The 54,842-nt window shown below is 55.7% G+C and overlaps 3 protein-coding genes across 8 annotated transcripts; 2 read left to right on the top strand and 1 right to left on the bottom strand.

The window, feature by feature from the left end:
• Positions 1 to 12,278: 12,278 nt before the first annotated feature.
• Positions 12,279 to 26,776, top strand: GRK6 (G protein-coupled receptor kinase 6). 3 transcript variants are annotated; one of them, XM_059061646.2, is made up of 17 exons: positions 12,312 to 12,463; positions 16,157 to 16,252; positions 17,190 to 17,302; positions 17,421 to 17,498; positions 17,851 to 17,951; positions 18,287 to 18,379; positions 18,485 to 18,548; positions 18,687 to 18,827; positions 19,113 to 19,303; positions 20,104 to 20,141; positions 20,233 to 20,322; positions 21,323 to 21,531; positions 21,622 to 21,759; positions 24,623 to 24,760; positions 24,843 to 24,977; positions 25,092 to 25,093; positions 25,630 to 26,776. In XM_059061646.2, the coding sequence occupies exons 1-17, from the start codon at positions 12,412 to 12,414 to the stop codon at positions 25,736 to 25,738; spliced, it is 1,788 nt and encodes a 595-aa protein (XP_058917629.1). In that variant the 5' UTR covers positions 12,312 to 12,411; the 3' UTR covers positions 25,739 to 26,776. The 3 variants fall into 3 exon arrangements, with proteins under 3 accessions (XP_058917627.1, XP_058917629.1, XP_058917628.1); XM_059061644.2 differs by lacking the exon at positions 25,092 to 25,093 and having other exon boundaries at positions 12,279 to 12,463; XM_059061645.2 differs by lacking the exon at positions 25,092 to 25,093 and having other exon boundaries at positions 25,170 to 26,776.
• Positions 26,777 to 30,460: 3,684 nt separating this feature from the next.
• Positions 30,461 to 39,896, top strand: PRR7 (proline rich 7, synaptic). 2 transcript variants are annotated; one of them, XM_067031954.1, is made up of 3 exons: positions 30,461 to 30,501; positions 38,405 to 39,058; positions 39,282 to 39,896. In XM_067031954.1, exons 2-3 carry the CDS (start codon positions 38,647 to 38,649, stop codon positions 39,677 to 39,679), a joined length of 810 nt encoding a protein of 269 aa, XP_066888055.1. In that variant the 5' UTR covers positions 30,461 to 30,501; positions 38,405 to 38,646; the 3' UTR covers positions 39,680 to 39,896. The 2 variants fall into 2 exon arrangements, with proteins under 2 accessions (XP_066888055.1, XP_058917664.1); XM_059061681.2 differs by lacking the exon at positions 30,461 to 30,501 and adding an exon at positions 30,603 to 30,795.
• A 254-nt stretch (positions 39,897 to 40,150) lies between these two features.
• DBN1 (drebrin 1) lies at positions 40,151 to 54,571 on the bottom strand. Of its 3 annotated transcripts, XM_059061632.2 has the most exons (15): positions 54,267 to 54,571; positions 49,555 to 49,610; positions 48,860 to 48,972; positions 48,605 to 48,679; positions 48,379 to 48,525; positions 48,161 to 48,238; positions 47,768 to 47,919; positions 47,629 to 47,692; positions 44,315 to 44,374; positions 44,103 to 44,226; positions 43,203 to 43,340; positions 42,690 to 42,860; positions 41,627 to 42,306; positions 41,219 to 41,321; positions 40,151 to 41,026 (listed from the first exon to the last, which is right to left on the bottom strand). In XM_059061632.2, exons 1-15 carry the CDS (start codon positions 54,350 to 54,352, stop codon positions 40,956 to 40,958), a joined length of 2,118 nt encoding a protein of 705 aa, XP_058917615.1. In that variant the 5' UTR covers positions 54,353 to 54,571; the 3' UTR covers positions 40,151 to 40,955. The 3 variants fall into 3 exon arrangements, with proteins under 3 accessions (XP_058917615.1, XP_058917617.1, XP_066888056.1); XM_059061634.2 differs by lacking the exon at positions 43,203 to 43,340; XM_067031955.1 differs by lacking the exons at positions 43,203 to 43,340; positions 54,267 to 54,571 and adding an exon at positions 50,499 to 50,740.
• Positions 54,572 to 54,842: the final 271 nt, after the last annotated feature.

A 54,842-nucleotide genomic window follows, 5' to 3' on the forward strand; every position in this document is an offset into this window, starting at 1 on the left:
GACTGAGGTCCTTTTTCTTTGCAAGCCAGGGGCTGCCCTCAGCTGCTAGAAGCTACCTGCATTTCTTGCCATAGAGCCCCTTTGATCTTCTAAGCCAACAACAGAGAATCTCCCCCATGTTGACTCTCTTACCCTTCGAATTTCTTTTGCCAGGAAGAACCCTGTCACTTTTAAGGGCTCATATGATTAGGTCAGGCCCACTAAGGAGAATCTCCCTGTCTTAAGGTCAACTGATTTGGGACCTTACTTACATTTGCAGCATTCTTCTACAGAAGCATCTAGATTAGTGTTTGATTAAATGACTGGGAGAAGGTATGTTTACACCAGGGAACTTGGGGGCCATCTTAGAGTTCTACCTACAAAGAAAGTAAATTATTCCATGGAAAAAGTACTAAAAATACTAAACCAAGGGGTGCTAAAATATGCAACTGGAGCACAAAGGAGGGAGATAGGTTGAGCATGTATTATTTTTCCTACCCAACAACCATCCACCTTGGTTCAGTAAGGACACCCTGATTTTTCCTTTGGGAACCACTCCTCCTTCATCCACTCCATGAGTCTCTAGTGCTGCCCACTCTACCCCGGGTTCTAGGGCTGGGGGTGTGGCCTAGGTCTGGCCAATCAGAGAATGGTATCTCTAGACCACAGCGATTGGTTCAGGGATAAGCTATATGCAAGTTTGGCCAATCAGAGTCAGCCTTGGGACTTTCACCAGAACTTTTATGATAAAGGTACTTTCTTCCCACTGGAGTCCCTAAGAATGCAAGCCTGGAGATGTTGATGGCCATCTCTGTCACTGCCTGGGGAAGGCCTGCCTGAGAATGAAGCATACATATAGGAATAGCAGAGCAAACAAGGAAGGAAGGATGGAGGAATGCTGTAGGAGGCAACCTTCCTAGATGGTCCCCATTGATCCTCACCTCCTGGGATTCATGACCTTGAATAGTCTCTTCTAAAACTGATTCAGAGCTGTTCTGTGTGTCCAACAGAATATGGCAGAAATGATTGTGTCTGACTTCCAAGCCCATATCATAAAAAATTGCATTGCAATTTTTGCCTTGGTCTCATGGATCACTCACTCTGGGGGAGGCCAGCTGCCATGCTGTGAGGACACTTAAGCAGCCCTTCAGAGAGGCCCATTAGGGAAGAAAGTAAAGCCTCCTGCCAGCAGCCAGCACCAACTGGACAACCATGTGAATGAACCACTTTTGATATGGATACTGCAGCCCCGACCATCTGGCCTGCAACCTCATTAGAGACCTCAAGCCAGACCATCCTGCTAAGCTGCTCCTGAATTCTTGAACCTCTGAATTTGAGAAAATCCTAATTGATTTTTGTTGTTTTAAGCTATAAATTTTAGGATGATTTGTTACCCAGCATTTGATAACTAATACAGATAAATTGATTACTGATTATTTTATTTGCAAACCTGGATCCTAAAACTAGAGATATCCTCAAGAATTCTCAGTTACATTCACCAATTAAAACAAATTTGAATGGACTTGCATTGCTTTCAAAGAAGTCCTCACTGATACAAAGTAATTTGTGGGAAATGAAGTGAAGACAGAATGCAGCAATTCCTTAATTCTGATGGAAGAAAGGCAGGCCATGGAAGACTTTCTGGAACAGAAACACAGCAACAGGACGGCAGGAGTAGAGGCACCACTTCAACAATTGTTTTCAAAAGTTGATGTGATAGCTATTGGGACTTCCCTGGTGGTCCAGTGGTAAAGAATCCGCCTTGCAATGCAGGGGGCGCTGGTTCGACCCCTGGTTGGGGAACTAAAATCCCACATGCCGTGGGGCAACTAAGCCCGCACGCCTCAACTACTGAAGCTTGCGTGCCTCAACTACTGAAGCTTGCGTGCCTCAACTAGAGAGCCCGTGTGCCGCAAACTACAGAGACGACACGCCCTGGAGCCTGCATGTCACAACTAGAGAGAGAAAACCCGCACGCCACCACTAGAGAGAAGCCTGCACACTGCAACGAAGAGCTTGCTCGCTGCGAGGAGATATCCCGCATGCTGCCACTAAGACCTGACACAGCTAAAAAAGAAAATTTTTTAAATTTAAAAACTGATTAAACAAAAAAAGTTGATGGGACAGCTATTAAGACTATGATGATGAAAAAAAAAAAAAAAAAAAAAAAAAAAAAAAAAAAAAAAGACTATGATGAGGGCCATGGGGAGGGACTTCCCTGGTGGTCCAGTGGTTAAGACTACACACTCCCAATGCAGGGGGCCCGGGTTCGATCCCTAGTCAGGGAACTAGATCCCACATGCCACAACTAAAAGATCCTGCATGCCACAACTTAAGAAAAAAAAAAAGAGATCCCACATGCTGCAACGAAGATCCTGTGTGCCACAACTAAGACCCAGTGCAGCCAAATAAATATTTTTTTAAAAAGACTGTGATGAAAGTGAAACTGTGAACTGTATAGATGAGCTCATTAAAATGAAAGCACCTTCGTCAGTTCTTTTTTTTTTTATGGTATTTTAAATTTTATTTATTTATCTTTGGCTGCGTTGGGTCTTTGTTGCTGCGCATGGGCTTTCTCTAGTTGCGGTGAGTAGGGGCTACTCTTTGTTATGGTACATGGGCTTCTTGCTGTGGTGGCTTCTCTTGCTGCGGAGCAAGGGGCTCTAAGTGCATGGGCTTCAGTAGTTGTGGCTTGCAGGCTCAGCAGTTGTAGCTCGTGGGCTCCAGAGTGCAGGCTCAGTAGATGTGGTGGATGGGCCTTGCTGCTCCGCGGCATGTGGGATCTTCCCAGACCAGGGCTTGAACCCGTGTTCCCTGCACTGGCAGGCAGATTCTTAACCACTGCGCCACCAGGGAAGCCTGGAAGGGGCCTTTTAAACAGGTCTTCACAATGAATAGGGCTTTGCAGGTGGGAAAGGGATAGAACAGCTTCCAGGCAGAGTGAATACTACAACTTCACAGAAACCTGAATGTAGCATGTCAAATGAAGAATGTGATGAGCACAGGGTGCTTTGTAGGGAATGTGAGATGAGGCATCCAGTCTGTTGGGACTGCAGATGGACATTCATGGGTATTTGGATGTTCAACATCTATTCCCCCTTCCTCTTCCTCTAGTCTCCCAGTTTCTATTTGGGGTCACCCCTCCCCCATTGTGTGGGGGATGGGTAATTTCTAGTGATCACCTCCCACTCTGGAAGCCTAACGGACCAGATCACCCTCTCCCTACATTAACATAGTCAGAGGGGCCTAAACGTGGCCAATGGGCACTCTCTCCCAGGACTCTGAATCCTGAACAGGCCACCCAAGGATGGTGAAAAGAGCTGGGGTTGGAAGTCTGCCATTGCACCGTGCCCCTACCAGATTGTCCCTGCTACATGGCATAAGTCAGGATGCCTTCCAAAAGCCAAGTTTAAGTAGCAAGGAAATTCAAATGCATCATTTCGTATCATAAGAGATCTAGAGTGGAGGGGCTCCAGGAACAGTGCTTTCAGTGGTTTAACAATGTCATCAAGAACCCATGTTCCTTCTTCTTTTTGTTTACTATGGTCCTCAGCGTGTATACCTTCAGGCTGATTCCCTCATTGTCACAAGATGGCTGCCACAGCTCCAAGAATCACGTCTAAACTCCAGTGAAGAGGAACCTTCCCTTCCAGTAGATCTTTCTTAGAAATGAGGAAACCTTCCTCCCCCCAAAATCCCAAGCAGACCTCCCTTCATGGCTCGATGGCCACAACTGGGTTACCAGACACTCCTAAACCAATCTCTAGCAAGGGTAAGGGGATCTCCTGTCTCAGGCCAATCAACCCTGGAGCCAAGTCAGGTTGTGAGGTAAAGTGGCCACAGAAACAGAATTGGGACTCTGCAAAAGAGGAAGGGGAGTGGTCTTGGATATTAGGTAGACAACCAAAGTGTCTGCTGTAATTCCTGCTTCCTGATCCTCTAGTGGCCCTTAATTCCTTTTTATTTCCAAGCCTATTCCTTGTAGTTGATGCTATGAACCGCTGAGGGCATTCCCATAAAGTAAATTCCCTTTTGTTTACATAGCTAGAGCCATGTTCTGTTGCTTGCAGCCAAGGCCTTTCGCTCTCCCTTATCCCTCAAGTCTAACCAGCCTCCAAGTTCTGTTCATTACACTGCCCACATATTTCTCAAATCCCTCCACTTCCCTCCATTCCCACTGCCTCTTTCTTTGACTTCTGTAAAATTAAAGGTATGTACAGTGGCGGAACATAATTTGAGAACCTCTGGTGGACATCTGTCATTTCCCTTCTTTAGCATTCATTCTCCCTTTATCTAGTAAGAGCCCTCAATGTTCCTTTGGGGAGGGGCTCATTCCCCCTTCCATCAAGTGGATATAAGAAAGCTTACCCCATCCCTCAGCTGAGGGTGGAGTGGGCATGTGATCCAGAGCTGGTCAATTAGAACACTGCCTCTTTAGGAAAACTCAGGGTGCTAGATCCCTTATTCAAAGAGGAACATATCTCATATTTGTTCATTCTAGTTTATTTTCATTTAAAATCTTTTAGGTTAAGTTTAAGCTTTTTAAGAGTTAGTTTTGGAAATTGAAACACATTACTAATACTGTAGGAATTGGTGAGGCCTTGACTTAAAACTTTCTTTGTATTGTGATTTCCTTTTGGGTGTATTTTGCTAAATGAAACTTGTTAAATTTTTTGTTAACTAAATTTTTTCCTTAAAATAAAGAGACTTTTTCACAATGAAAAAAAAAAACTGCCTCTTTCTGTCCTCAGTGATTGGTTCAAAATGAACACCTGACCCAAATCAAATCAATGAGAGGCAACCCTGGGATTTTTGCTGGAATCAAGATAGAGGTTTTCTCTTTCTATAAAAGTTGCCATGTTGGTAGGAAGTGAGCTTGAAGCTGCTGGCAGCCATCTTTAGCATCTCAGAAACTGCCTGAGAATAAACACAACACTTTAAAAGCTGAGTCAGAATATGGGAAAGACAAATTTTGAGTGACACCATTTGAGATCTGGGATGCAATGACACTTGAAATCAGAACCATCACCTATACTTTTCAGTTACTTAAACCAATAAATTTTGGTTTTTTACTTAAGCCAGTTTTAGTTGCAACCAAAAGTCCTAACTGATGCAAGCAAGAATTCATGCATTGTTGCCAGGAAGTTCCTAAAACAAAACAAAACCGCTAGTGATCTGCTCTGTAAGTCAGTAGCTTGAAGAATAGGAAAACAATGACCTTAGAAGCAGGGACTGGAGGGAAAAAAACAGCAACGAACTTCAATCAGGAAACCTTCAAATCCAGTCTTGCCTACCAACCCCTGGCGTAACCATGGGTCAGGGGCTAAGTTTTTCTGAACCTTGACTGCCACGCCTCTTTAGGGAGGGGATGGCACTCACACCATCTGGCAGGCTTGTTGAGATGCTTGAATGGGAATGCATGTGAAAGGGCAGAGCCTGGCATATGGTTGGGGCTCAGTCTATAGGAGTTTACAAAGAAAGTTTCCCATGTGGACACCCCCCACCTCAGCAATTTCTACATGCGTGCCCAGCTCCCCCTGAACATCTGGGTCCCTTCCATCAACTGCTTGGATCAGAGCAGAAAGGCACCATCTCCTCACCCTGGTTTCTGTCTTTCCATACCTGGGGTGTCAGTCTATGGGATGAGAAGGGAGAAACCATCAAGTTCCTGCTCACAGGTGCCTGGATCCACAGACACACACAGACCCCACTCCTCTGTAGCAGAAACTTGGGGGCGTACATTTCAAGAGGTGGCAGAACTGCCTATTCAAAGACAAGTTTAGGGGGTCAGAAGGTACCCAGCCCATCATCCTTCATTCCTCCTCACTTGGTGGCACCATTTTCATCCCAGTCATTCAGGCCACCATCATGGAACATTTGTATAAATGGAAGCTACTCCTTCCTCCAGACCAGTGCTGCCTGTCAGAACTTCTGCAATGATGGAAATATTCTCTACCTGTGTTCCCCAATACAGTAGCCATTAGTCACATGTGGCTCTTAAGCACTTGAAAAGTGGCTAGTATGACTAAGGAACTGAATTTTCATTTTATTTAATTTTAATAGCCACACGTGGCCAGTGGCTACTGTACTGGACAGTGCAGCTCCACAGCGTGACAAGAGGGAGAGGTGTATGAAATACTGTTGGAGAGCTACACAGGCCCAGATCAAGTTGGGCCCTGGTAGGCCAAGGAGAAGAGTTTGGGTTTTACTTTTAAGTGTAATGGGAAGTTAGTTATATACTGCAGCTAATAAGAGATGACAAACTGCTCCCAAATTTAGCGGCTTAAACTACAAACATTTACAGGCATACCTCACTTTATTGCACTTCAAAGATAGTGCGACTGGGGTAGGGTCCACTTCCAAGTTCATTCACAAGGCTGTTGGCCTCAGGTCCTTCTTGACTGTTGGCCAGAGACCTCAGTTCTGGCCATGTAGACCTCTCCATAGTGCAGCTTCCTTGAGGGTGAGCCAGCAAGGGGGTGAGAAGGCACCTAAAACAGAAGCCACAGCCTTTTAGTAACCTGATCTATGAAGTGACATTTCAACACTTTGGCTGCATTCTTTTTTTTTTTGCAGTACGCAGGCCTCTCACTGTTGTGGCCTCTCCCGTTGAGGAGCACAGGCTCCGGACGCGCAGGCTCAGTGGCCATGGCTCACGGGCCTAGCCGCTCCGCGGCACGTGGGATCTTCCCAGACCGAGACACGAATCCGTGTCCCCTGCATCGGCAGTCGGACTCTCAACCACTGCGCCACCAGGGAAGCCCTGGCTGCATTCTTTTCACTAGAAGTGAGTCGTTAGGTCCAGTCCATGCTTGAGGAAAGGGGATCACATCAGGGGGTGAATATCAGGAGGGGGGATCATTGGGGTCATCTTAGAGGCTGCCCACCCCAGGAAGCCACTGGGCAGTTCTGAGCAGGAGAGTGACAGGACCCAGTTGATTGTTCCTAAAATAAGCAATAGAGTCACATGATACAAGATTAAAGTCCAAAAGCATATAAGGGGACTTCCCTGGTGGTCCAATGATAAAGAATCTGCCTGCCATTGCAGGGGACACGGGTTCGATCCCTGGTCAGGGAACTAAGATCCCACATGCCACGGGGCTACTGAGCCCTTGCACCTCAACTAGAGAGCACGTGTGCCACAACTACAGAGCCCACCTGCCCTGGAGCCCGCACGCCACAGCCAGAGAGAAGCCCACGCACCACAACAGAAAAAAGATCCCGCATGCTACAACAAAGACCTGACACAGCCAAAAACAAAAATAAAATAAATAAATAAATACAAATCATTTAAAAAACAAAACAAAACACCAAAACAAAGGGTATAAGATGAAAAGCCCCCCTCCAGCCCTGTCCCCAGCCACTTAACTCCCCCTTCCTATAGGCAACCAATGTTCCCATACCTCATGTGGCCTTCCAGAGGGGGGTCCATGCATACGGAAGCAGATTCATCTGTGGGAGTTAGTGTTGTTCACTAAATATTTCCAATTCTATTCTCCTTCCAGGTGTATACTCGTTATTCCAGAATCTATTTCTGTGTAGCAAATCACTCACAACTTAGTGGCATAAAACACCAACTTATTAGGCTGATGGATTTTGCGTGTTGGGAATTCAGGCAGGATACAGCAGGGATGGCTGTCTGCACCACAATGCCAGGGGCCTCAGCTGGGGCTGATGGGAATGCCCGGGAGCTGGAATCACCCAGGGGCTTCTTTGCTCAACTGTCTTGTGCTCTAGGTGGGACAACTGGAAGGCTGGGCTCAGTTGGAACTGTCAACCATAGCAAAGAACCTACTTACACGTGACCAATCTATTCAATGTGGGCTTATCACATCACAGCACAGCTGATAAGCCTGAAGGAACATCCTGAGAGAAGCTTCTAGAGAACAAGCATTGCAAGAAACCCAGGCTCCATGGCTTTTTGTGATCTGGCGTCAGATCTCATGTGTATCACTTCCACCATATTCTACTGATGAGGAGAGTCACTAAGCCCAGGCCAGAGGTAAGGACAGGGAAATGAGAGCCCACCTCTTGCTGTTTGGGTGGCAAGGTCACACCGCAGAAATGCCTGTGGGATGGGAGTGTATTGCTACATCCATCTTTGGAAAATACAATCTCCCACAGTAGTGTTGGACCTCCACACCCCTCTCAACTTAGTTGTGGCCATGTGGTTGCCTTAACCAATGAAATGTGAGCAGAAGTGACTTGTATCACTTTCAGATGCAAGCTTTAAGGGCCATCATATGATTCCCCACATTTCCTTTTACTGCCTGACATTGCAGAAGTGCAGATTGACAGGGAGTCCCTAGCGTCCTGGGTCCCTGAGTGACTACTCCTAGTGGAGCCTCCCCACTTCCCAACAACCTGCACTGGACACAAGGTGTACCTGAGAAGTAAACTTTTGTTGCTTTAGGTCACTGAAATTTGGGGATTGTTTGTTACTGGAGCATAACCTAGCCTATCCTGACCTTTTGTATACAACTACTAGCAAACCTTACCCACTGTTCTGCACTTTGCTTTTCTCAATTTTTTAAAAATTTTTAAAATATTAATTTAATTTATTTATTTGGCTGCACCAGGTCTTAGTTGCAGCATGTAGGATCTTTTAGTTGAGGCATGCAGGATCTAGTTCCCTGACCAGGGATTGAACCCAGGCCCCCTGCACTGGGAGCACGAGTCTTAGTCACTGGACCACAGAGAAGTCCCGCTTTTTTAATTTAACAATATATCTTGGAGATTGTTTATATCAGTACATGAAGAGCACCCCCACAGTTTTTTTTAAAAGCTGTATAGTATTCCTGTACAGGAAAGGACCAAATTTTACTTAACTAGTCCCTATTAAGGACAATTAGTACATTTGGTGTTTTTGGACATTGCTGCAGTGAACAACCTTGAACATTCATTTCTTATTTTGCTTGAGTACAATTATATTTGTAGGATAAACCCTAGAAGTGCATATGTCAGACGAATGGTGGCAGACTTCCCTTTTAAAAAGGATCGGGCTTCCCTGGTGGCGCAGTGGTTGAGAATCCGCCTGCCGATGCAGGAGACACGGGTTCGTGCCCTGGTCCGGGAAGATCCCACATGCCGCGGAGCAACTAAGCCCGTGAGCCATGGCCGCTGAGCCTGTGCGTCCGGAGCCTGTGCTCCGCAACGGGAGAGGCCACAACAGTGAGAGGCCCGCATACCGCAAAAAAAATAAAAAATAAAAAATAAAAAATAAAAAAAATAAAAATAAAAATAAAAAGGATCATGGTCATAGCTAGAGAACGGGTTGAAGAGTCAGAACCCAAGAGTTGTGTGTGATACCATCCCCTCCTCACCCCATATTAATCACCAAGTCTTATTCATTCGAGCTCTATGATAGCTCTCAACCTGGCCACTTGTCTGCACCCACTGGCCACTGCCCCAGCACAGTGCATCATTCCTCTCTCCAATGATTCCTCTTAAAAGGGCCTCCCACCTGTCTTACCCAGGATACTTGGCTCTAAACAATGAAGCTGATTCTGGGTAACTTAGGCAGACAAGGAACTGATTGGATGCTCTTGGGTGCTTGCTGAATTCCCCTACCCCAGGAAGGGCCTGGCTCGACCACCTCCCCTCTTCTTCCACTGCCACCATAATGAACCCTAAATGGTCCTCTGATGTCTTATGTTAATCACTTGCTTTGGATTTCAAAGACCTGCTTGCAAACATTGGAAATGTCCAGGTACCAGGGACCTTACAGAGGAAATTCTGCCTCCTCTCTGATTTCCCTAGTGGAAAGCAGGGCCTGCCTCTGCATTTTATAGGTTTCCTCCCAAAGGGGAGGGGTGTTCAGATGCTGGGCGTCAAAACAATCGATGTTTACAAGTCAGCCTAAGCCCCTCTCTCCCCACCCTTCTCCCCACCCTTAGCACAGTGTGGCTGAGTCAGCAAATATGATCAAACTACTCCCTGGTTTAGCACACCCTGGACAGTTCCCCACTACTCTCAAAATGAAGTCCAGACTCCTTACCTAGCTTCCAAGGACCTCCCTGGTTCAGGCCTCTTCAAGGACTCCCCATGCACACCCCAATGTGTACCTGGAACTCTAGTTCAATGCTCTGCCCTCATGTGCCAAATGCATGAGCCCTTGACCACCTTCCTCTACAGAACTCTGAACATGTGTTGGCCCTCTATCCAGAGGCTCTTTCCCTCCCACTCCAGTTACCTCTGAAACCTGCACATTCTCACTTAACTCTCAGGTCTCACTTAGACACAACATCCTTCACTGGGTGAGGTACCTGCCCTTTGTCCTACTGGCCACTGGGTTTCCTTCCTTCAAAGTACTTTTCTTTATTCCCCAAAGTATCCTAGATCCATGCACTTTTCTCCATCTCCATTGCCACCTTCTCAGTCCAAGCAACCATCCTCTCTCTCCTGGAATTTGGTAGGCTCCCAACTGCTCACTCTGCTTCCACTCTTGGCCCCCTGAAAGTCTACTAGTTAGAGTGATCTTTTAAAAGTATAAGTCAGGGCTACCCTGGTGGCGCAGTGGTTGAGAGTCCGCCTGCCGTTGCAGGGGAAACGGGTTCATGCCCCGGTCCTTGAAGATCCCACATGCTGCAGAGTGGCTAGGCCCGTGAGCCATGGCCTCTGAGCCTGCGCGTCCGGAGCCTGTGCTCCTCAACGGGAGAGGCCACAACAGTGAGAGGCCTGCGTACCGCAAAAAAAAAAAAAAGAAGAAAAGTAAGTATAAGTCAGGAATTTCCCTGGCGGTCCAGTGGTTAAGACTCTGTGCTCCCAATGCAGGGGGTGCGGGTTCAATCCCTGGTCGGGGATTGACACATGCCACATGGCCTAAAAATAAAATAAAAGTATAAATCATCCTTTCAAAGGCTCCACATTTCGCTTAAGAAAAACAAACTCCTCTCGGTGGCTTACAAAGCCCTTCAGGATCTACTTAGAATCCCTGCTCCTTCAACTCATCTCAGACTTTGGGCCCTGAAGCTACACAGGCCTTCTTCCTGTTCCTTGAACATACCAAACTTACTCTAGGCTCAAAGCTTTGCACTTGCTGTTGCCTCTGCTTGAAATTCTGTTCCCCTAGATCTTTGTGTGGTTGGATCTGCTCAAATGTCACACCCTGAGCCCATTTCCCCTATTTTATCTTAACGTCTTAATAGCACTTGTCACTGTTTACACATAGGATTACCATATTTATTCCCCTTCTAGCAGGTAGGCAGAGATACTATCTTGCTGGCACCACTGTATTCCCTAGCACCTGGCCCAGTGCCTGGCACAAAGTGCATGCTCTGTATTTTTGGATGAATGAATGGATAGGAATCAGAGAAGCCTAGTTGAATCGGACTCTGCCTTACCCGCAAGTTTGGGCAAGCCTCCGTTTCCGTGAAGTGAGGGTGGAGGGAGTAGGATGTTGAGCTAGAAGGTGTTGACTAGCTGTAAAATTTCGGCCTTGTTTTCTGCTTGGTCCTAGGCCTGCAGCCCTCCACTGGACCTCAGCTCCCCACCTATATAATGGGTGTGAGCTCGTTCCCTGTGTCTTGAGGTGGTAGCGCTGCCTTATAAGGCAGCAGAGGCCAAGGGCGGGCAAGGCCGTGTGGGTGGAGAGAAATCACAACATCCGGCTGTGGGGGCGGGGCGGGGCGGGGCTGGGGCGCCCGCGGTGGCCGGCCTGGAGGCCTGGGAGCAGCTCTGAAAGCCGGCACCCTCCTGTGGGCCTCTCCCTGCTAACGATGTGCGCCCTCCAGGATGGGCTGGCCCAAAGGAATACGGCTGGATACACGACCCGAACTTGCTTGAGGCTGGCCTGCAGGAGGCCCAGGATAACAAACGCATCCCCTACAAACCCTGGACAAGCCAAGGCGAGCCAAAAGGACCTGGCCCACACCCACATCTAATGGCCCAATCAGAGTGCAAAGCTGAGAATGACTGACGCTTCCTTCATCCAATAAAATACCAGGGATCCGGGGCGTGACCCAGAGGTCCCACCTCTTTTGTCCCAGCGGAGGCTCGGCCCTAATTGGCAGTTTGGTATCCTACGAAGGCCCAGAAATTCGAACGTAGGGGCTGAACCCCACCGCAGACCAACCAGGAAGAGGTGACGTTTTAAGTCCCGCCTCCCTGTTCCTTTGAACGAATTCCTGGCTCTGGGGGCGGGGGATGATGAAGTGTCTGTCTAATAGGAAGACGGCGCGGCGAGCGCTCGCCCGGTTATTGGCCGAGTAAAGTAAACAGAGGGCGGGCCGGGGCGGGGCGTGCCGGCGCCGGGGTGGCCCCCGGGAGGGGGCGCAGAGTGCTCGGCGGGCGGCGGCGGCCGGGGAGGCCCGGGAGGCCGCGGCGCGGTCACTGCGAGCCGAGCCGAGCCGCGCCGATCGCCATCCGGCCCCGGCTCCCTCGCGCAATCCCGGCCGGTGGCGCGGCCCGGCGGGCCCGGCGGTGCCGCAGCCCATGGAGCTCGAGAACATCGTAGCGAACACGGTGCTACTCAAGGCCCGGGAAGGTGAGGCTTTTGGGTGCGGAGAACGCGGGTGCGCGGCCTCAGAGCTCGACCGAGTGCCTCAGCCGCCCGATCCCCTAGGGCAGCTCGCTCCGTGCCCCGCACCTCGCGCAGACACGAGCCCTTCCGGCCTGTGGTCCTCTTCCTCCGCACCTGCCCCTCGGGAGCTGGAGCCTAGCAAGGGGTGGGGGTCAGGCCGCCGCCCGCGCGGCGAGGGGGTGGGGTCGTGGTGAGGGGGTGAGAGGAGGAGAGAGGAAGGAAGAGGGAAGGGTGGGACCCCAGCCCCGAGAGAGCCTCTCTGAGCCCTCTCCCAGGTGAGAGGTAAGAAGATGCCCCAGGAAGGGGAAGGGGCAGCCCACACCCCACGTGCCCGGGCCCAGACTCCGGCGCCCAGCCTGGGCCGGCACAAAGTTGGTGCAGGGTAAAAGGTTTGGAAAATATATTAACCGAGGCTCTGCCGTAGCACAGCCTATGCGAGGTGGGGAAACTGCTGGTCATATTTGCTACCAGCATGACTGCCACTTGCTCGGTGCCTCAGGACACTGGGGACAGGTGAATGGGTCACAGTTTTTGTCCTCGGGACTAGTGGGGCAGATGGGCACAGAAAAAACTGGAAGCTAAGTTTTGAAGGAAGGGAGGCATGCCAGGCTGGTAGGACTGTTAAGTGCAAGGCCTGGCAGAGGGAACCTGTCTTGTGAACCTAGTGTTGCTGAGCTCCTCAGACATTACCAGGCACCTGCTCTATGAGCATCCTGGGGATGCATAGGGACCAGACTTGGTCCTCATTGCCTTGCGGTCAGTCTACCCCTCACCTGCCACTGTTCACCTCAGTAACATAATCACCGAACACCTACTCTGTGCCCTGTCCTGTCCAGGGTGCCAGGGACCAGCAGAGAAGAAGACACTTCTTTTTGGAACTCTAGGGCAGGGAGGTCAGAACTCTTTGCTGGGCTTTCAGGCTGAAAAAGACATCTGCTTCGCCTTTCTGACCTATTTTACAGGTGGGAAACTGAGGCTTAGATCAGTGACTAGCCCCCAGGACACACAGTGAGACTGGTTGACTCACGCCTAGGACACAGGATGTCCCCAATGCAATCTGTAGGAAACCCAGTGGAACCCCCAGCTGGCACAGCATCTGGTGCCCCCTGCCTGCCCAGTGCATGTTGACCCTGGGGAAGTGCTGCCTGGGAATGGGCATGGCAGGCTGGGTCCTCAGTGCCCAGAGCCTTCCTTATCTCCTGTCCATTATCGAGTCCTGGGGCTAGGCCTTCCTCCCAGCCTCTGGGGGCATCTGCCGATTCTGTTCTGCCTCGTCATCCAGCCATCCAGGGAGGAGGGGTGGGGAGAGCCTGGCCAGGCCTCCCTCCCTAGGGCTGTAGCCAGTTCAGGCCTCAGGCCTGCTGAGAACACTGCCTTGCCTGACCAGAGAGTGTGGGCACCTTCTGATAGGCTTCCTCAGGCCATGGTGAGGCATAGGGGGTTATGGCCAGACTGAGACCAATGCCTTCACCGGAGAATCCTTACTCCAACCTGGCTCTGTCCCTCTCATCTGTGTGGCTCTAGACAAGTCTCTTCTCTCTGAACTTCAGTAACTCTTTTTGTGGGATGGTTGAGGGTGGGACCTGAAAACTAAAGGAAATCCCAGTTGTCACTGAGTTCTGAACCCTGGTCTGTAGATTGAGTGCATTGGAATCCCTTCATGAGCTGGCTGACAGCTTGGACCCTGGGCCTTTGCCAGCTTCCCAAGTGATCTGAGGCCCTGAGTGATTTGGGATTGCATGTATTCAGTTGACACCTGATGCCAGGCATGTTTGCAGTGGGAGAAGAGCTTGGGTTGTGGTCCTAGGGAGCTGGGTTAGAGTCCTGCCTCTGGGACCTCCAGCCTTCATAATCTTGGAGCAATTGACTCCTCATTTCAGGGCCTCAGTTTTCTCATAAAATTGGGCCAGGTCTGGAAGAATTGCTATGAGGATGAAGTGGGACAACACTGGAGGTGTGAACCCTCACTTAGTCCTCCTTCCTTTCCCAGGCCCCCAGAGGCACAGGGAGGGGACCAGGCTGGGGTGGGGAGGAGCCCCACTGACTCTGGTGGCAGTTCCAGGACAGGATATTTGCATGTGACTCTGCTGCTGCCTTGATGTGGCTGGGAGGAGGGAGAGGAGGAAGTAAGTGATGGGGGTAGCAGGCGGATGGAGGTGTGGGGGAGGAGTTCCCCTTCTGGGGACGCCTTGCCCTGGGTTGGGGGCCTTGCCCTGGGTCTGTTGCTCACTCACAGTGGAGCAATGACTGTTGGGTATGCTGGGTGTAGGCTGCAGGAGGGCTGCTAGCAGGTTTCCCAATGGGTACCCTACAACACTTCCTCTTCCAGGCAGCTTAGGTCAGGGAGCCTATTGGAGGACCCAGCCTTGCCCTCTCCCTAGACGGTGGCTCCTCCTGCACCATCTGCCTTCAGCCAGGCCAGATGGAAACAAGGCTGGGTAAACCATAGGGGAAACTGAGGCCAGGCAAGGGATAGTGGTAGCCTGAGGTTGCCATTGAGTTGTTGGAGCTGGGACCCACCTCTTGCCACAGCTCTACTGGGTACTGGACACAGACTCTCCTGGTCACCATCACAATACCTCTGGAGATGGCTCTGGACCTGAAATACACATGGTGAAATTGAGGTTCCTAGAGAGCAAGTGATGGGCCTGAAGTGTAAAGTGGAGATTCAAACCCGGGTCTGTAAGATTCCAAGACTCAGGCTCCTTCTACCATTTTCAACCTCATGGCCCACAGGCCACATCTAGCTAGATCTCTAACATGTTTTATTTATTGGGCTGCAGTGGGTTTTTTAAAATACAGGAACCAATATTTCATGTAACAGTCCAGAGTCTCAGCTGATTTTGAAAAGTCAGAAGAGCCGACTACACTGGGCCAGCATTCCTTCCTAGTAACAATCAAGCAGTCAGCCGTGGTTGTGCTGCAGCTGCCCCTGTTCAAAGCAGCACGCCGGGTCCAGTTCCCACACTCCTCACCACTCCCTGTTGTCTACCATCTGGCCCACATTTACTATACCTGTCTGGCTCTATAGGCATTTGAGCTGCTACCCTGGTCTCAGCAGCTACAGATGAGGGGTCAGCTAGGTAAAATGAGGCAGGTAGCAAGACCAGGAAAGCAGGGGTAGTCATCCTGAGTGCCAACCCTCCTGCCACCACTTTGTTTGCGTCTCTGATAGCTCTGATGCAGGACCCCGTAATAGGGGCCTGGAGCCTACCTGGTGACCCAGGCTGCCCTCTGCCTCTGGCATCTCTCAGGCATGTCCCACATGTCCTGGAACATCTCCCTTCTGGGCCTTGACTTACACAGTTCCCACCAGTATCGTGTCCTTCTCTTTCTTCACCTGGGAAACTCCTACCTGGTAGGAAGAAGCTGAGGCCTGCCAAAGCTACCTGGAAACCCCACTCTCCCCCAGTGGCCTGGCCTCATGCCCCTCTTGGCTCTTCCAGCCCAGAAGCCCCTAGCAGGAGGGCCTAGGGGCCCATGTGTGTCCTGGAACCCAGCGAGGGCATGTTGCAGCATGTGGAAGGAAGGCCCAAGGTGCCTCCCAGAGTGGACTGGGCCTAGGCTGGGCCCTGAAGGCCTCTGGACTGCACTGAGGGTGGAGGGGAGGCACGGCAGTGGCGGGACTCGAGACCCAGCACCTGTTTGCTTCCACAGGTGGTGGCGGGAATCGCAAAGGCAAAAGCAAGAAATGGCGTCAGATGCTGCAGTTCCCTCATATCAGCCAGTGCGAAGAGCTGCGGCTCAGCCTTGGTGAGGCCTGGGTAGAGACAGGGGGTAGGGTGGAGAGGTGAGAGGGTCCTGCTGGTGCCAGGGGGACCTCCCCCGAGACCTTGCCTCAGGGTGGAGGGGCAGGGTTGGGGGTTTCGGGGAACAGAGAAATTGAGGCCGCACCACCAACCCAGTTTCAGTTCCTGGGCTTGGGCTGGGTGGAGGACAGAGAGCACATAGGACCGCAGCCGGTGGTTGGGGTAGGCGTGGGGAGGAGGACAGGGTCAGATTGGGGGCGATCTGAGGGAAGCAACGGAAGGGAGGGCCAGGCCTCAGGCGAGCAGGGCGAGCAGGATGGAGCGGAGGGTGCTTCGGGGGCTGGAGTCAGCCCTTACTGACTGCCCGGGGAGCCCCAGGCCTGTGCTCAACCCCACCCAGCCTGGCCCTGAGGGTGCCCAGCAAAACCTTGACAAGGAGGTCCAGGCCCCCTCTGAAGGCCTGCACGTGGGCTAGGAGTACACCATGGCTGCTTCCACCGCCGGGAAGGAGGCCTAGCCTTGAGCCCGCCGGAAGCCACAGCTTCCTCCCACACTTTCGCCAGGCAGGCAGCAGGTGTGGGCTGGGCCCAAGCCGGGCCGGAACCTCACAGACCGCACCCAACCCCAACTGTGACGTATGCAAGTGGTGTGAACCAGGAGACAGTGGCTGGAAGTGAGGACCTTGGCTCTGGAGCCACACTCCTGGCTGTGTGACCTTGGGCTAATTACTTATCCTCTCTGGGCCTTGGAGTCCCAAGCTATGATGGCAGTAACAGTAGTGCTACCTCAGTGCTGCGGTGAGGGTTCTAAAGGAGACAGTGGCTGCCATACTGCAGGGCTGGAAGCTGTTGTTAGGGCCCCGGGCCTGGTGGTGTGGACAGGAGTGCCCTGCCGGCAGGCTCCAGGTCCAGAAATCCAACAGCTCCCACCCCTGCCTGCAGAGCGTGACTACCACAGCCTGTGCGAGCGGCAGCCCATCGGGCGCCTGCTGTTCCGAGAGTTCTGCGCCACGAGGCCCGAGCTGACCCACTGCATTGCCTTCCTGGACGGGGTGGTAAGTGCAGCCCAGCCCAACACCAAGGGTGGGCAGAGGTCCTGGGCCACATGTGTCCCATCTCCCCACACCTGTTGCTGTACCCAAACCCCAAGTTTCTCTGCCTCCCACCCCTCAGGCTGAGTATGAAGTGACCCCTGATGAGAAGCGGAAGGAGTGTGGGCGGCGGCTAATGCAGAATTTTCTGAGCCACGCGGTGAGTGAGCTCTGATGGAGGGATGATGGCAGCGGTTAGAGCTCAGTGATGGGGAGAGGACTGACCACAGCTCAGGCAGAGAGTGCCCTGGAGCTGCTCCAGGCTCACCAGGCAGCACTGTGGGCATGGAGCCCAGGAGGTGGCTGGGGCTCTGGACCCTGCAGCCTGCCAGCAGCTCTGCTTCACCCTGCCTCAAGGGGAGTAGAAACCAAATTCAGCAACTGGGCAGGCTGGCGCACCTCCGGCCCATAGCCACCCCAGCACAGGCCTGAGGTCTCTGCCATCTCTGCCCTGGGAGTGGGTGGCTGGCCAAGGGAGCCCCTGCACTGACCTGTCTGTGGCTTGTCCCTAGGGTCCCGACCTCATCCCTGAGGTCCCCCGGCAACTGGTGACTAACTGTGCTGAGCGGCTGGAGCAGGGGCCCTGCAAAGACCTCTTCCAGGAGCTCACCCGGTAAGCCTCTCCCTGCCCATAGGCTGAGAATCGTGTCCTGACGGGGGCTCTTCTCTGGACCCAGAAGGCTATGAACAGTTCAGCAGGTGGTGAGGGAGCTCAGCCTCTCACCCCAGCCTTGGGCCGGCTCTGTGACCTTGGGCAGGTTGCCTCCCCTCTCTGTAGCATCTTGGGCTTCAGCCGGGATGCATGTCTCCCACCTAGGTGTGTTAGCAAGAGGGTTGGCTGAGGATGCTGCCTTTCAGGCTGAGCATACACATAACAGGAGGCCTGGCCCATCAAGCCAAGAACTTGGGGTGTCAGGGGCTGACCAGTGGGCTGGGTCTTCTCGATAGGCTGACCCACGAGTACCTGAGTGTGGCCCCTTTTGCCGACTACCTCGACAGCATCTACTTCAACCGTTTCCTGCAGTGGAAGTGGCTGGAAAGGTGAGCTCCTTGAAGGCTGGGCCGGGCTGGGCCGGGTTGTGGGGGCTCTCATGGGCGTCAGGCCCCTGATCAGCTAGTGTTTGATCCCCAACCCCTTGTCCACAGGCAGCCAGTGACCAAAAACACCTTCAGGCAGTACCGAGTCCTGGGCAAAGGTGGCTTTGGTGAGGTGAGTGGCCAGGCCAGAGCACAGCAGAGTGCAGAGGTAGGGTAGGGTGGACCCTGACAAGCCCCTTCCCCTTTGAGCCCCTGTACCCCCAGGAAGGGCACAGCTGGTCCCCATTTGCCCCATCTACCCTGGATACAGGTATGCGCCTGCCAGGTGCGGGCAACAGGCAAGATGTACGCCTGCAAGAAGCTGGAGAAGAAGCGGATCAAGAAGCGGAAAGGGGAGGCCATGGCCCTCAATGAGAAGCAGATCCTGGAGAAAGTGAACAGTAGGTTTGTAGTAAGTACAGACAGGAGACCCTTCCCTTTCCCCTGGCCATGCCTGCTCTCCCCACTCGCTGGACTAAGATCTCTTCCCTCCCAGGGGCCCCCTCTAGGCACGACTGCCTCCCCTGCCCTCAGAGATGCCTGGGAAGGGTGGGTTTGGGGAATTGACACCTGGCCTAGGGAGCAGGCTGGGCCCCAGGAAGTGGTACTAAGAAGGATTTTTCGGGTGGCTGGCACCAGCCCTGCCACCAGGTGGCCCACGACCCCTGCTTCAGGGCTCGGGCCCTCTTGGTCACAGGTGAGCTTGGCCTATGCCTACGAGACCAAGGACGCGCTGTGCCTGGTGCTGACGCTGATGAACGGAGGCGACCTCAAGTTTCACATCTACCACATGGGCCAGGCTGGCTTCCCCGAGGCTCGGGCTGTCTTCTACGCAGCGGAGATCTGCTGCGGCCTGGAGGACCTGCACCGGGAACGCATCGTGTACAGGTGCAGGGGTGTGGCCCTCCTGGCCAGGGGCCGCAACTGGGCTTGGGTGGAGGCTGCAGAGAGATGTTGGTGTGCTGGGCCTGTCACTGCAGGCACAAGTCTGTCTGGGCTCTGGCTAGGGGCTCCATGCTCACCCACACTAGGCAGACTTGAGAGGCCCAGAACCCAGGCTCTGGGGTCTGGTTGACCATGTGTGAATCCCGGCATTGTCACCCCCCTCTCACTCTGTGACCTTGGCCACTCAGCTCCCTGCTCACAACACCATTTTCTTTCCTGGGAAGCAAAGACTATAATTGCTGCCTCTCAGGTTGTTGTAGGGAATGAATGAGATAATGCTGTAAAGTACGTAGAACTCAGTAGTGGAGAGCTCCTCTTTCTGCTATTACTGGTGATGATTTCATTTGAGCCTCACAACAGCCCCATGAGGAGATGGATGAGTAGCCTCGTTTGACAGATGGAAAAGGTAGAGTCAGCCACCGGAGTGGAGGGAGAGCGGAAGCCCCTTGACACTAGGGGTGAACAAAGCTGCTGGTGATGCCTGGAAAGCTTCCCTCTGAGTGGGAACTGCCTTCCACTTGCCTAGCGAGTCCCAGGAGTCCTGGCTGCATAGATCCTTCATCTGCTCCCTCAGGTTGGGGCTGCTGCCAGGGAAGGCAGGGCTGTCTGTCCTCTGGCAGCAAAAGGCTCCCACACCTTGCTGCACATCCCATCCCAGGGGGTGAGCGAGCTAGGTGGGGGTGGCCCTGTCTGGCTGCTGGGCAAACTGAGAAGCATCTGATCCTGCCCTTCTCTCCCCACAGGGACCTAAAGCCAGAGAACATCCTACTAGATGACCACGGTGGGTGAGGGACCACAAAGGGTGGGAGAGGCATGGGGGAGGTCTGGCCCACCTGCCTAACGGGCCTCCCTGCTTCTCCACCCACATTCAGGTCACATCCGTATCTCCGACCTGGGGCTGGCTGTGCACGTACCTGAGAGCCAGACAATCAAAGGCCGTGTGGGCACTGTGGGCTACATGGGTGAGTCTCCCTTCCCCCTGGCCCGCCAGCCTCCTGGGTCCTCTCTCTGTCTTGGGCCCAGTCCCACCACCCCTGTTGGGAAGTTTCCTATACCTCAGGGAATAGAAAGAGCTGATGTTCTTCTTTTATAGATGAGGAGACCAAGACTCAGCCAGGGCCCCACACACTGTGAATCCACAGCATTCACTCACTACATATTCGTTGAGCTCCTCCTACTGGCTGGGCCTACAGGTGGCTACCAGTGAAAGACAAGGGCTTCATACCTGTTTCCATGGCCCCGGCCCTCCACTCCCGAGATCTGCCCATGCTAGAAGTGGGAGTGCCCATCTGTGGCGGAGGCCAAGATGTGGCCCCAAATTCCCCTTGGGACCACGTGACACAGTAGACAGAGCTCCAGCTATGGGCTCCACCTCTTCCTTGCTACGTGTCCTTGGGCCAGACATTCTGCTTCTCCCAACCTCACTTTCCCTGACTGTGAAGTGATCATCACCTACTCCCAGGGTTGCCTTGAAGATGAAAAGAGGCAGTAGAGGCAAAAATCGCTACCTGCCTGTCCTGGCAGGCAGTAGGTATCCAGCAAATGAGTTGCTGTCTTCTTTCCTCTCTTTGATATTAAATCTAGAGGTTGCAAACTGGCAGTCACACTAGGCCTAATTTGGCCTCCATCTGTGTTTAAATCAAATTGTTTTTCAAACAATTTGAATTGATTGCCAACATTTGATAACCCAGACAGCTTCATGTTAAAAATACGGATTTCTGACTTCTCTTGAAAAATCAGAAGACGTGGCCCCCTGCAGGGCCGTACCAGCTCCCTTTGATGGGATGTGTGCTCTCCTACTCACCTCAGTCCCCACCGGGCTGCTGATGGTGCCTGCCTGGGTGGTGCCAGTGGGTGTTTGAGCTGGTTACCCCACCTTGACCTTCATGGTGGGCGTTCCTGGGGCCCCGGGGCTCAATTCCGCCTCCTGCCCCGTCTTAACTCCTATGCTGTCCCTCCCAGCCCCAGAGGTGGTGAAGAATGAACGGTACACATTCAGCCCGGACTGGTGGGCACTAGGCTGCCTCCTGTACGAGATGATCGCAGGCCAGTCACCCTTCCAGCAGAGAAAAAAGAAGATCAAGCGGGAGGAGGTGGAGCGGCTGGTAAAGGAAGTGCCCGAGGAGTACTCCGAGCACTTTTCCCCACAGGCCCGCTCACTCTGTTCCCAGGTACAGCAGCCAGCAGGAGGCCCACCCGGCCAGGGCTGGGGCTGGGGGCACCTCTCCCGGGGCTACCCTGACCACCCTGCCTTGCCGTAGCTCCTCTGCAAGGACCCTGCGGAGCGCCTGGGGTGTGGGGGGGGCGGTGCCCGCGAGGTGAAGGAGCACCCCCTCTTCAAGAAGCTGAACTTCAAGCGGCTGGGAGCCGGCATGCTAGAACCACCCTTCAAGCCTGATGTGAGTGCTGCCCACTCCTGCTGAGGGCAGGGCCAAACCCTGGCTGGGGGACAGGGGTGGGCAGGAAGGGTTGGGGGCTCTTGGAGGATTGGCTGGGACACCCTCATTGTAAGTGTTAGAAAACTCAAGTGGGTTAACCAACAGAACAGAATTCACCGGGCTCAGAAAAATGAAAAGCTGTGGGAGAGGCCTTGCTTTTGGCCTACCCGATCCAGGGCTCCAACAATGTTGCAGGAATTCCATCTTCCTCTCTGACCACTACTGGTCAGTGTGCAGGCTTCTCTTTCAGGCAGCTGTCCCCAGGGTGTGGCAGGCGTACATCTTAACAGCTCAGCCACCCTAGAAGACAGAGTGCCTCTTGCCCAATAATTTCAAAAGAAGTCCGAAAAGGAAAAAGAAGGCCTGCATGCCCGATTGCCCAGAGGCCCCTCAGCAGCCACACCTGGATGATATAGTTTTTTGTTTTTTTTTTTTTTGCGGTATGCGGGCCTCTCACTGTTGTGGCCTCTCCCGTTGCGGAGCACAGGCTCCGGACGCACAGGCTCAGCGGCCATGGCTCACGGGCTTAGTTGCTCCGCGGCATGTGGGATCTTCCCGGACCAGGGCACGAACCCGTGTCTCCTGCATCGGCAGGCGGATTCTCAACCACTGCGCCACCAGGGAAGCCCTGGATGATATAGTTTTTAACAGCTTTATTGAGTTCACATACCATACAGCTCACTCCTTTAAAGGATATAATTAAATGGCTTTTAGCATAGGTTGTGCAACCATCACCGCAATCAATTTTAGAACATTTTCATCACCCTTCCCCCCAAAGTACCCCATACTCATTAGCAGTCATTCCCCATTCTCCCCTCCCCTGGCCCTTGGCATCCACTAATCGACTTTGTGTGTGTGTGTGTGTGTGTCTGCGTTGTGTCTTCGTTGCTGTGCGCGGGCTTTCTCTACTTGCGGCGAGCGGGGGCTACTCTTTGATGCAGTGCACAGGCTTCTCATTTCGGTGGCTTCTCTTGTTGCGGAGCACAGGCTCTAGGCATGCAGGCTTCAGTAGTTGTGGCTTGCGGGCTCTAGAGTGCAGGCTGAGTAGTTGTGGTGCATGGGCTTAGTTGTTCCACGGCGTGTGGGATCTTTCTGGAACAGGGCTCGAGCCCATGTCCCCTGCATTGGCAGGCAGATTCTTAACCTCTGCGCCACCAGGGGAGTCCCTACTAAGCTACTTTATGTCTCTCTATATTTGCCTATTCTGGACATTTCATATTAATGGGATTATATAATATGTGGTCCTTTGTGAGTGGCTTTTTGCACTTTGCATGTTTTCAAGGTTCACCAATGTTGTAGCATTTATTGGTCCTGTATTCCTTTTTTATGACTGAATAATATTCCATTGTATGAATATGTCACATTTTGTTTGTTCATCAGTTGATTGACATTAGGGTTGTTTCCACTTTGGGGCTATGATGAATAATGCTGTTTTGAGCATTCACATACAAGTTTTTGTGGGGACATATGTTTTCATTTCTCTGGGACATACACCTAGAAGTTGAATGCTGGCTCATATGGTAACACTATGTTTAACCTTTTGGGGAACTGCCATACTTTTCCAAAAAGCAGCTGTATGATTTTACATGATGATATTTTGACATCCTTAACAGTAGGACTTAGAAAAAAATGATGTTAAAAAAAAAAAGAAAGAAAAAAATGTAACGATGAAAAAAGAAGTGGCCTTCTGGAGTGAGGTGGGCTCCTGGCAGAGGGCTGGGGGTGCAGGGAGGTGGGAGGAATGTTCTAAAACTTTGGTCGACTGTGAAGCAGAAGGGGATGGAATGTGCCATTGGACGTCCCAGGACAGAGGACCTATCAGCTCCAGGCCCCGCATGGGGTACCCAGCTGAGATTCAGTCTGCGCTGCCCTCACCAGTTGCACCTAGACAGCTGTATACAGGTGGAGGGGGGTGCCTGTTACTGATTCTGTATGGCACTGTGGGGGCTGGTTGGCCACCGTGGGTCAGCTCTGCAGCCTTGTCGGGCAGTGAGCAGTGAGGGATAATGAGCCCCAGTTTAGAAGGGAACTTGGGCCTCAGAGAGAAGGGACTGCCATGCTCAGGAAGTTAATGGGGCACTTGTGTTTTGTTTTGTTTTGGAAGTATAGTAGATTTACAATGTTGTGTATTAGTTTCTGGTGTACAGCAAAGTGATTCAGATATATATATGTACGAATGTATGTATGTGTATATGTGTGTGTATACATATCCTTTTTCAGATTCTTTTCCATTGTAGTTTATTACAAGGGATTGAATATGGTTCCCCGCGCTATACAGTAGGACCGTGATGTTTATCTATTTTATATATTGTAAAATATATCTGCTAATCCCAAACTCCTTATTTATCCTCCCCCCTTCCTCTTTGATAACCATGAGTTTGTTTTCTATGTCTGTGTGTCTGTTTCTGTTTTGTAAATAAGTTCATTTGTATCATTTTTTTAGATTCCATATATAAGTGATGTCATGTTGAATATATTTGTCTTTGTACGACTTACTTCACTTGGTATGATAATCTCTGGGTCCATCCATGTTGCTGCAAATGGCATTATTTCATTCCCTTTTATGGCTGAGTAATATTCCACTGTACATTATTTATATACATATGTCACATCTTCTTTACCCATTCATCTGTGGATGGACACTTAGGTTGCTTCCATGTCATGGCCATTGTAAATAGTGCTGCTGTGAACACTGGGGGCACCTGCAAACCAGGAAGCTGCAAGGGTCAGGGCAAACCCAGCCCCAGCTCAGAGTTGAGCTGCCCTCCTGTCGAGGAGGGGTGTGTGTAGTGTTCCTGTCTAACCACTGCCTCTGTCCCCCCAGCCCCAGGCCATTTACTGCAAGGATGTTCTGGATATTGAACAGTTCTCCACAGTTAAGGGTGTGGAGCTGGAGGCCACTGACCAGGACTTCTACCAGAAATTTGCCACGGGCAGTGTGTCCATCCCCTGGCAGAACGAGGTGGGGAGCTGCCCAGCTGATGGGGTGGGCTTCAGAGGGGCGCCCTTGGGGGCAGTACTCACAGCTGCCTGTTCTGCGGCAGATGGTGGAGACCGAGTGCTTCCAGGAGCTGAATGTCTTTGGGCTGGATGGCTCGGTTCCCCCAGACCTGGACTGGAAGGGCCAGCCGCCTGCACCCCCAAAGAAGGGACTGCTGCAGAGACTCTTCAGTCGCCAGGTAACCCCCAGCAGTGTCCTACCTGGGTCCCCCGCCTGGCTCCAGGGGACGGTGGGTGGGAGGCAGAGCCGGTGCCTGCATGCACGGGGAGTAGGCATCCTCCAGCCGTGTCAGCGGTGCCCAGGGTCTCTGGCCTCATTCCCGCCTGTCTCCCACCCCCGGCTGGGCTCATGGCCTCTTTTCTCTTTCCAGAGGTGAGCAGTGTGGGCTCCCCATGGGTTGGCCTTGCTGCCCGGCCTTGGGGAGCCACAGACAGCCCTTCCATGGCAGAGGCGAGATGTGGGCGAAAGAAGTCTGGTGCCCGCTCCCTACCTCCCCCTCCCCACTGCTTCCATGCCCAGCACCTACAAGCTGCTAGCCTTGCTTAGCCATCTGTTTCCCCATGGCCTGCCTCCACCGGCCCCAGGGGAGAGGGCCCTGGCAGAGCCTGGGATCCACCTGGTCCTCCTTACTTCAGCCTGTTGCCAGCAGCCTCTGCACTGATGTCCACACATGTCTGGCCTGAGCTGCTGCTCTGGGCCCCTCGTGGGGAGCCCCCTCCTTGGAGCAAGGAGCTCCTGGTCTGCCCTGGCAGGGCCGCCCCAGGAGACAGCCCTGGTGGCTAACTGCGCCCGCTCTGCCTCTCTCCCTCCGTGTCTTCCCTGCCCTCCAGGACTGCTGTGGGAACTGCAGCGACAGTGAGGAAGAGCTTCCCGCCCACCTTGAGCTCCCCACCCGCCTCTAGCCCCCAGCCTGAGGCCCCGCCGGGCGATTGGCGGTAGCAGCTACTCCGAGCGCTGTTTACAGTTTTGCACAGTGGTCTTCCCCATTGTCCACTCAAGTTGTGGCCTGGGGAACACAGCCGGAGCTGTCCCCAGTGCCCTGTGCCCCTCAGCCCCTGGTCTGGCTGAGTTTGGCAAGGCCTGGACTGTCCCTGGGACAAAGGTGCGTCCCTTCAGCTCTTGTCCGTGGAGCTCGGGGCTTTCTGTATTTATGTCTTTGTACGAATGTATATAGTAACCAGAGCGTTCTTAAGACCCACCCTGGAGCTGGCAGAGGGGCTGCTGCCACACTCCAGGCACCTCAGGCCCAGCTCAGACAGGCGAGATTGGGCCAGGCCAGGCCCCTGGGCCCCCAGCACTGTGCTTGCCACCGCCGACCTCCGAGTGAGACTCGTGCCTGCCCCTGCCGCCCTGGGCTTAGGCCACCACCTCTGGGGCCCAATACTGTCCCTTCTCAGCACCTGTCAGAGCTGGATCTGGGACATCTGTGTCCCCTAGGCCTGTGCCAAAGTGTGACCAGAGATTGGGCTGGCCCTGGGACCCCTCAGTCCACTGCCCAGGCTGTCCCAGATGGGTCTGCCTCTGCCTTCCAGCTCCCAGGTCACCTCGTCCCTTGTGCTGGGCCCTGTCCTGAAGACACCTCGTGCAGAAACACCCCAGCCCAGGCCAGGGGAAGGGTAGGGGTGGGGGTGTCCCTGGCCAACCCTTAAACATTCCAGACTCCCCTCATAACAGACACATGTGCCCAGCAATAATCCACCCCTCCCTGCGTGTGCCTGTGGGCTGTGTGTGTGTGTGTGTGTGTGTGTGTGTGTGTGTGTGTGTGTGTGTGAAGGGGGCAGGCTAGGCCATGGGCCTGTGCCCCAGGCCCCAGCCCTGGCCTTTCCCAGAGTGTGATGGCCATCCTGGTCCCAGTGTTAGGGTAGCGTGGGATTACAGGGTCCCAGTTTTTCCATATTTAAAGCCAATTTTTATTACCCATTTTGTCCAATATAAGCTGCCACATGTCTGTGTGAATACAGTCCGAGCACAAACCTGGCCAGCTGCCCCTGCCTGCCTCTTTCTTGCCCCTGGTGGTCCAGGGGTCTTCCTGCTTCCCTGGCCCTGCTGGAAGTGGAAAGATATTGGAAGTGGGGATAGTGGGGGCTGCCCTTCCAGCAAGGCCTAAGGGCCCCCAGGGCTGATCTTAGGGTAGCCTCTCCAGGCAGCCAGGCTTTGGTGGCCTTTGGGCCCAGCAGCTTCCTCAGCAGGTTGAGGCCTGAGAGAAGAAGCCTTGGGTCCCCACTAGGTATGGGTCTGGCTCTGGAACCACTAGGGTGTGGACCTGTGCTGGAGAGGTGGGCTCAGCTGGCAGTATCCCCTCTGAGGCCAAGGTGGCCTGGCTGCTGCTTGTGGGTTTGGAGCAGCCTGGGGAGTAAGGTGGGAGCTGCTGTTAGGAACACCTGCCCAGTCTGTCTTACCTGGACACCTGCTGTGTGATTTGCCTAGAGCCAGTACACACGTGTTAGAGCCATTCCTCTGCTTTGCCTTTGAAGCAGGAAATGTGGCTGGGCAGAGACAGACACTGGTGATGCTGGAAGTTAGTCTGTGGCAGAGGTGGGTGGAGACCAGCCATGTGGCCATCAGGGAGGATTCTCTGAAGGTAGCAGTTGAGCCAGGTCTTGAAGGAGACATTCACCTGGGGGACAGAGGAAGTTGGGGAGCATTCCACCTGTGCAGAGACTTGGGAGTGTCAGCCTGCTGACCACAAGTCTGTCCCAGACTTCACAAATCTGTTCCTGGTCTGTAGCATCCCAGTGGCCCCAGCCCCACAGGGATGCTCTGTAACCACCATAAGTGTTTGTTCCTTGCCTCTGAGCTAGGTACCCAGTGCCACAGAGGCCACATGAGCTTTGCAGTTGGATAGCTCTGGGTTCAAGTGCCAGCCTGGCCACTTGCCAAGCTGCCTTTGCATAGGCCCTTCCCTTGTCTGGAAAGCTGGGTGTGATACCCATCGCCTCACCAGGCATCTATGAGAATCCAATTAAGTAGCCAGTCACCCCCTTGAGCCCCTGGGTCAGTGGCAGGACTCTTGCCTGTTGGGGGTATGTAGGTGCTGGGGGTCAGGCTGATGGCTATCTTAAGGACAAGTCAAGGTTCCAAGTACCAACTTCTAAGGGGCCTCTGGTGGTGGCCTAGCTCTTGGTATGTGGAGTGTGCACCGCTGCTTCTACTGACTTGAGGGAAACAGGGTAGGGAGAGGGCCTTGCCTAGGTCTTCCAGCTGGTGAGCGGCCATCGCAGGGTGGAGAGGAAGCCAGCTGAAGATGAAGAAGCTGGAGGTGAGAGGTTGGGGCTTGAGGTGCTCCGGGCTCTGTTGTGGGCGGTGGGGGGAGATAGGTATTAGTGTGCAGAGGCCACAGCCCAGCTCTGGGCAGGTGTACGAGGGTAAATGAGTGCCAGGTAGCCAGGTGGGTCCAGACCTCCCACCAGACTCCCCTTAGGCTAGGTAGGAACTTCTTGGCTAGGGTTCAACCCACCTTAAAGTTCTTACCACAGTGGATGCTTGGCAGAGAAAACTCCCAGAATTCACTTCTTAACAAACCTTGCCCAAGTTCACCTCCTCCCCATCCAGCCCTATGGTAAGAGCTGGGGGACCCAGATGGAGATGAGGCCCCTGCCAGCTTCGTGCTCTGTCTGGTAGGCAAGCAGACGTGGGGACAGTGGGACCCAGTGTGATCAGCACTGTAGCAGAGATGATGCTGGGACTGGGGGCTGACACCAAACAGGGGAGGCCCCTTGCCACAAAGGTGTCAAGTTGGCACCCTCCAGAATACAGAATCAGATGTTCCCAGGGGAGGAGACGGATGGTCTAGAGCCTCTAGTGGTTTAGGATGGCTGAATGTGGGGTAGCGGCTGGAGCGGAGGTCAGTGAGACTGCCATCCTAGGCTTTGAAAGCTGTGTTAAGATGTTGGGTCTCATCTGGAAGGTGGGGCAGTCCTGAAGGGATGTAGGTGGTTGTGTCAGGGTGTTTGCCTAGCATGTACAAAAGCACCCCATGTTTCCTTTGGGTAGACTCCCCTCAGTCCTTTTGGTTTATATGAGACTGGGCTTGCACCCCCTGCATACACATACACCTAGAGCATGTGACCCAGGTTGGGCTGTTAGGAATCTCTGGTTGCAAGTGACAGAGCTGTCCTATAGCTAACTTAGAAAGTGTTAAAGGGATATGGAGGGGCTTCCCTGGTGGCGCAGTGGTTAAGAATCCACCTACCAATGCAGGAGACATGGATTTGAGCCCTGGTCTGGGAAGATCTCACATGCTGCGGAGCAACTGGGCCTGTGCTCTAGAGCCCGCAAGCTACAACTACTGAGCCCGCGTGCCACAATTACTGAAGCCCGTGAGCCTAGAGCCCATGCTCCACAGCAAGAGAAGCCACCACAATGAGAAGCTCATGCACCGCAATGAAGAGTAGCCCACGCTCGCCGCAACTAGAGAAAAGTCCACGCGCAGCAACGAAGACCTAATGCAGCCAAAAGTTAATTTAAAAAAAAAAAAAAGGATATGGAGGAGCTGAGATGGGAAGAACCAGAACTGAGGCAGCTCATGAAGGCACAACCTCCAGAAGCAAAATGCTACAGCCATGTTTATGTCTCTGCACCACTGAGCTCCAGATCCAAGGAATCCAAATGACCAGGCTGGGAACCTGCCCATTGTACATTGGGGGCAACTAATGGGGTGAAATGAGTCCCCCCAATGAAATCAGGGTGCTCAAAGAAAAGGTAACAGATACTGGGTGGCTGAACACATATCCCTTCCCCCATACCTGGATTGGATCACCTATGGGCACTTGGCCAAAATGAATCCGAAAAGAACCTAGGGGGCTGCTAGAACTGTTGGGGAAGAATTGGGGTTCTCAGTTCCTCTGGGGCTGGATGGCTTGTGCCTAGAGCTGTGGGGTCATCCTCACCACCATTTGGAGGCAAATTTGCCTGAAAATAATGCAAACAGAAGAGAACTGAGTGGAGAGAACAGATAAATGCCTCATTCCATTGCTGGAACACAATTGTAATCACAGCTAAAATCTACCCCTGGACTTCCCAGTTACATGAGCCAAATGCCTTTGAGCTCAAGTCTGTTTGTTTTGAGGTTCTGTCACTTGGAACCCAAAATGTCCCAGCTGACATGATGGTGAAGGATGTTTTTGGAAGACCACCCTAAGCATGGTGGAGAATTTGGACTGGAAACAACCCAATTAAGAGGCTGATGGACAGTCAGGTTCAGACTCAGCCTAGGTAGCGGGGCCCTCACTAGAGCTCACCTCTGTTCCTTGGGGATGAGCAGGGTCCATGAAAGCCAGGGCTATGGATCCAGCACTAGGTTTCCCTGTGCTACTTACTAGACATGTGGTAGTGTGTGCTGGGAACACAGTGGGAAGGGCCGTGAGTTGGGAGTGGGCTATGTATTTGTGAGTTGGAGCCACATTGGGGTGCCTGCCTGCTCCAGCCCCTGCCCACTGCGTGTGTGCGGTGCCTGTCAGGATGTGGCCAGGGCCTGGACATGTGTGCGTTCTCCGGGTTGAGGTAGGTAGGTCGGTAGGTTCGTTCTCCATCTCAGCTCCTTGGCTGAGCATCCTGTGTGCTCGGCCGACGACGGTGTGCACCGGGTCTGCTAGCGTCTGCCGGGTCCGGACAGCCTGTTGCCAGGAGCTGTGCGGCGTGGCGTGGGCATTCCCTGTGCAGGGTGAACCCGGCGCCCTTCCTGCCGAGTGTCGGTGCGGCAGGTGGGTGCCGGGTCCTCAGCCTTTCGCTCCCGGGACAGCATCCTCGGCGGCGAGTGACGGGGGGTGGGGGCCCTCTGCCGGCGGCCGCGCGCGCGCACGCCGGGCTCGGTACGCGCCGTGTACGCGCCCGTGCGCGCGCCCCGCGGCTCCAGCCCAGCTCTCGGAGCCGCCTTCGCTGCCACAGTCCGCTCCCTGGGGCCGCCGCCGCCTCCCCCGGGTCGCGGGCTCTGTCCGCCGGGCCCGTGCTGCTCGCCCCGAGCCAGGAGGACGAGCTCGAGGAGGATGCCTGGGCCCGTGAGTACCGCGGCGGCGGGCCGGTCGGATCCGGAGCGCGGGCGGAAGATGGTCCCGGCGCTGAGCCCCTCCCCGCGAGCGGCTCCGCGCCCTGGCCCCGGGTCGCCGCCCCGGACCCCCGCCCCGGCCAGCCCCTCCCCCAGCCCACACCGGAGGAAGGGAGGGAGGCAGGGAGAGAGAGGGAAGGCGCCAGTGAGCCAAGAAGCGGGAGCAGGGCGCAAGCCGCCGCCGGTTCGCTTGGAAACGGTTGCCACAGCAACCGGGTTGCGCTCCCCGGCAACGCTGCTGCAGGGCGGCGACCCCCAATCCCCGCCCCCACGAGGGGCCGAAGCCCCGGGGGACTCTCCCTCTCGCGGTGGGGGGAACTTCGACCCTCTGGCCCGTCTGGGTGTGCCTGCCTCTACAGCCGTCGAGGGTGGGGGTGGGGGGCGAGCGGCCCCGTGGGCAGGAGCTGGCTCCCACGTGGCTGCAGTCGTCGCAGCAGGGCTCCTGGGGTGGCAGCATACGTGGGGGCGGGCCAGCCCCTGGGCCAGCCACGGGAGGAGGAGGCATGGGTCCGGGGTCTGTGCCCGTCTCCTCAAACCCAAATCCCCCACCACCACCCCCCGCCAGCGAAATGGCCTGAGCCGAGTTGGGTGCCCCAAGGGCGATGGTCCCTACCAGGGGAGAGGAAAGACGCTTGCATCCCTCCTCCTCACAGCCAGAGCATGTACCAAACCGTGGCTTGGGCCCGCGGTGGGTCTCTGCTCCTCTTCTCAAGCCACCATTCCCCGGGAAGGGGTGGAAGGAGCGTGGGCAGTAGCAGAGGAAAGGACACTGCTGACCCAGGGAAGCTGAAGCCCAGGCCAAATAGGAGCACCCGGCCCCCTGTCTGGATCACAAGTGTCCTTTTCTTGTCTGAGCACAAAGCCCAGACTGTGCTGGGTGGCCTGCAGGTTGGCCGGCACGCAGGCCAGCGCCACATGGAGATGTCCTGTCTTCCAGGGGAGCTCCTCTGAGAGGAGAATGGCCGCTGAGTCAGAGGAAATGACCTCTGGCTCCCCTCCCAACCTCCCCTGAATGGATAGCGTGCTGGGGGAGAGAAATGGCCCTCCTGCCAGCTCTCCCGGGCCTGACTCAGCAGATGCCAGCCCCAACCGCAGGCCTTGGACCCAACATCCCAGTGACCACAACCCCCCTTGGGTTTCCTTTCCCATCCAGGGAGGTCTCCTGGGTACCAGAGGTGACCATTACCTGGTCATGTGAGGCCTTGACATAGATGCCCTTAGATGGGTGGTATCCTAAGTCAGGCCTGAGTCTCCCACAGGCAGCAGTGCCTTTGGAATTACTCACAGGCTCCTCTCATTCTGTTCCTGCTCTGTGTGAGACCTGTGTTGAGCACTCTGCATCCATGATCTCCTAGTCCTTACAACATTGTGCAAGGTAAGTTTATTATCCCCATTTTAGAGATGATGACTCCAAGGCTCAGGGAGGTAAAATGACTTGCCCAAGGTTGCACGACTAATAAGTGGTGGGGCTGGGTTTCCAGTGCAGGTTTCTCTACTGGCATGGCCCTTCTCTGCTTTGGTATTGCTACATACTGTCTCTTGTGAGCCAGGCAGAAAAGAACTGTAGAGCCTTCTAGAGGAGCATTCTTAACCTTCTTCTGCATTCCTCCAGTGAGGAAATTCCCTATGTCTTTTAGGCCTTGGTACACCTTTCCTTCTTCCAGCAAAATCAGCCAGATTCTTGCCCCCAGATGCTCTGTAGGACTGTGCTATGGCTGGGTTGCCTCCTTTCCTCCCCCCTTCCATTTTCTCTTTCAGAGGGAAGCTGAGCAGTGAGGGCTACCTCAGTCTCCTGGGAAACCCCCAAGGCCCTATTCCTTGGTTTGTGGGCTCTGTGGCCTGGTCAGCTTGCAGCCCTGGCTGTAGCAGAGGAATTTAGCAATGATGGGCCCATGCACTGCTGGCCCCTATGGGTGCTCAGTCTAGCTCAGGGGTTAGAAACCCAAATGCCTCCAAGGCCCAGGTGGACTAGGGCACTAATCAGCTGCAGTCTATGTCACCATCTGAGAGTGTGGACTTGGTATGACAAGGTTGTCCAGTTTTCAAGTTGACCCAGAAATTTATGTAAAATCTCCTGGTTTTTAAATCTTGGCAATTAATCATATTTTTAAAAAATGATTATGGGCCAACAAAACATGTCCGTGAACTGTGTCCAGCCTGAGGGTCACAAGGCTGAGATCTCTAGTCCATGGGAAAGTGATGGCAGTTTTTGCTAGACCATCTCCAGGCTTGTGTAGATGTAGTGCCATGGGCCAGTTTCCACATTGGAGCCTCTTGAGGCTGCAAGTTGCTGGCATTTGGTTTGTAAGTGCAGCTGTATATGCTGGTGTATTTTCACATCCCCTATCAGTTCTGCTCCTACCTTGGCACTGCCAGGCAGGTCTCATCATCTCTATCATACAGGTGAAGAAACTTCAGCTCAGGCATGGGAATAGCCGGGATGGGATTACACAGCCCGGGCAGGGCATAAGCAGGATTTGAACCCAGGGCTCCCTGCTCAGTGCTCTGCGTGTTCACCAGGCTGCCCCTCAAAAGAGGGTGCAGTCACCTCTGCTGCCCCCCAACCCCCGAGTTGTGGCCAACTCCCTTGCAGGGGCAGATCTGAGTGCAGTAGACACCAACCCACCAGGGCCCCAATCTCTGTTGTCCTGTTTGCAGTTTCGCAAGCCCTGGGTTCCTGGCATTATGCCGAGGTTGGATCACAGAGATGCTGCCTGCAGGTGAGGGTGTCAAGCCAGTACCTTGGCCTCGCTGGAAATGAGGTTCTGGCCAGCTCCGCGCCTGGCCGACTGTGGCAGCTGGGACGGTTGCCATCATCTCTCTCTGGCTTCAGTTCATTTGTCTTGGTGTGGGAGGAATGTAAAAATGTCACCAGTGCCTCCCTAAAATGGCCTTCCTGCCAGGACAGTGGGCTTTACAGTCCCCTGGATTTCATAAGCCCACAGGTTCTGTGGGCCTGAACTGGCCCCAGCTCCCTGCCTGCAGAGTGGCAGCAGCTCCCTCCTCGCTGAGGTAATGAATCTAGAGAGGTTAGCAGGGGGCTTGGCATGTGCAGGGCATTCAGGAGAGGTGAGCAGTCACCTTTCCTACCCCACCCTCATTCCACACACCATACTCTCCTCTGTATCTCCTCTGTCCCCCGGCCTGAATGCCTGTTCCTTCACTTGACACAGCAACTCTGGTGTCACATCCAGGGCTTCCCCTTGTGACCCAGAGCCCCTGTTGCCTGGGATTCCTTCTTTCCGCTCCAGAGCCCCTGGTAAACATCTCCACGTAGACTTTTCCTTTTATTCACATAGACATATGCATCCTCAGCTTGCTTATAAACCTCCCTGTGAGGGCTGAGAGCTGCTTTCTCAGTGACATTTTGGTGAATAGCCAACATTTCCCAGGAATGAACTAGATGCAAACCTAGCTCTTGAGGTATTCCTTGTCAGACAGCTAAAAGACCAAACAGGTAACTGGACACCTCCAGTTACTCCTTCAACAAGTGGTTTTTGAGCTACCGTATGCCAGATGATCAAGGCAGATGCAGCCCTCGTGTTGGACACAGGCCACTACAGAACACTGTGATTGATATAGTTGGACTTCTCATCCAGCCCTGCAGGGTGAGGTAGCTGGAGGCTGACATGTCCAGGGAGGCAACAGGTGAGGCTGAGGAGCGCGCGCTGGGGTGAGAGCAGCGAGGCTGTGTAGCAGCTGGGTTCAGGAGCGGGCCAGTGGGAAATGGACAGTGTGGAGAGTGGCAGGCCAGGCAGAAGCACAGTGTGGAAGCAGAGAGAGTGGTGGCAAGCACAGTAATGGGGGCCCAGGTGAGAGATGACAGTGACCTGACCCAGCCAGCTGCGGTGGGGGGACAAAAGGAAGTGGACAGATGAAGACACACTATACTGAGGGTTAAAAACAACAGGATTTGGCAGATGGTGTAAATGGTGGGCCCTTGGCTGAGATAAAAGACCCAGCAGCAGATCTTTGGGGTCTAAGGTTAAGGTGCCGGGGTTCTCCATACAGAGGAGTAATGTGGGAGGTGCCCACAGCAGTGCACCAGGCCCTAGAGTAAGAGATCTGTGTGACCTTGGGGGTCATTTAATCTCTCTGAGCCAAGTGTTCTCATCTGTCAAATGGGCAGAATGCTCACCTAGTTTATAGGGTGACTGAGAGAACTCCCTGTGGCATCCAGCCCGGGGGCACACACCTCTGCACCCCCAGCTCCGAGACTGTGGACAGCAGTGCTCATGTTTGTTGGGCATCTCCAAGCCCTTTGTATGGATTAGCTCACTCTTCTCCACGGCCACTGATGAGGAAACTGAGACAACATGTCACCCCCCAGCTCTCACTCCCATTCCCTGCTGTGCTCCCAGTGAGTGTGTGGCCTAAGAAAACCCTACAGAGTGATATACTCACAAACTCCACAAATAAACCAAGACGGAATCCTGAAAAATGTCCAAATAACCCGCAAAAAGGTAAGAAAAGAGAATAAGGAAACAAACAGAAAACAAATCATAAAATGGCAGACTTAAGGATGAGTCTGGCCAAAGGCTCTGCTCCCAACAAACAGTTGGAGTTGGTACTTACTAGGGACCAGGCATGCGTCTGAAGGGGATGGGGAAGGTGAGTGGCTGTGAGCAGGAGGCAGGGTCTGAGTTTGAAGGGCGCCCCAGACCCAGACAGGAGCATGCACGGGTGTGAAGGGATAAAGGAACAGCCCTTTGGAAAGGCTTTGAGAAGCTTGGCTTGGTCAGGAAGAGCACTTGGAAAAGCCTGAATTAATTCCTTGACATTTATATATTGGGCAACTACTGTGGATTAGATGAGATATTACTGAGCAATTCCTGTGGACCAGACACAGGGCAGGAGGGAGGCTCAGGCAGGATTCCTGCACTGTGGGCCTGTTGGAGCACCAGGGTGAAGCAGCAGCCCAGGAGGCATTGTCCCACCCCCACCCCCTCCCCACCAAACTGGGCATTGGAGCCAGTGTGGGGTCAGAGGGCCACCTTAGCTGTGAGACCTTAGGCAGACTTCCTCTCTCAGACCCACAGTGGCCAAGTCTGTAAAATTCAGCAATAGTTCCTGCCTCTCAGCTGGAGTTTAGCTAAATTAGAAATAAAAATACCCATCAAGGCCTGTCTACTGTGTGTCAGGCCTTGTTCTAGGCCCCTTCCACACAGAATCTTATGTGATCTTCAACACCGCCTTCTCACTGGGGGTCATGCCCATTTGATAGATGAGACAGGCTGAGAGGCGACAGAGGCACCCAATGGGTCTTGGGTGTGGCCTGTCCCAGTCCTCCTAATGCCCAGGAGCTGAGCTGGACCCCTCAGGGCAAAGTCCCTGTCCTTTGTTCCTTGTTAACCCTAGAGCTGCCATTCCATCTCTCCTTCACCCTGTAGCCTTTCCCACTCTTGAGCTGAGAGCTGGTTGCCAGAAGCACCAAGTTTTGGTGGGAAGGAGTAGGAAGGTGCGTTTTGGCTACAGGCTGGCCAGCCTGGCGTGTCCCCACGACTGCCAAATCTCCTGTACTGAGTGCTCACGTGCATTTATTTACATCTCACTCATCACTTAGGGGAAAGTGTTTCAACACAGACTTTGGATTCACACTCAGGCTAAATCCTAGCTCTTCCCCTTATTAGCTGTGTGACCCAGGGCAAGTCACTTCCTTCTCTAAGCCTGTCTCATCCATCAAATTGGCATGACCCCCAGTGAGAAGGTGGTGTTGAAGATTGCATTAGATTACTCTGCATAGAAGGGTCCTAGAATGAGGCTTCACACAGTAGACAATCCTTGGCAGGTATTTTTATTTCTAATTCAGCTAAACTCCAGCCCCAGAACTGCTTTCCTGACCCAGAGCTGTTCCTACTTTGCAGACCAGGGAGCCCCCTAGTTAGGGCCAGCTTCCTCAGAGCACTCCTGAAAATTCCTGTGGGCTCAGGAAAAGGAGAATAACAGATTTAATTAACTCCCAGTGACTGGCAGCATCGTGTTTTTATCTGGGCTGCGTCACCATGGCAGCCTCATGGTGGGGCTGTCGAGGGGGCGGGTGGAGCTATTGTTCCTGCCATTGTCTGTTCTGGAACACAGGCCCAGGAGAAAGGGACTGGCACGGGCACCAGTGGCACATGGCACAAAGCAGTCACGGAGTCAGAAAGGAGCCATCTGGGGGAGAAGTGTGGGGTGGCCCGTGTGGCCTGGCTTCCCCCCAGCTTGTTCTCAGACCAGTCTAAGTCACCTTAATGTGGGATCCCCAGCTTGGGGCTCAGGCCCACTGTGGCCCCCAGAGCTGAATGCATGTGTGCCTTGGTTGGGCATGCTGAGGATGGGGGGTCCATGGGGCTCCTGGAAGAGACCCACAAAGTAGCTCAAGCAGCAGCACTCTCCCACCCCAGGCTAGGGTTTTGTGGCTAGGCTTGGGTTCAAATTATGGAACCGTCAACTGCCATCCACACAGCTAATTGTGTAAAATCTGTAAAACAGGAATAATTTGTTACCCCACAGGGTTGTATGTGAAAGCCCCTGGGTATAAAGCAGTCAGGAAGGGGTCATTCCTGTTCTGAGGGGGTGGTGAGCAGTCGCCTGTCCCTCCTCAGTCAGGGTTCCCTCCTACATACCTCTTAGAATGCAAGGTTCCCCTGTCAACCCTGGCTGTGGAGAGGAGATGGAACTAGAGGTGCCCATCTGGAGTGATGTGGAACCACGTGGTACTGATTACTTGAGCTAGTTTTCCTACCCCTCTGCAGAGGGGGAAAGGAATTGGGGGAAGAGACATGGCGGCCTGGAGCTAGAAGGGCAGGGCCAAGTGGGGCTGCGCATGGGTAAGAGGCTGAGGAAGCGGAGACGGAGCTGGGATTCAGCAAGCGGAGGCGCCTAGAGTAAAGGAAAAGAGGGAACGGCCCACGCTCGGCGGCGCGTTGTGCTCAGACAAAGACAGGCTGGTAGCACGCAGTACCGCGGGAACCACCCGCCCGATCCCCCCCTAAAAGAGCTGAGACAACCAGGAAGCCGCGGTGCGGTTCGGAATGTTCCACGCTTTGGACATCCAGGGTTGGGAGCGGATACAAGGCCTAGGGCGCCAGGGGCTGCCGGGTGTGTATGCATAGGGCTGAAGCTGGGCACAGGCGGGCTGCTTGTGGGGCCTAGGAGGTGGACCACGTTTTCTCCGCCGCAAAACAACCGCGCCATGACTCCCCTTCAGCGCCCTGGGAGTCTGCCTATGGGCCTCTCAAGCCCTTTCGGAGCTAGGGTACCCTGCACCCCGGGGATGCGGATGGCTAATCTCCCGTTCGCACTGAGGCCGAACCTGGCCTTAGCGCGCCCCCTGCTGGCCTGACTGGTGTCACCTCGGCTGGGAGGCGGCGGCGGCGGCGGCGGCCGGGTCTCAGATACGGGAAAGCCCTACGGGGGAAACCTCGGAGCGTGACGTCATCGCGGTGACGTCACCGGGCCCCCGCGGAGTGCGGAGGTTCCGCAGAGGAGGCTTCCCCGGGATTGCGCAGGGCACCGGCGCGGGCAGGGAAGTCGTCCGGGGCTACAGCGCGCCTTCACCGCGCCCTGTGTCTGTCTCACAGGTCCCGCGCGTCCCCGGGTGAGGCCCGCCAGCGTGCCTGCCGGCGCCATGGGAAGGAGAGGGCGCCGCTACTGCTGCCCCCTGCTTGCGCGCGCACGACTTGAACCCAGCTGCGGGCAGCCCCCGGCCGCGGGTCCCCGAGTGACGCTGGAGGCATCTGGGAGCTTGGCGCGGGCCCGGGGCCACGTCGAGGAGCCCATTGTCCAGTGAAACAGCCGAGGACCCGCCGCCCGCGCCGCCGCCATGGTTATGTCCCAGGGCACCTACACGTTCCTCACGTGCTTTGCCGGTTTCTGGCTCATCTGGGGTCTCATCGTCCTACTCTGCTGCTTCTGCAGCTTCCTGCGCCGCCGCCTCAAACGGCGCCAGGAGGAGCGGCTGCGTGAGCAGAATCTGCGCGCCCTAGAGCTGGAGCCCCTTGAGCTCGAGGGCAGCCTGGCCGGGAGCCCCCCCGGTCTGGCGCCCCCGCCACCACCTCACCGCAGCCGTCTCGAGGCGCCGGCGCACGCCCACCAGCACGTGCACGTGCACCCGCTACTGCACCACGGGCCCGCGCAGCCGCACGCGCAGCCACACGCACACCACCACGCGCTTCCGCACCCACCGCCGCCGCACCTATCAGTACCGCCACGGCCGTGGAGCTACCCGCGCCAAGGTAAGTAGCGACCTCCGCCAGAGGGCAGCCTGGGCCACTAGGGTGGGCGAGGCCTCGGCAGGGGGCGGGCTCGCTGCTGACCCGCGGGGCTTCCACAGGACAGCCTCCTTGAGAACGTAGGAGGAGGGAGCGGGCTGGGTCTGGGGTTGGCGGCTGGCCAAGGCCTCTGCGGGAGGCTGAGGACGGAGAGCCTCATGGCCTCGGACCGCTTCCCACTCCGCAGCGGAATCGGACACGTCCAAGCCACCGTGCTACGAAGAGGCGGTGCTGATGGCCGAGCCGCCGCCGCCCTACAGCGAGGTGCTCACGGACACGCGCGGCCTCTATCGCAAGATTGTCACGCCCTTTCTGAGCCGCCGCGACAGCGCGGAGAAACAGGAGCAGCCGCCGCCCAGCTACAAGCCGCTCTTCCTGGACCGGGGCTACACGTCGGCGCTGCACCTGCCCAGTGCCCCGCGGCCCGCGCCGCCCTGCCCTGCGCTCTGCCTGCAGGCGGACCGCACCCGTCGGGTCTTCCCCAGCTGGACCGACTCGGAGCTCAGCAGCCGAGAGCCACTGGAGCACGGAGCTTGGCGCCTGCCGGTCTCCATCCCCTTGTTCGGGAGGACTACAGCCGTATAGAGGGCGCCCGGCGTCCCGGGCCCCACCCGCGGACTCCTGGCCTGATTGCGGGGCTTTTTAAACGCTTCCCTTCGACTGCGGAGGTGGGTGGGTGGGGGTGGGGCGGGAGGGAGGGATTTCTTACCCCGTTTGTTACATTTTGAGGATAATAAAGGTGTGTGATCTGGTTTGGTACAAGCGGAGGGGGCACCCACTGCTTGCACCCAAGGTTCCGGCGGCCAGGTGTGCCCGGCCTTATCGGGACCGAACCTTGTTGCGCCTTTCAGCTACAAACCGGCCTGGGGGTGTAGAACTAAACCTGAGGTCTGCCTGCTTCAAACCACTGGCCGGTTCCCCAGGGAGCCTCATACCCCACCTTCCTTGCCCTTGATGAGGGCGCCCCCTGCAGCCTTGGAAGTAAGAAGAGTTGGGGATGGGGTCGTGGCAGGCGGTCCACCCCAGGTCAGCCCCTGGAGGCCCGGAGCAGCAGGCCCGAAGGGATCTGGATTTCTTTATTAACAGACATGAGCACGACCTGTTACAGAAGTTTGTGCTTTCCAAAAAACAGTTACTGAACGTGAAAAAGGAACCCAAGCAAAGAGGGAGGAGGTGGAAAGGGGCCAGCCATAGCCCTGACCTGAATCACGCCTAGGGCCTCCAGCCTGGGACCTGCCCAGCAGGAGGGGGCAGGAAAGGGCCAGGAAGCTGAGAGGCCCCAGCTGGGCCTGCTACTTCCTTCGGGCCAGGTGGGGAGGGGTCAAGAGAAGGGGGGAGGGGGCGGGTCCCAGGGAGCCAGAGCCCACGAGCCATTTATTGCCATGTTTTAAAATTCGTGCAAAATATCTGAAGCCCTGGACAGAGAATACAAAGTGATATTTTTCCAAGAAACAGAAAACTAGGAAAAGAGGTGGGGGGGAACATTTTCCCACCAGAACTTCCCCCCACGCCAGGCCCCAAGCAGGGTGAGGCCTCCACCCCGGCCAGCTGAGTGAGCAGGGAGGACTAAGAGCTACAATCTGGACCGGGTGAGAAGGGGGTGGAATTTGCAACAGCATCTCAACTACCAACGGGAGGAAAACCAGTCAACTGTACAAGTCTCCTATCAACTTTAAAAAAGAGAAAAGCTGTAAAAGTAGGGCCCTGTGGGTAGGGAAGCGGCCAAGTCCCCGGCCAGGGCCGGAATCCAGAGTGGGTGCCAGGCGGAGCTGCTGCAAGTGCAGGCACTGCGGGCCGTCTGGGCAGAGGCCGGCGCAGGTGGGCGGCCTTGGCGAGGGCAGCCTGAGGGCAAGCATCACTGCTAGTCACCACCCTCGAAGCCCTCCTCCTCTTCTGGTACCGGGTCTGCATCCCAGCAGGTGATGTCGATTTCTATGGTATGGGGAAGGGAAGGGAGTTAAGGAGATGGCCCAGCAGATCCATGCCTGTGTCCCTCCCAACCCTAGGGAGCTGTGCCAGCTGGGGGTGGGGGGCGGGTGCTGCCTGTCCACACTTGAACACAGCACCGCCACCCAAATTCTTCTCCATCACCCATCCCAATACCATCACCCATCCCAATACTACCTGGAGGCTTGTTGTAGAACATAGGAGGCGGAGCCTTTGCACACAGCTCTTCCGATTGGGCAAACTCCTCCTCCTGTGATTGGCTGAAATACCCCTCACTGGCCTGTAGGAGAAAAGTTCCATGTCACTGGGTCCCACCTAGCAGGACTAGGGCTGACCTACCAGGCCTGAGCACGTTTCCCCTGCAACCAGCGATTCTATCACTGGTTGCCAGGCAAACACAGATGCCTGCCTTGGAAATAAAAGCAGAGCTAGCCCAGGGAGGGGGAATGAAATGCAGCTTTCCCCCCAACAATGTGGGTCACAGAGAAAGGGGGCAGGGTACTGCTGCAAGCCTCAGGAAGGCAGGGTCAGCCCCCTGCTCCAGCCCTGACCACTTCCCCTCCCATCAGGCAGCCCCAGCCCCACCTGGGTCCCCTCCTTCTGGGTGGTCTCGCCATTGGTCAGCAGCTGGGGCTCTGGCTCCAGCTCCGGCTCCGGCTCCTGATCCAGCTCCTCTAGAGCTGAGGGCAGAGTTGGAGCCTGGGGGGCAGCCAGGGGCTCCCCTTCTACTTCCTCCCCTGGGTCACAGAAGGTGGCTGGTGGCTCAGGCAGCTCATCAAAACTGAGAAGGTTGGCACTGCCTTCACCTGCCGGCGGCAGTGGCTCCTGAGCCACCTCGTCCAGCAGGGGCACTTCTGCCAGAGTGACTTCGGCACCTGAGGGTGGTGTGGGGGCCCTAGGCTCAGCCTGGGGTACGGAGGCCCCTTCCCCATTGCCAGGCCATAGATCAATGAGGCTGGCAGTGGCAGGGGTGATGGTGTTGGCAACACTGGTGTCAGCAGCGGCAGTGTCGGTTTCAATGGCATCAGCTGCTGGAGTGTCAGCTGCAGAGGCTCCAGCCATGGCAGGCTCTAAAGAGGCAGCCAGGACTGCCTGCTCTGTAGACACCATGAACATCAAGTCCTCCGTGGGGCTGCCTTGGCCCTGGGGAGGCTCTGGTGCCTGAGGGGACTCCTCCAGGGGGCTGGCCCAGGCCTGAGGGTCTGCTGCTCTGGTTTCCTTGCTGGTCTCTTCACTATCCAGGCCGGGGCTGGGTTCCTGGGTCTCTGTCAAAGCACAGATGGAGAAGACGTGATCAAGCTCCCAGGAAAGGATGCAGGCCCTGGGCAGGCACCCTACAGTACCCTGCCCACCCACTGAGGAGTCCAGAAAAGAAGGTCTCCACTAAGACTTCCATGCAGAGTGCCTTCTAGCACCCACTGGGCCCCACTGCCCCTTTACCTAGTGTCTTTCAACCTCTCAGCAGCCCTGGGAGAAAGGCGCGATCCCCACTCCAGGGAGACACTGAGGTTCAGAGAGGGCAGGTCGGACCAGGGCTCCTCCCTGCCCCAGCCACTTCCAGGGCAGTATAGTCTGGCCCAGATCCCTGGGGGGTTGTTACCATGGCCATTTGGAGTTCCCAGCCCAGGGGCTAGGACCGTTCACACACCTTGGGCTGCTGGGGGTGGCGGTGGCAGTGGTGGAGGCTGCGAGGATGTGACCTCATCCAGTGCCCGCTCGATCTGCTCAGTGACAGGGGTAGAGGCCATGCTGGAGTCAGATGGGCTCCGGGCAGGGATGGGGGTAGGCACCATCCTCCGGTGGCTGTCCAGGTGGCTGCCTGTGGAACAAAAACCCCTAGGCTGGTCAGTAAGGGCCAGGGAGCCAGGTGGAACCAGGATCGTCCACCTTGGGGCCTGACCAGCCCCTCCTCTCCGGAGTCTGGGTCAGGGCTTGGAGCTCCCCAGGCCCCCCAGGGGCCAGACCACAGCTCCAGACCCTGTAAGCCAGGCCCCTAAGGGCCAGTGTCCCTTCAGGGCCAGGGGAAAGAGGCAGGCGGTACCTGCTCTGGGGACAAACACCAGAGATCAGCAGTCAGACTGCGGGAGTGAGGGCAGGGGAGCTGCTGGGAAGCGGGGGGCCCTCCTTACCCCCCCCACGGAGGCCTGGGGCTGCTACCTACATGGGAGGGAGGAAGAGAGGTTTGGGGTGCGGTGACAGGTGATATAGGGAAAGGGAGTCCGTGGAGGGGAGGAGGAGGAAGAGGAGGAGGAGGAAGGCCCACTGTCCGATGCCTTTATGAAAGGGCAGTACGGACGACCTGCCAAGAGAGACAGACAGAGAGAGAGACAGAGGACAAGAGAGGGTCAGTCTCCCCCACCCCCACCCCGAGGCCTCATCCACCCCCAGGCTGGCCCTGGATGTCCAAGCTGCCTTCATCCAGGGCGCACATTTAGCCAAGCTGGGCCGGAGCCTCAAGCCAACAGATGACTCCACCACACCAGCCACACACAGCAAAGAGCCTGACATGCCACAATGCAACCAGCCTCAGGGCAGCCCATGCCTCGCAACAGCCTGCCCCACCCCTGGAACCCTAGCACAGAGCCAAGCACACAGAAGGGGCAAACAGGCCAGCAGACAGGGAGCGGAAGGGGGCTTCAAGGAGAGGTGGAAGCTGCACAGGGTGAATCCAAACAGGGAACCCTGGGTACAGGCTCCAGGCTGCTCAAACTCAGGACCAGGGAAAGCGCCCACTCCCCATGCACCCACAGCCCTTCAGATAAGACCTAGTTCAACCCCAGCAGGGCTACTCCTTGCAGCCAGGGGGATGCCTTAGCCCTTGTGAGAAATGCCCAGATGGCTCTAGCACAGCCCATTGCTCAGCCCAGGCCCAACACTGACCCTGCCTGAGCCCTTCTCAGCCCTGCCACCTGGAGGTGGTGGGTGGAAGCACACTTGATGATGGGCCTTGCCTTCTCCAAGGGGTCCTTGGGCAAGGTTTCCCTTCCAAGAAAGGTCCCAAAGAGGCTCAAGGCCAAAACCTGAGGAGTGGGGATTGGGTGGGGGTGGGAGCTGGGACTACCTGGTCGGTGGTTGAAGGGTGAGGGCACATCACAGCTGCCTGCGGATGCCGATGCAACTCTTTCCTGCTGCTTAAAAAACTCCCGTGGGTTATCAGGTCGCTGGGCAATAATGGCTGCTGCCTCCTGGGGGCACATGGAAAGGGTCAGGCCAGGCAGGGCCTGACTGAGGCAGCTCTACCAAACTCAGATGTCTGGTCCCCCCGGCTCTCACCTCTACCTCTGATTCTGACTTCTTCATCTGGGTCTCTTCCTCCTCATCCCGCTGGTCACCCTGGAAACCAAAAGGGAAGGTGTTCTGAGCACCCCACTCCCACAGGAGCTCTTGGCTTTCTTACAGCCCCCATGTTTCCTCCACTATCTGGAACCACTTTCACGACCCAGTCACACAGCACCTTCTATCTGCAAGGTCCTCAGCCACCTCATCTCCTGTCCAGACAGGCCCCTGGGCACCCAGGGCCATCCAGGAGCACTCCCTGCTCTGCAGCTAACTTCCCTTGAACCTCCTACCCCAGCACCTAGCCAACCACACCTCCATCACTGCTGCGTGGATCTTGGTATCACGACCGAGGCTTCTTCATTAGTCCCCTGCCTCCTTGTTCTCTTTCCCCCCATTTCTTCTCTACAGACCTGAAAGGATCTTCTCAAAATGTTAATTAGTCGCCATCACTTAAAAATCAGGTTTTCTTACTGAGATCAGGGTCTCCAGTTTCTCTTGAAATGCCAGAAGCCCTGGCAACACAGGCCAGGGTGTCCCAAAGCAGCCATCTACTAGAGCTGCACTATAGCAGCCCATAGGGCGTGTGTTGTCCAGTTCACCACAGTCCCCACCACTCCCTACTGCCCCCTTCACATGCCCACTTCACTCGCTGTTTTTTGAGATTGCAACCACAGGAGTAAAGGTAGGTGGGGCCCCTTTGCTTGGCCCACGTTCCCTTCTCCCTGCCTGATCTAGTCCATCACCTCTCACAACGCTCCCCTCCCACCCTGACTCGCCCACACCCTGTGAGATGTAGGCATAAAGTCCTCAGCATGATGTAGTTGCAGTTCCCGCAACATGCATACAACTTCCCACCTCCGTGCCTTGGCATGGGAGATGAACCTCTCTCCCCAAGTGCCCGACCCCCACCCCAGGTCCAGCTCTTCCTGCTTCCGGCCTCAGCTTGGGCACTGCCTCCTTGGGAAGGGGTCCCTGGCCCATTCAGGTCATTTCCTTCCCTGGGTCCCCATGAGGTGTTCCAGGCATACACCACAGATTACACTGTGTCATAATTTCCTGTTTCTGGATCATCTCCCCGCCCTCTGTGGGTGATACAAGATAAGAACTCACTTATGTGTGTGAGTGGCCAGCCCAAGGTTCAGCTCGTACCTGTTTCCTCAGTTGAACTCATCACACCAAAAGCCTCAAGAGGGTTGTCACCCCAACTGCCACTTTGTGTCTTCCAGAATGAAGTCTAAACCCCTCCTCTGACCTTGCTCTCTCCTCCCAAATTTCCCAGCGGGCTCCAGTCACTGGGGAAGGCTCCTTGTCTTCCCCCCGAAATGTATATCCCACCAGGCTTTGCTGTTACGCTGCCCCTGCCTAGTATAACCTTGCTAGATTCCTCTGCCTTGTTCAAAAAAAGGACCAGAGGCAGCTTACCACAAAAACCTTAACTACGTAACGCTGAGAAAACCACTGAAACAAATCAGAGCTTGGGGTTGGAGAGAGAGACATCAGTACACTAACCGTAAAGGTCAATAGCATTGCTATGCCTGAGCATCTTCAGATAAACGGAAGCTCCCCGGCATCCCAGGCAAAAAGGGAACTCACATAAGGAATGCAATTCTTATCAGAAGAGAGAAAGCAGAATAGCTCCTTAAGCCAATATAAAGCACTTCATGGTTCTAAACTCCAAAGTTTCTCATGTGGAAACTCCCTCAGAGGACCTGAAGTTGCAGGGTAACCACAGTGACCTGCTAAAACACCTACTGTCACTGTCACATGAGCCACACTTAAAGGGCCAGATGAGACTATAAAATAATGATGTGACACTGTAAGCCTTTGCCTGAAACACTGGTGGTAACTGGTGAAGATGAGCAATCAGTTCAGTGGGTTCACTACACTGTTCTTTCTACTTTTGTGAACGTATGTGAAATTTTCCATAAAAATAAGCTTTTTCAAAAAGAACTTGCTCTGAATGGATGAACAAAATCTGGTATACATATACAATGGAATATTAACAGCTTTCAAAAGAAAAGACATTCTGACACATGGATAAACCTTGAAGATGTTATGCTAAATGAAATAAGCCAGTCACAAAAGGTAAAATAACGGCATGATTCCACTCATACAAGGTACTCTGTGTAGTCACATTCTTAAACACAGAAAGCAGAAAGCAGTTGCCAGGGGCTGGGGGAGGGGGCAATGGGGAGTTAGCGTTTAATGGGTACAGAGATTCCATATGGGAAGATGAAGAAAATTCCCGAGATAAACAGTGGTGATGGCTATACAATATAAATACACTTAACACCATAGAACTGTACACTGAAAAATGGTAAAGATGGTACATTTTGTTACCTACACTTTGCCACAATTAAAAATAAACGAATTCATGAATTAATTGTAAAAGAGCCTTGTTCATCTTGTTCTCCACCATGTTTCTCACACCGGCACGTGGCAGGTGGCAAGGGTTTGCTGAATGAATGAGGCTGCAGCTTACTAACCACATGTCCTCTCCACCCCCAGGAGCCAATGTGAGTGGAATGACCTATGACAGCCATTAATGCCAGTGCCGACAGGTCTGTCCTGCCAGCTCCCTCCCAGCCTCCTGTGGGTGTGACCTTGGAGTCTGTTTGAGTCCCCACGGCCCAATGGCTACCCATCACGGTCCCAGTCCAGATGACTATTGCCCACCTCCTGTCCTAAACTCTACCATGCTCAGCTTTGAATGATCTTAACTATTTCTCAAGTATAAAATTCAATTCAAAGCATGAAGATTTGACTCCACTGTGATTTTGAAAGGGTCAATCATGATGACCCTATGGGCCATCCCAGTGTTTGGAGGTTCAGCCAGCACCCCTGGAACAAGCACCTGTTCTCAAAGAGACACTACACACACTTGTATACAGATGCTCAGAACACCAGCCCAGATCCATTCAATGGCTCTGCAGCATTCTTGCTGTGGGGACCAGGCCTCGAGCCCCTTAAGTGCAGGAAGCATGTCTAATCCACCTTGAGCCCCTCAGGCCCTGCTGGGAGGGGGCAGGAGGAGCCTGGCCAGTGAGGGTCTGGGTCAAGGTAGATTTTCCTCTTTCAGTCTAGAGTATTAGCTTCTCCAAGGAGGTCTCTTTCCACAGCCAGGGAACAGAGCCCCCCGTGATCAGGTACCAGGCCTGACACTACAGGATACCCCATGCCCATGCAGCGGGACCCAGAATGCCCAGCGCTGTCCCCAAGACACTTACTCCCCCCGCAAGGGGCCCGGGAACACAAGGACCATCCTCGCTTCCCTCACCAGGAGACAGGAACCCCGACTAAGAACTTACAAAGATAGACTGCTCCTTTAACCGCCTCTTGGCCTCCTCTGCTTCTAAAGTCTGCTGTTTCCTCCTGAAACGAAAGGTGCAGGTAACCCTTCAGGACGGCCCGCGCAGCCCGCGGCCCAGGGGCTGGGGCAGGGCACACCTGTGCTCCTCGATCTGCTGCTCCCGCTCCCGGTAGCGCCGCTCCCGCTCCTCCTGCTCCTGCCGCTCCTGCTCCATCCGTTCTTGCTCAAACCTCAGTCTCTCATCCAGAGCCTTCTTCCGCTCCTCCTCCTTCCGCAGCTCCTCCTCCTTCTGCAGCACCCCGTGAGCCAAGGCAGGGCAGGCCCTGAGCCCGGGGCCCGTCCCAGCCCCCCAGCCCATCCCCAACCCGGGATGCTGAGGATTCAGGGGCTTTTGCTCTTTCAGCAGGGGAAGCACATAGGATGGGCCATGCTGTTGAAGGGAGGCACTTAGGGAGAGAAGGCAGAGCTACCCCACGGGGTCAGGACAGGGAGGGGCAGCTCAGCCTGCAGGTCGGGGTCAGGGTCCACACCTTGGCCTGCTCCCAGAACTGCTCGCGGTTAATCCGCTTCATCTCCACAGCTGCATCAGTCTTCTGATAGGTGGTGCCCTGCAGAGTCAAGCGGCCTGGCGTGAGCGCAGACCACAGGCCGAGTGCTCAGGAGCCCCCACACGCAAAAGGGTGAGGACTGAGAGGAACCGGACGGCAGAGCCCTGGGCAGGGCCGGCCTGCCCTGGGCGCACACTGACCACCGGCTCAGCGTTCTCATCCTCACGTAGCCGCAGTCGGTGCAGCACGGGGCTGGAAAGCCGTGCCAGCCCGTTGGAGAGCCGCTGCCCGATGGCGCCCGCATCTATGTCTTCCACGCTGCTGGCGTTCACAATCACGTCGACGCCCTGCAGCAGCAAGAAGGCGTGTTCAGGCAGCAGGGTTCCCTCCCATCACCGCCCCCATGAGCCCTGACCCCACTCGCACCTGGAAGAACTCGGCCACCTTAGCCACGTGGCTGGCACAAGCACATTTGCGGGCATCAGGCACATCTTCGCCAACCTGCAAAGGACCCAGCAAAAGGGGGCGTCGGGAAAGGACAAGAGTTGGCGGCAGGCTGAGGCCCAGGGCTCTCTTCCCGGGACTAGTGGGGTTCTCTCCAGCAGTGTCAGTGAGTGGAGTGGGACGGAGGATAACCGTTGCTGGGCCTTCGGCTCCCTTCCCCAGCCCATAGCTGCATACCCAGTTGATGAGCACGTATTTCGGCAGAGCAGCCTGGGAGTCCTTGACGCTGCAGAAGCCATACATCACCTTCTGGTTCTCAAAGTGGCCAGAGAGCTCCTGCAAGCCCCCATCTGGGGGAATCAGGAGGGTGTCAGGCCCCATCTCCTGAATCCCTCCCCCACAAAGGGCCTGGAACCCAAAGCAAAGATTCCTCTTGAGGGCTCTGCAGGCACCGCCAGAGATCTAGAAGTCCCAGAGTCCTGTGTTGGTGTGAAAGAGGCAGCAGGCAGGTGTGAGCTTTGCCTCTGAATCCCCCAGGACCTTGGGGAAGAACTGAGGAAGTGTTCTTCACACATCAAGTCTCACGCGGGGCTGGCACCCACTGAGGTAAAATAAAACCTTTTAGGGCTCTCAAGAAAGTGGGGTGATCTAAGCCATCCCTGCCAGGCCTGTTCCCACCTAGCTGTGTGACTTTGGGCAAGTCACTCTCCCTCTCTGAGGCTCAGTCTTCGCATAATCAAATAGGAAACAAGTCTCCCTCCCTCCCCACCCTGGGGATCTTAGGGATAACCACAGGAAGGACACTTGGCCAGACAAGTGTGGGTCTGCTGGATGCAGGCAGCGAGGTGGCCTGGAGCCAGGCGAGTGGGGAAGAAAACAACCGGAGGAGGAGGGAGCGGAGAGGAAGGCAAAGGAATGGCTGGAATTCTTACCTCCTGACGCTGCAAGCTTGAGGTCATCTGAGCCATCCTCATATGTGTACAGAGCCCTGGGGAGAGGGAGGGGTGGCTGGGAGAACTGGCAGGGCCCAGGCAGCCAATTTTGGGTGGAGACGGCTCTCCGGGGTAGGAGGGACACAGAGGGGGCAGGACAGGAGGGGGGTTCCAGCCCAGCACTTAAGCCTCGTCGCCATGACAACAGGGCTAAGCACCATTTCAGGCTGGAACCCAGTGGGGGACAGTCTGGGATCTGAGGGAGGGAGGCCTGGGTCAGGTGGGGAGCAGGCAGTGGGGAAGAAATCACTGCCCAGTCGCTTGCTTCCAGTGAGCCAGTGTGTTGCGTCCTCAGAGCCCTGGCCCTAGCAGCCTGCAACCCAGCCAGCGGTGTGAGATGGAGATTCCAAGGCGACGGTTCCTTGGTTACCGTTCCCTGGCTACCGCTCCTCATCCCCATTGGCCGTTGCCAGGAACCTACCTGGCGCGTGCCTCGGTACCCACTGCCCCTCCCCCCACATCGAGGGGGATGGGGAGAGAGAACCTGGTGCTGTTCAGCTCTGGGCATCCCCTGGTAACTATGGCAACCCAGCAATTGGCACGCGACTGGCCCACCCCAGCTGCATTCTCCTGAACACAAAGGACCCCAAGGGGACACGCCCTCAGTCTCAATCTCAGTCTCTCTGAAATGGGGATGAGGTCATCGTGGTCACTCCTGCCTGGACTCTGGCCCCTGGGTGAATGTGCTCTCCTGGCCTTCCAGCCCTAGGCCTCCTCCGCCCTAGCTGAGGCTCTGGCCTCTTGGGACTGCTGGCCTTTCCTTCCCTCTCAGCTTTGGCAGAAAGCTGACCTAGCAGCCTTCCTCCTTCCTCCTCCTCCCTAGCTTTTTCTTCACAGGTAGCAGTGGCACAGCATCCATTTCACAGAAGAGAAGAGAGAGATACCTCCTCCCCAGGACCCACTTGGAGGACAGGCTTGGGGCCAGGAATAAAGGTCATGTTCCGGAGGTGCAGGAGGCTCAGCCCGTCCCCCAAGCTCCCCTTTCCTTACTGCCAAGGTAGGGGGCCAGGAGGAGAGAAGCAGGAGCACCAGGGAGATGCAGAAGAGAAAGCGAGCAGGGAGAGGAGGCAGAAAGAGAAGAGAGAAGGGAGGGAAGTGAAGGGATGAAGAGAAAATGAAGGAGCAGGGAGAGAGGGAGGGAAATGGGAGGGAAGGAAGGAGGGAGGAGAGAAGAGAGAGGAAGGGAGAGAGGGAAGAGGAAGGAAGGGGGAGAGGGAGGAGGGTGGAGGGCGGAGCAAGGAGGGAGCAAGGAGGGCCTGGTGCAGGCCCAGCCCCATGAGGTCAGCACAAGTCACTGCCAGAGCCAAATGGGCCCCCAGCCCTCTGCTTCTCGGGATCCCTCCCTCCTGAAAGGGACACAGGTGGGCTGTGGGGCCAGGAGCTCCTGGTCCAACTGTTGCCCAGGCTACAGTCCTGGCAGCTGCTTCTCAACACAGCTGTCCCACCACCTGTCTGGCTGCCCCAACCCACCACTGGGAACAAAAGGCCCTTAGAGAAGCAGGGTCTTCCCTTCTCCATTCCACAGATGAGAAACTGAGGCAGAACTCCAAGACCCTGAGTCCCAGACACTGCTCTGGCCATCACACCTCCCTGGGGTGACTTGTCAGCCTCTCTTAGGCTCTCTGAGGGACCCTGGCTCCTCCCAGGACCCTGCACCTTCCATTCTTTACTCCTTGCCTACTCACCTCCAGCCACCTTTCCTGCTGCAGCCCTGGCCCTTACCTGGTGGAAACCATAGCTAAGTTCAAAGGTTTCAGCAGGCCTTCAACCCTGAGCTCCGCCCACCTGCCTTTCCAGCCAGACCTCTGTATCCATACCATACACTCGGGTCACAGTGGATGGCTCCCTGATTCCCAGCACGGTTCTGGATATTTCCCAACCTGGAGCCTCTGCATATGTGGTTCCCTTCACAGGGAGGCCAGACCTGTTTCTCCACCCCATGCCCATCCCTGAGTGAAATCTCTCGGGGACCCAATGCCAGCTCCCATGAAGCCCTGCCCTGTGCTGCACCTCCCCAAAGTGCTTACCACACTCCAGCAGGGACGGGAAGAGGCACCTGAGCCTGCCCCAGATCTCACTAGACCACCAGTGCTTCTCAAACACATTTGAGGTGGCCTGAGCCTTGGGTGGGTGGGAGCTGGTGAAACTGCAAGGAATCAGGATGGAGGGGGGCAGGAATCTACATGTCTCACCACCTCCAACCCCTGGAGACAGACACTGTCCTGAACTATAAGCTTCATGAAGGTGGGACATCTAACTCAGTCCTTCAACACAGAGCACAGAGCAGCTCCAGAAGGTGTTTGCGATACTGAGACAAAACTCTGAGAAACCATCTCGGCCAGAGAAAGTGGACTGGGGTGAGGTGGGAGCTGGAATGTAGCAGCTCCAGGGAGATCCTGGGGTCAGCTGAGGATGGGGGAGCTCAGGGCAGGTGGATTCTTCAGGACAATCTCAGGATATTAGAACTGGAAGGGCCTTGGGTATCGCAGAGCCTTGGTATCGCCCAATCCCCTTTTCTTCTTCTCAAGAGGACCAGAGAGGAGCAAAGACTTGTGTGGTTACATAGTGAGTCGGGTCACATCCAGGACAACACTAGTTCTTTTCACTACACAATCTGACTTCCTAGGTCCCCTGCTGCCAGCATCAGGGCAGCGGTCCATTTCACAGTGAGCCACCTAGGAGTGAACTCCCCCACCCCTACTCCCCACTCAGAGGCAAGGTAAGGGAGGGCAGTGCCAAGCCTTGTTTGCCCAGACAGCAATTTTACCCAAGATGCCCTCCTCCAGCCTCTGAGTGCAGGGTCTGCCCCTGAGTCTTGAGACCCCACTGTACCCCTGGTTCTGTGCTAGGTGCTGGGGGCCCTTATGTCCCCTTCTGCAGGGTGATCCTCACATCCTTTCTACCAAATGTTTATCTGGGCCCTTGGGAGTGAGCAAATGTATGTATGTATGACGGTGCATGTGTACATCTGTGTGTGTCCCACACACAACGCAGACTGGGGTGGGGGAGGGGTGTGGCACGCCAGTGATGAATAACTCACTTTGGCCACATGGATGCTGCTGGGTGGTGGGAGCCCCGGCCTCTGCTGAGCAGGATGTGGGCCAGCAGTGGCTATGGGAGCTCTGCCTTTGGGAAGGTAGGGGTAAATGGAGTGGTGGTAGGCAGCACCCCCAGACTGGAGGGCAAGGGTTCCGAGATGGGCTGTGCCTCTCTCCAGGCATGGCCCATATCCCAAGGCCAGCTCCTCCACCAGGCCAACCCGGCCACTTGCCCTGAACTCCTCCCATGATCTCAGTCCCCCTGGGGCAGGGCTGGGACAACGGATGGGCCGCTTGCCCGCTTAGCCTGTGATGGCCTCTCCTGTGACTGACCCGCAGGACACGAAAGCTTGATTGTCTCCCGCGTCCATCCCTCCAGGCCTGGCCGCCCGCCAGTGCTGCAGTACTGTGGCATGGATGCCTGGCCATCTTGTCCCCTCCTCCAGCCCCCAGGTCAGTGTCCTCCCAGAATGAGGGTGAGGCCAGCCCAAGTGAAGTCCCCAGACCTGCCTTCACTTTGTGTTTCCTGCCTGCCAAGAGGAGAAGAGCCCTAGGGAACAGAATGGGCATCTGCCCCAGGAGAAGAGTATCTTGAGGGGGGGGCGATGATTCCTGAATGGGGCAGTGTGAAACCCCCTGGCTTTCCTGCCACCCTGGGGACTCCAGTCCCAGAGCAGGTGGTCCAACCCCTCCCACAGCCTAGGGGGAGACAACAGCTGGGGAGGGAGGGGAGGGCAGCCCAGCTCCTCCCCCACAGAGGAGCTGAGAGCCCCTTGCCCCTGAGCCACCGGGCTAGGGGCTCAGTAGATCCACTCACCCCCTCATCCTTCTCTGGGAACTCCCTGCAGAGTAGTGCGCCTGGGGGCTTCCTCCCAGGGACCCCACCTGGCCCCCTAGGCAGGCAGTTCGGTTCCTTTGGCATGTCCCAGCCCAGCTGCCTACTCCCTGCAATCCCCTTGGCATCGAGGAGAGCACCTATCCTTGCCTCCTCCTCGACCCCTGAGGGGAACAGGAGTCACTTGGCGGTGGCCCTGTGGCAATGAACGTCTTTCCATCACACCCCAACTCCAAGAGGCCCCCCGGTGGGCGGGGCGCCCCGGCCCCCAGCCCGCTCTGCTCCTCCCCCGCCCTAGCTTTCCTTTGTGCTGTGGCCGGGGCCGGGTTGGGCCGGGTAGGCTGCGCTGGCTCTGCTAACTCGGTCCCTGCCCCGTCCTCGCCCGCTCAAAGGTGGCAAAGGTGCCCTTGGCCGCCCGTGCACACCTGTCCACCCGGCCCGAGGCAAAGGGGAGGGGGCAGGGGATGGGCTTCCACAAGACCAGGAGGCCCCGGGCCACACATCTGGACCCTGCGTCTCTCCAGCCCGCGTCCGGCTACCGTTCCCACCGTGCCCGTGCGGCTGCGGCCGCCTCCGGGCGCTTGGGGCCCGCCGGTGCCCCGCCTGGCCCGGCCCCTCCCCCGGCGCGCACAAAGGCAGCCCCTCCCTGGCCCTCCCGGACCGCTGCACCATTTCGGGGTCTCCCCCTCCCTCCCGGCTGCGGGGCCACGGGGCCGGATGGAAACAAAGGCGCGGCGGCGCGGGGACAAAGGGGCTGGGGGGCGGGGGCGGGGGCTCACCAGTCGGCCGCGCTCTCCTCCCGAATCACCTCCTCGTACGCCGCCAGCAGCTCCAGGCGGTGGCCGCTGAAGCTGACGCCGGCCATGCTGCGGGCCGGACCGAGGCCGAACGGACAGACGCACGGACGGACGGAAAAGGAGGGAGGGAAACAAGGAGTCGCCGCGCCGCCGCCGCCTCGGAGCCTCTGCAGCGTTGCGAGCCGAGCGAGCCAGCGGCCGGGGGAGGGGAGCCGGCCGGCGGGGGGCGGGGGGCGCTGGCTCCGCCCGGCTCGCTCACTCCGCGCGCTCGGTCCTAGCGCCGCCCCGACCCGGCCCGGGGGAGGCCCGCCCCCCCTTCCCGGCCTGCCCCGGGGCGCCCCCACGCCCCTAGCCGTCAGTCCCTGCGCCCCGCGCCCGGGGGGGTATACCCTTCTGCACGGGGCCATTCTTCCCGTGTCCCAAATTCTCGCCTGTGGTGTCCCCAGCCACAAAACCAGCCCCGTCCCCACCTCTCCAATCCCTATTAAGGCCCAGCCTCATCCCTCTCCTTTCCAGCTCCGGGTCCCAATCCCAAATCCACTCCATTCCAATCCGGCC

This window comes from Kogia breviceps, chromosome 4 (assembly GCF_026419965.1).
Source record: "Kogia breviceps isolate mKogBre1 chromosome 4, mKogBre1 haplotype 1, whole genome shotgun sequence".
In the NCBI taxonomy this organism is placed as follows: Eukaryota; Metazoa; Chordata; class Mammalia; order Artiodactyla; family Physeteridae; genus Kogia; species Kogia breviceps.

Bases quoted from the DNA above. Each gene is read 5' to 3' on its own strand.
- GRK6 (XM_059061646.2), top strand. From the start codon at position 12,412: ATGGAGCTCGAGAACATCGTAGCGAACACGGTGCTACTCAAGGCCCGG. The intron at 21,532-21,621 runs GTACAGCAGCCA...GCCTTGCCGTAG, and splicing joins CCCGCTCACTCTGTTCCCAG to CTCCTCTGCAAGGACCCTGC. The intron at 24,761-24,842 runs GTGGGGAGCTGC...GTTCTGCGGCAG, and splicing joins CCATCCCCTGGCAGAACGAG to ATGGTGGAGACCGAGTGCTT.
- PRR7 (XM_067031954.1), top strand. From the start codon at position 38,647: ATGGTTATGTCCCAGGGCACCTACACGTTCCTCACGTGCTTTGCCGGT. The intron at 39,059-39,281 runs GTAAGTAGCGAC...CCCACTCCGCAG, and splicing joins GTGGAGCTACCCGCGCCAAG to CGGAATCGGACACGTCCAAG.
- DBN1 (XM_059061632.2), bottom strand. From the start codon at position 54,352: ATGGCCGGCGTCAGCTTCAGCGGCCACCGCCTGGAGCTGCTGGCGGCG. The intron at 47,693-47,767 runs GTGTGCCCTGCC...CTTTCGTTTCAG, and splicing joins CAGCAGATCGAGGAGCACAG to GAGGAAACAGCAGACTTTAG. The intron at 42,861-43,202 runs GTAGGTAGCAGC...TTTGTTCCACAG, and splicing joins CCTCTCTTCCTCCCTCCCAT to GCAGCCACCTGGACAGCCAC.